Genomic DNA, 72,089 nt, shown 5'->3' on the forward strand with positions numbered 1-72,089 from the left:
TTCCAATTGCACTAAAGTCTATGAATGAAGGTGAATACGATGAGCACTGGGTCATTCGTCTCATACCCAAAGATATTCAGAATGGGGGTAGGAATTCTCTAGTCCTATTCCTTCTCCATTGCTTAATTCTTGTGTCGCACAACTTGAATTAGGATTGATAAATTGTTGATGTAGTCCTTGCTTGTTGCATTGCTTTGTGGAGAGGGAGAGACTTGTCAATCGTATGATTTGAGTTGTGCTAAAGTCTATGAATAGAGGTGAATACGATGAGCGATGGGTCATTCGTCCCATACCCAAAGATATTCAGAATGGGGGTAGGAATTCTCCAGTCTCATTACTTCTCTATTACTTAAGGCTCATGTCACACAATTCTAACTTTGATTTAACACGCTCTTGAAGATGCCACCTTTGATATGCTTGTACTAACCGCTGATTGGTATGATTGAGGATGCCTTGATTGAAAGTCTGACTTGAGGCTTCGAGCTCCACAACTTAGAAGAAAAAGTCTTATCAAGTGACCAATGGTCTTTTGGTCACTAAAATTAGACTGTGGGATTGTACAAGTTCAAAGGATTTAATTAATCAAAATTACTTTTGATCAATTTGAATCAGGTGGTTTGGATTTAATTGGAAAACTAGGCTAAACCTAATATAAAGGTAAGAATGGTTAGAAACTTCCCTAAGGGATCATGCATGGGTTAATCATGGTTTGATTAGCAATCTAAGCCTAAGAGATCATGCCTTGAAAATTCGATTAAAAATTCTAAATCAAAATTCTTAAGGGAACAGGTTAATATGGCTAAAAATGGCGAAGTAAACCCTTAAGGAGTAAAATGGTCTTTTCACATTAATGGCCAATTACAAGCACAAATTCTAATGAGAATCTAACTATAACCTAAAACGATTAAGCCCTAGAATTTACTTCAGCCAAATGTCTACAAATTGCCTAAATTCTAAAATTAGTCAAAATCTAATAACTTCCTAATTAATTCTAATTAAAATTCTATATCAAAATCTAATTAAAACTAAACTAATTCTAAATTCCAATAAATCTTAAATTCTATTTAAAACTCAAAAGCTTAACAGGAATTCTAAGAAATTAATTAACCTAATTAATTCATAAGCTATTATTCCAATTAACCTAATTAAGCTAACTTAAAATCTAATTAAACTAATTAAAGATTCCAAAACCCTAATCAACAAGATTAATGCACTAAATCCTAATATCTAAAACCTAAAGATCAAGAAATTACCTAACTCTGACAAGATTAAGCTAATCTAATCAGCAAGATTAACATAAAATTGGGGATTAAAACAGATTAAGCAATGAATTAAAATTATAATCAAGTAAAAATAAAAACATGGGCCAACATGGAGGCGTATGAACACGGAGGGGGTGAGGTTATGTGATTTCGCTTCAATTTTGCTCTTATCACCAAGAACTGAGCTTTCATCGAATACTCAAGAACATGATTCCTCCCTTCGTACCGGCGTCGAGGTTGAAATATACCATTCACGGCATTGCGTATTGACGTTCGACGACGAAGGATGAAGATGAGGTTCTTTTCGCGCGTGGAAAGGATTCGAAACGAAGCCGGAAAACTCACTAGTATCGGAGTTCCGATGCGCAAAAGGTGATGACTTCTTTCTCCTTTTCAGTTTCTGATTGCTCTGTCTTCTTCTCCCCTAAAATGCTTCTGTTCGACTTTCCTTCACCAATTCTCTTCTTCTGCTATGGTTGTTGCTTTTTGCTATGCTCCTTCTGTTACAAGAGCTTCTTTTTCCTCTATGGCCAATCCGAATGTATATGTTTTTCGTTTGGATCAATTGCTGATTCCGTTTTTTGTTGCAGATCCCCTTCTGACTCTACTGAGTTTTCTGTAAATGAATGGTGAAATGGAAAATGGATCGACAAGAAACACTGGTTGAAATTCCACCTGTGAATTCTGAACCCTCCATTGATGAAGCGGGTATGAGGTTCTGTCGAGAGGTGGTGGTTTTGGATCGTACAGTGAAGGTTAATGGATGTTGAATTGCAGGTTTCAGTGAGGGTTTCCTTTCTATTATGCGGAAGGTGAGAGCTGATATTGAAGGGATGGTTCTGTGAGAATGGATTGAAGGTTGAAGCTCAACCGAATAGAGCTTCTGATGTTGAAGCTCTATCGATTATGACAAATCATAGCGTATGGTGAAGGTTGAGAGAATAGAGAAGAGTACGCAGTTCCAGCCGAAGAATGGAATCCCCTCCGAATGAACTGTGAGGTTATGAATTTATAGGAAAAGATTGTATGTTAGAAAATCCAAATGAAATTCGGTTGAAATGAAACTATTAGTTAGAAAAGCAATAAGTTGTTAGGAGTTTGTTAGTTTGAAATGTTTGTTGAGTTCTAATTCAGTTAGTTGGTTGGTTCAGTTATGTTAGAAGCGTGAAATCTTAGTTTTGCAGGTTGTACTGTTAGGATAAAGTCAGTGTGATATTGGCCTTATCAGGAAAAGTAAAAACAGGAATAAAGCTTGAATAGTCTTCAAAGTCAGTGTTGGATGACTTAAAATCTAAACCATGTTGAATTCAGACATCAAGCATCATTGAGGTTCCAGATACACACAAGACTCCTGAAGTTCGTCACTCTATGCAAATTCTGCAAGAGAAATGTTTCGACACTTGCTAGTTGTGCTTGTGCTTTCTGATTTGTAAGATTCAGGTAAGTCATTCCTTTTTTAGTGAGCCATTGCTGTCATGATTGTTGCAGGACTGTAATTGTTTGCTTGTTTGTAGGTTCTGGTTGTCGTCGATGTCATTCTGTATGCAGTTGTCTTATGACTATTGCAGGTATTATGTTGATTGGAAGTCATGTTGTTGTAACTTCCGTAGTTGCAATTGTAGCTGCCTTGTTGAATTGGTTGCAGGTTGGTTTGCACGGTTAGAAATGGATGCAATACAGCCTGCTTTCCATAAGCAGTTTGTGAGAATGGGTCTTTATATATTGTCCTTGTTCCAACTGCCTTTCTCCACAGACATTGTATTCAGGTGAATTACTAGAAGACTCCTGATTATGTCTTGAGCTTGATTTATTTCCTGCATTACCATTATGTCTTGCATTTTCAGATTTTCGATGCGCATTTCCTGATCTTTTATGGATGCAGGGTTTAACATTCTCTTCTCAGCATGCTGTCACGAATGAATTACCAAAGTAGGCCTTTGTTGCGCAACCTGGAAAGCATATTGAAGGTATGCTTGATGGATAAGGTTTAGCATTTGTTGTTGCTCGCTAGTTTGACCTCTGAGCTGAGCATCTTGATTGGAACCATGTAGCTGAACTAAATCGGTGAATTTCCGAAACTGTTGGGGCAATTGCATAGGATTGTTGTTGGAAATTGTTGCTCCTAAATACACCTCGATGCCCTTCTTGATAAGCTAAAAATGCTTCATTTCCTTCAGGTTTTCTTAGCAGCTATTGTTTGGATGGTAGCTTTACGGTTTCCTTGGTCTCGCTGAAGGACCATTTCCTGGAACTGATTTAGCAATTGTAGCTTATGCCTTTTTCCATTTCATTTCATCAGGATGTGCAATAACTCCTTGGCTTATGTAAATCATTATTTGGGTAATAGTTTAAGGTTTGTATTACTTATGCAATGTTTGGATGCACTAGCATCCGGTTCAATGCACTGTTCGGAGCTCCATATGTGTGGTGATAGGAAGTATCATATTGTCTATCATCGATGTCTCGATCACGTGCATTGCTTGACATTTTATATTTCATTATAGTCATAAGTCCAGGAATTATGGTGATGAAATTGGACATGATAATGGAATTTTGTATGAGAGGAGGTGTATGAATTATGGTAATATCAAAATGAAATATTGTACTCATGAATGTATGGAAGATGTAATCAGAATTTGAAACGAATGAAATGTTATTAAAATAAATATGGAAATTGAATCAATGCATTAATAGTCGAATTGGAATTGGCTCATAAATGATTAAAATGATTTAAAATGGAAAGATGGCTTGAAAATGAAAATTGGATTAAAAATGGCAACATGGTTTGAAAAGTAACTCAGGTTTCAAAATGAACTAATGGTGAATCAAAAATGGATTATGGATAAACGGAAATAGAGATTAGGAAAGAATGGTCGGTTGACTTTGGTCAACTAGTTAATCGAAAAGTCAACAGTTGACCAAAAGTCAACTTAGGTAAAAAATGTATTTTCTTATGGACAATTGGACATGGACCATAATATCTTGAACCAGATGACTCAGGTCCTTCTATGAATCAAACCATATGGACATCAATCAAACAAGAGGTCTTGAACATGCAGAGCCTTGAATGGACTTTTAATCAAGCAACTAGGATCCTGAATTTTGACCAAGTAAACGAATCATCCATAATGGACAAGATGAATAAGATGAATCCTCAAACTTGAACGTACACACAAATGGATGATAGTGCCACAACCATCATCCAGGGTTCCCACTCCCTCAATGAAAACCACATGACTCATGACCTTCCAAGATCAATGACTAGGGTTTGGGTGACTACCCAGTCCAAGGATCAACCAATAGGGTTTCAAACCAGTCATGGAGCTCCACAAGTAATATCTTAAATCATGGGCCCACAATTAGGGTTTATAAGTCTAGTTCATGCACAGAAGCCAAGCAACAAGATCCCTCAAGATCAAGAGTTAGGGTTGCAACCCACATGATGAGCAATACCATAATCTTCAAGCCAAAATCATGGTTTTATCAACCACAACCCTTGAATTTATGATACTTGTCAACACATGTTATCCATGAATGAATGATGGGTATGAATGAGACATGAATGTGTCTCTAGTTAAAGGTTAGATGAAAAACAAAAAGGAAGGGAAAATTTTAGGGTACAACAATAAGACCAAATGTCTTGTCAAACATAAAAATATAATTAATGCATTCTTTTCTCATCCCCTCACTCTATATTTTTATCAAACATCATTTTGACCAAAACACTTGCACACAAAAAGGGCTCCCTAGGAGTACTTAAGACACTTTGGGTGCTGATACATTCCCTCTGTGTAACCAACCCCCTTACCTGTAATCTATGACATTTTATTAGTTTTGATTTGAAAACTTCTTATCTTTGGGTTTTGTTTGTACTTTTGCCATTTTCCTTTGGAAATAATAAAAGCGCGGTTGCGACTCTGGTTTTATTGACGTCAAGTTTATCCATAACTTGATGGTCATGAATTTACTGCTACAAGTGGTAATCAAAGTTAGTAAAGTTAAGTGAAGTTAGTATTATGAACAAGATCAACAATTAAGGATTATTTATCCTTAGGTCAAAAGATTCAAAACATGGCGCAATAGGGGATAACTTATCACTGATGCAAAGTATTGAAGATGATCAATGATCAACTTATAATGGGTTTGTAAAAGTTAAAGTTATGCAAATCCCAAGTCCATCTATCAATATATTGACAAAAGTAAGACTATACAAACTTAAAGGTTAAAAGTTAATGTTTTGATTAAATGATTAAGTTAGACAAGTTATAAGGATCAATATGCAACATAAACAAGTTAACAATAAGGGTTAGTGGGTTAGTATAACAATGGAAACAAAATGGAACAAAAGGAACCACAAGTTAATATGTACATAAACAAGGCTTCATCTACATGTCAAATGACTCAAGTTGGTTGATGTAGAGGCAACATATCCACGTTTCAAAGTACCATGAATGACCTCTTGATCATTCATTAGTAGGTTTGAAATATAGAAGGTTCAAGCAACCCTAATCAATCCAATATCATGACAACTATAGACTTCATTAGCCACTAAGTTCAAGACCTCATAAGTCAATGGAAAATTACTCAAACAGCCTGAAATAAAGCATAATAAAATAATAGAGACAAAAAAAACAAGAGTCTATGTTGGGAATATTTTAAGAATAACAAAAATAAGTGGAGTAAAAAATAAAATTAAATGGGAAATAAATAAGGTGGAAAATAAAATAGAAGTGAAAAGAATAAAAAAGGGACATAATATAGGGGATCAACCCCCTCTCCCATTGGGCCAAGCGCCCTTTGGTGATTTTGAAACACACTCACATAATAAAATAAAATAAATAATAAAGAAAATATGATGCACGCTAGCTGACCAATAGGAACAAGCCAACAAATATATTCAAATTTGAAACATGCGTTCAACTTCGTCTTCTTCCTCGAGACACCTCATAATCAAAACCTCCAAACACAAGTTTTTCATTGGATTTGATCATGGAAACATTTCCTATTCATAAAAACAAATCAACCTCCAGACTCATGAGCCATTGATTAGCTCTGAGTGTGGAGTATTTTACCAAAAACTCATAAGAACAAGTTGACCTAAATTAAAAATTAAATAATGGATAATGGTTAATCATAACTCAAAGCATGGGGTTAATGATCAGTGAGTGGTTTCGAGTTGAATGGTAACTTGTTTGAGTGGAAATACCTTATTGGAATCAGTTTCAGAGTGGTGCTTAGATGACTTGGTGCAACTCATGTGAGGTGTTGGGAATGTGAGTTAGTGTTTATAAAAGTTTCAGTGATGTTCAAGGATGGATTCTAGGGGCTTATTTGGAATTGAAATGCTTTGAATCTAAAAAATGGTAACTCTGTTCATGGGTGAGAAAATTGATTTTGCAACAAAGGTTTTCTGGCTTTCTAAGCTTAGTTTTTGAGTGAGACACTTCGCCTATTCATAGGGAAGGTGATGGAATGGTTTTGGAGGGAGAATGAAGTGATTTGATCAGAAAAGTGTGATGGCCCGAAGCATGCTTAAGTGTGACTTGTGGAGGAATTGTGGTTGAGCTTCTAACCTGGTTTTCCCCTCAACTCAGTTTGTTTTCACTTTAGAACCAAAAAGGAGGGACAAGGATGGTTGGATCAGAGCTGTGGTGGCTTTTGTTCTTAGCCATTTTGGGAATTTTCAACTTTTTGCACATGGCTCGGGTTCCTTGGCTCGTAACCCTCTTGCATCCAAGTTGACTTGCAAACATACCTAAATATGTTATGCAATGTGTTAGAGATCAAAAGGGATCAAATCCATGTGGTTTAGGAGCTTGGTCAACCAAAATGCAAATTATGGCTGGTTCTGGTCTGGTTTGTGCATCATGGTGATTTCCAATCTTTGAACCAAGGCCAAATGAAATTGGCACGTGCATTTTGCATGAAATTTGTGCCAAATGTTCCTTTCCATGTCCTTAACTATATGAAAAAAGTACCAGGTCAAAAGGAGTTGTGGTTTGGAAATGGAAATATGGTAAAGTAGCGGTCTTGGTCATCTTTTAGGGCATGGTAGGCATGTTGGACCAACCTGGCCAATGCAAAAATTGAGGTCCTTTCTCAATGAATTAGGTCTTGGAACTTTAAACAAAGTTGGATAGGGACTAAATTAGGAAATTTTGCTCTAAGTGGAACTTAAAAAGCTTGTAATATGATAAAGTTGCAGACTTTGGAACTTGCCATAGGCCATTCTTGCCAAAAAGTGACCAACCAACATGACCTAAAAATGTGATTTTTTGATTTTTTGATTTTTTGATTTTTATGGTTCAATGATAGATGTTTTAAGCTCTTATGATTATATCATGATGTAAAATGAGGCTTGGGTATTTGTGGAGGGATGTTAGGTCAAGTTCATGGGTGAACCAAATATCTTGAAAAGTCAAAAACCATGACCAAACTAAGTACTTGTAATATGAATTGAATGAGTGTTTGAATGGTGAATTATGGTTGAAAATGACTTAATTTGATGTTTAATGAATGGTGGTATGATAGGATGATCAAAATGAAGCAAGGTAAATGATCAAAGGATGCTGAAACTAGAGTTTCTTGAATCACAAGTTTCATCAAGAACAATGGTCAGAGAATTTAGGGTTTGGTGATGCAAGGGATACATTGAGAAGTTTCAAAGGTTTGGGGCATGAACCAAATTTGGATTTTAGGGGTCCCCAATGACATGGTTAAGATTCATGGTGAACCATGACTTGTACAAACCAAATGAGGGTCAAGGGTTATAACTGAGGTCCTTGGGTGACCAAATGAATCTCTATGAGTCTTCAATGGGGACTCACCATCCAATTATGGTTTTGGAGAGTGAGTGAGATGTCTTGAATGATCCTCCAAGCTTTGTTGTATTCTTGAGGATAAAGATTATAGTTAAGGTGGTTTGGGCACACCTTAACATGGGCAAAGGGTCTTAAGGCTTCATAGATGAATCATATGCCTTGAGTTTGTGGATTATTATGGATCATTAAGTATAAATGCATATGAGATGACATGTATGAGATGTATGCTCATGAATTAGGGTTCAAGAGGGTGATGTGGAGGTAGGGTAAATTTGAGGGCATGACATGGTATAGTCAAAATTTCTCAAGAAGTCTTAGAATGTGAGTCTTTGAGTTTATTGTAATCAAATTGATTATTGGATTAAGTCCTTTTTGAGAAGGCAAAATCACTTAGGCGGGTGGACTGGACGTAGCTTAGTTAACAATGAACCAGGATAAAAATACATGTGTTATTATATTTATCATTATCTTTGTTGTTTGATATATTGGGTGGAAAAAGTTTTTAAATCAACAAACCTAATTCAAACCCCATTTCCTTGTGTTTATAACACCTTTATCTAACAAGAAGGATATGAGGGATACAATTAATTAGTGTAACCAGAAAGAGATTGATGACTTCAATAAGTTCATCGAGGCTATAGAGCTTATTGATATCCTAACTTTAGGAAATTTCTTTACTTGGTCTAATAGTGAGAGAACTGCTAGAAGTATGCTTGATAGGTTCTTGATTTCGAAGAGTTTGTGGCTGGTTGGAAAGTGGTAGGGCAGGAGATTGGCGATAAAGACATATTTGATCGTGCACCGGTGTGGATCAGAACCAATTAATTAAACTAGATCCCAAAGTTGTTTAGAGTTTTAAGCTGATAGTTTGAGCATAAAGACTTCAAGAGTTTTGTGGTGGAGGTGGGGAACTCGTTATAAGTGGAAGGAATGTATGCATATATGCTTAAAGAAAAATTACAACTATTGCGTCAAAAGCTTAAAGTTTGGAATGTTTGGGTGTTTGGTTGGATGGATTTAAGGATCGAGTTAGTAGTTAAAGAGTTCAATGAGATTGATGAACTGTTATACATTGTTGGCCCATCATCTAAGGAGGAGTTGGTGGTTAGAAGGAATAATTTATCTTCTGACCTCTGGAGAGACCTTAAATTGAAGGAAATCGTCATTCATCAAAAGTCAAAGATAACTTAGTTAAATGAGGGGGATTTAAACACCATATTTTCTCATGCGAAGTTGAAGGAGAGAAGAAAGAGTAATTCAATCATTTTGGTTACTAAGGAATAGGTGTAGGATTGAGGATGTAAAAGGCATGAAGGATGAGGTGAAAATAAAATTTGAAGAAAGGTTCTCAGAACATGGTGGGTGCAGACTTGTTATGGATGGTTCCTTATTTAGAAAGTTATCTCTAGAAGAGAACTTAAAGCTCGAAGGTCCATTTTCACTCGAAGAGACCAGGAGAGATGTTTGGAATAATCATGGTTCTAAAAGCCCTGGGTCAAATGGTTTAAATTTTGAATTCATTCAAAAATTATGGAGTTTGTTGTAAGCTGATTTCGTTAAGTTTATGAATGAGTTTCACATGCATGCTAAGTTACCCAAAGGGATAACAACCTCTTTTATTGCGCTCGTCCGAAAGGTCCTACATTCTCAAAAGTTGGGAGACTACATGCTTATATGCTTAGTGGGGTGTCTTCACAAAATCCTGTCAAAAGTGCTTGCAGCCAGATTAAAAAGGGTTCTTTCTAAGGCTGTTTCACGGTCTGAAACAACCTTTGTTCCAGGAAGAAAGTTGATAAATGGTGTTCTTGTTCTTAATGGGATCTTGGATTTAGAAAAAAAGAATATGAATGAGTGTTTGTTGCTAAAAGTCAACTTTGAACAAGCCTAAGATTGTGTGAATTGGAATTATCTCATATTTTTTTAAGGAGCATTGGTTATGGGACAAAGTGGTTGAAGTGAATGGAAGCGAACATATTCAGTAGTAGCATGCCTGTTTTGGTTAGAAGAAGCCCAAAGGACGATTTCAAGGTTGAGCATGGATTGAGGCAAGGGGATCCTATATCCCCGTTTCTATCTGCTTTAGCATATGAAAGATTAGCCTGTCTAATTAACAAGGCTGTAAGTTTATGCAAGTTTGAAGGCTTCCGGATCGATAAAAACACTAAACACATGATCCTTCAGTTTGCAGATGACACAATCATCCTAGGGAGAGGCAGTTGGAAGAATTTGTGGAGTGTAAAGGAGGATTTTAGGGTTTTCAAAATGGTGTCAATGTTAAAAGTAAATTTCTTCAAAAGTAAGTTGTATGGAGTTCACATTAAGGAGGCATTTATGAAGGTTAGATCTCACTTTTTATCTTGTAATATCTATGATGTCTCGTTCAAGTTTTTGGGCATTCTTTTAGGATGTAATCCCAGAAGATGTAAAAGCCTTTAATTAATAAATTAAAGAGGAAGTTGATGGTTTGGAAGTGTAAAAGTCTCACAATTTGGAGGAAGAGCTATTCTTTTGAATTAAGTGCTTTCTAATCTTCCTGTGTTTCTCGCGTCGTTCTACAAAGCTCCAAAAAAGATAATCAAAGAGATAAATCAAATCCAAAGCAGATTCTTGTGGCACAGTTCTGAAGAGAAGAAACGAATTAATTTGATACAATGGAATAATATTTTCAAATCAAAAGAAGAAGGATGATTAAGGGTTAGAAACTTCGAGTCTTCAATGAATCTCTTCTCTATAAATGGAAATGGAGGTTTTTGCAAGAAGATGGTACCATTAAGAGGGATCTTCTCTCAACGAGGTACATTAATTTACAACATCAAGTCATGGAAGGGGAAGCTCCGAGAGGTACTAAAAACTTCTCAAATTGGTGGAAAGATATTCATTTATGGGGAAGTAATTTTCTGTTGAGAAAAAAGTGGTTTGTGGAGAACATTTCGATCAAAGTCGAGGTTGGAAATAGGATTTTGTTTTGGAATGATAGGTGGTTAGGTTGTATTCCTTTGAGGTTTAATTTTTTATTTGTTTCAGGTGTGTACGAACAAAGATGAAGTGTTAGCTGATGTCAGAGCTTGGGTCAATGGAAGTTGGAAGTGGCATTTCAACTTTAAAACAAGTGATGACAATGCATATGTGGCGGAACAAAGTGCAGAATTGACGGAAATTTTGAAAGGTATTTTGTTGTCTCTAGGTTCTGGTGATGTTTACTCGTTGGGGAAATAATATTGATGGTGTTTTCTCCGTTAAGAGTTGTTATTTAAAGTTGAATTTTATGGATGAAGAGGTCAAGTACGAATAAGAGATGATGATAGCTTTGAAACAGGTTTGGATAACAAAAGTTCCATCAAAAATCAAACTTTTTGTCTGAAAAGTTTTATTGGGTAGAATTCCAACAAGAGAGCAACTTGCGAAGAGAGGAATGATTCATAATAGTCATGAAAAGGTTTGTGTGTGTTGTTTTAAGGGAAATGAATCTCTTTCTCACTTGTTTTTTGGTTGTAGAGTTAGTAAGAAAGTTTGGGAGGAAGTTTTCATTTGGTTGGATATGGAGGAGGTGGATTTCGATGAATATATCCAAAATTACTTTGGTTTTCGTGTGGCTGGGAGAAGGAAGATGAAGAGGTCGAAGACGAGTTTGATATGAATGGCCATAGTTTGGAGTTTATGGTTGACGAGGAATGCAATTATGTTCAACTATGTTATTACCTCAATTGATGATGTTATTTTCAATATAAAACTTTTGTCTTGGTTTTGGTTAGCTTTATGGTGAGGTTTGACTATTATGATTGATGTGTAAGTACTTAAGACTTCATAAACTTGTAATTCCTATTTTGTGTTGTTGGGTTTGAGTACCACTTGTGCTCTATCCATTCATATTTGCTTATAAAAAAAGTAACAAAATCCATGACATATCAATTCTTATTTTCTTTCATTTACATATACTCCACAAGAAATTCATGTCCACATGTCTTTTTGATCAACAACAACTTATTAAAAACAATATCTCATGTCATAAGTTATTGCCAATAATAAATAAGAACTTTCTTTTAGTGTCTTTACACTTTTCTTCAAATCTAGTTTTTCTTTGCACATGATTTCACAAAAAATCTTTCAATGTTTTTATCAGATCTATCAAATTATTCAATCCTAGAATCCTATATTAATCTACCATAAATTTGAAAAAAAAATCTATACAATAAATAAGGGTCTTTCGGGGTTGTAATAAATCAAGGTGATATATTTTTAAATAATACAATTCTATTACTTGAGTTTAGGCAAACTATCTTTTAAGTATTCACTTTTCTTTTTATTTACTTTATTTACTTGACGAAATTCTTGAATTAGTCCAAACAATTATAGATTTAAGCATTTTTTATTTTATTTTTTATTTTTATAAGAGTATTCATTTTTCTTTTATATATAATATTTTTTATTTGTATTTTGCATTTTCAATTAAATTTCATATTTAAATTTATGTGAATGATGAGAATTAAAACGAAAAAAAAATTATTTCATGAGCAACTTAAAACTCTTACTAAAACAAAATATATATTTTTTTAATTGAGAAGAAGTTCTAAGTACCAAAGTGCCTCAATATAAGTATAAATCAAATGTTGTTAAGAATTAGTGTAAGCTCTGAAGTTGTGAAAATATTTATGAAATATCACACAACAAAATATTTAAATGTCTAGGCTCAACACACTTGAAAATATTTTAAAATTTTAAAATAAGGTCACAAGTCTAAATAAAATTTCTATGTTAATAACTTTTGGATATTTAATAATTAGAGACAATCAATAAAGTTAGATCAATAATCAAAATTAATTAAGTTTAAAATGTTTTTAAATATTCACAACTCTGTAGATAGAAAAAAAGTGATGAGTGACATTCATTGAAATTCTACTAAAGTTATAAAGGAATTAGACACATTCCTTATAACCGGATCAAAATCATCCAAGTTAAATGGGAAAGAAGTCCATCCCTCCTCCTTCAAATAAGCCATTCTAATAAAGTAAGAAAAGATTTAGGCACATTCTTCATAAATGAATCAAAATCGTTCAAATTAAATGGTCAAAGAAGATCATTACTCCTCCTTCAAATGAGCGGTCAAAAATATCATGCTGAAATTTTTTGTTAGACGAAAGATATAAGAATTGATAAAACTGTTAAAATAAATTCTTTACGATTTATTTGTAAGATTGTGTTAGAAATAATACCTATTTTTTTTTATTGTTTATACCAACAATTTGATTTCATAAAATCTCAAAAATTAATTTAAAAAATTATCGGAAAACTTCAATTGTATCATTAACTTATATTTTTTCCATGACAATATAAAAATATCACCATGACACACTTCTCATTTCTCAAAATCTATCCCATATCTCATCATATTTAACTCATACACCTTTTTTTATATTATTCCACAATAACATTTTTTCCATATATAGGTGCACCTACCTAGCCGCACATATTATTCTCTCCAACTACCTATAGATACAAATTTCCACTCCACGTTTAATAAATGGATATTTTGCTACTTATTTCGACCAACTCAAATTAATCCAAGACATTACATATAAAATTAACTTGAAAAGAAAATTCATTTTTCAACCAAACTTTCATATATCATTAATTTCATATCCTTTGACATAATTAAACTAAAACACTTTTCTTATATAAAACATAAGTTCTGTTCTATATGTACATATACATGCTATAAGACCTTAGTCTTCAACTCTTCATCATAACATAGAGAGTTTCTACTTTTGATTAACTTTTTTGAAAAGATGCTCATAACAAATTTTTAGCAGGCATCAATCAAAATAAGCCAAACACCACCATGACTATCACTACTTCCATGTTTGGATTGCAATGAATTTTAACAAAATCACAGTGACACCGTAGTTTTTGCCGGAATCACCGTGTTCCAGTGTAATTCTGTCATATTCACCGTCAATCTAAACATGAGCTAAATGTTATTTCAAATTTTACTTCTTGTTACCATAATAAGGAGATGCATATCCATTGCAAGGAGAGCCACAACTATTATAAGGAGAGGCATAACCACTATAAGGTGAACCACAATCATAGGGAGAGCTAGAGAAAGTTGGAGGCACAAGAACAGAAGAAGATACCTTAAACCTCTTACTACTTGAACCTTCACAAATATCAGAACTATCATCAATCCACCCCAAGAGTTGATCCAAAAAACCTTGATCACCAACATTAAAACCAACATTATTAATATTATTAATATTATTATTATTATTGTTATTCTCCACTATATCAGATCCATCAGAGTCTAATCCATGATTCTGAAAACCAAACCATTCAGAACTACAATCAGAAACACTTGAAGATTCAACAGGAGGAACAATAATGCTAGGCTGGACCACTTTTTCAATGTTCTTCATATCAACCGCGGAGATTTGGTGGTAATTATTCTTACGGTTGAATATGCTAGCAAAGGTGAAATGATCACTCACTCTACTCTTTGAAAACTTGTTGCTGTTGTTATGATGTTCGCTAGTTCTTGCCATAATACTTTGAAGATTCTTGCTCAGTTTTGCTCTCAGTGAAGCAAAAGTTAAACTGTTGTTTTTTCCTTCATTTGTTTGTGGTGATGGTAATAGTCCCTGATCATCATTAACTGGTGTAGTGGTTTCTGATGCTGCGGCGAAATTTGTTCGAGCATTTTCGCCACGTAAAGCTCGAGCGGCTTCGTCGTAGGCCCGAGCTGCTTCTTCTGGTGTGTCATACGTTCCAAGCCATAATCTTACATGTTGAGATGAGTCTTTGATCTCAGCTACCCATCTACCTGATGGCCTTTGTCTTACACCAATGAATCTTCTCATGTTTGGCTTCTTTGATTTTGTTATGCTGTTTGTAGCAGAAGCATATTTAGTAGCTTCAGCTCCAGCCATGATTTTTGTTTTTGCTTTTTGATTAGGTAAGAAAAGTTTGGGTTTGGATTTGTTTGATTTTTGGTAGTTGAGGTTATATTATTGGATTGATAAACTTTGGAGATATGTTGCAGTATTTATATGTGTAAAGTTTTGGAATTCAGCAAAATATGATTGTAGGAATATATAGTATATACCTTTTTAAATCAATTTTTTATTTGTGCACGTATGTCTTCAAGTGTCTAATTTTTTAATACTTGATATGTACTTGCAAGTTGATCTCCTTGCAACTTGGATAGGTTTATTTGGTTGATGAAAATTCTACCAACTTGTTAATTTTTATACTATAGAGACTCCCAGTTGAACCAGACTTTGACACCCTGACAAGAAGACTTTCGATACAGAGAGCCCCAGTTGAACCAGACTTTGATACCATTGTTGGGCTATGAGAGGGTTCGAGGATCATCATATCGGGCTTAGTAGCAACCACGCAAGTTAGAAAGACACTACGTATTAACCAAAAATCTTAAGACATTGGGTCTATGAGTCTTCTTATTTATAAAGTGTTAAACATCTACTTTTTTATCCGATGTGAGACTCATACTCACACTTGATATACCAACAGAAAGGTTTTTTTTTGTCTGTGTGTGAGAGAGAGACCTGCAAAGTTATCACTTCAACATCCATATTAATGAAGTTAGAGAGAGAGACCTACAAAGTTATCACTCCAACATCCATATTAATGAAGTTAGAGAGAAGGAACTTTTAAGCTTCTAAAAGTAAATCGTATTGGTTAGAACCATCCCCTGTGAATGTAACACGGAGACCGTATGATGGATTCCAACAATTGAGATGAACGTAATGCTTGACTTAGATGTGTGACTCCTTTAAGATACACTTGTTCGTTGATATAAGCGGTCTTGGAAATTTTGTTACAACAATGTATAAAAAAGATTAAGAATAAACAAAAATAAAAAGACAATCAACACAATTGATTTTTGTTAACGTGATTTGGCCAATGATGTTCACCTATGCGACTATAGAACAACTAGATTTTTTTTTCTTTCTTATGAATTGGTTAGGATTTCATGTGTTACAAGCCATCTAAATAATACTCTAAATCGTAATATGTAATTACCTTCAATAAATAATTATCTCTATTCATAAGAGCTATATTTAATAATATATAATTATCTCAATAATATGAATTATACTCAAAAATATATAATTATTTTAATTTTAACAATATGGCTATATTCAACACCTTCGTAGACCACTTTTATTAGATATTTGGTCAATGACAATAATTTCGTAGTAGGTGAATAATGTGGTGAAGTTAAAAAAGTTAAAAAGAATAAGTGAATAATGAACACAAGATTAATTTCCTCTTTGGTATTGGTAGAATAAGGTTAAGATTTAGTAAAATCCAAATTGAAGCGTGTTAATCAGTAGTAGCCACTAAATCATCCAAACTCAAATTATTTACAATGCATGCCTGCAATCTACGCCAAGAAACAGATATATCCGCCAACTTCATGTAATATTGCTATGCCACTGTTTAATTTTTTGTATTTGTAATTTTGCATAAAACTTCATTTTAATTTAGTTGACTATGCTCAGTGCTTACTTTAACATTTTACTTTTCTGTATAGCAATGATTAGGCTTCCTCAGTTGAGGTTTGCTTGAATGCTTCACATGCATAATCATAATAATCAATTCTATTTTACATGACAAATAATGAGTTATGGAATTTTATGCATGCATGAATAAATAATTGTTTTTGAATAAATAATTGAATATACCACAAACACACCAATCGGAATGTGACATCATAAAGAATCCAATAAACATCACCTTGAGTTTAGAACAATTACATAAGTAGAATTAGACACCAAATCTTCATATAAATTAAAAGATATTAACATTGTAAAATTTTAACACATTTCATTTTAAAAGGGACAAATTCTCTAACAATCACAAAAAGTTGGGTAGTGTATTTTTAATCAAGTATACGATATCATTTAATTTTAACACATCTAATTATTTATTGAATAATATAATTCTTTTGTTGTTTTTAAAATATTTTACATTAAGACCAACTTTATCCAACTTTTTGAGTTGGGGAAATAAGAACTCATTAATTTTAAATTATATAATTAGGGGTGTTCATGGATGCGAGTTGATCCACGAACTCACCGATCCAAACCGAATAAACCATAAATTATTTGAACTCATTCATTGTATATTCAACCCAACCCATAACAATTCGTATAGTTTTGCTTCGAACGTCGAGTTTTAGTTGACTCAACTCATTAATGTGCCTTTATTAATTTTTTATTATTTTTATTATAATTTTAAATAACAATATATAATTAATATCTTACTAATAATATTATTCTCCACAAATAATAATATTAGACCAATGATTTTACATAGTTCTAAGATTAAATATTATTTCTTATTTCTTTTTACATCATTTCCAACTTATATATTTTATGGAAATAACATATCTTGTAAAATTTATATTATTATTAAGTGATATGTCGTGTTGATGAAATTTTATAGATATTATAATACGTGTTTTTATCGAATTTGAGTGTTATAAATGAGAATGATTGTACGAGTCGTGTTACATTTTTTTAAACCGACAAATAGAATCATAAAAAAAAATATTTGAAACACAACCACGAATGGGTTGGTTCGAGTCGGTTTTTACAATGAAATTCCAGATTGGACGAAGAACTCAACCCATTGAAGTTTAAACGGATTGGATAGCGGATTATGCCAAATCCGATCCAACCCAACATGTGTACACCTCCTATATATAATGTAGTTCACCTTGCACATCAACCATAAATCTTAAGTATATATATCTGAGTTTAACATAAAAGAAAAAAAAATATGATGTTGAGCAATATATATATATATATATATATATATATATATATATATATATATATATATATATATATATATATATATATATATATATATATATATATATATATATTGCTTAACATCACATTTTTTTCTTTTATGTTAAACTCGGATAGAAAAATTACTAACACAACAACTATCAATAATAATAGCAATAAAAGAAGATGCATAATAGATGAAAAAATGAATCTTAAACATACAAGTGATGAGACCAATGTATACAATATTTTAAGATTTATGGTATAAAATTACACTTGTGTGTTTGCTTTTAGCCTAATATAATGATCCATCGTGCTCATTACCCAACACTTACCACATCCTCATCCACCTTGTGTGTGCTTCCCTTCATTAGGTGTTGTCTAATCCTCAAGTTGTCTTCACAGTCTGTGAGAGTTAGACTTTCTAATTCCTATTCTGATTCATCACTAATCTCTCATTAATTCTTTCTTTCCTTGTTATTTTCTCCCTCCCATGGAGAAGCAAAATATGGAACCAAAAATAGTGTTTGATCAGATGAAAGGTTTTCTCCCCGACCCTTTGAAACATATAGGTATTAGCACTGACCCCAACCGTACCATATCATACACCAATCTCTGCTTCAAAATGAATCAATCCATGCAACCTAAAATAAATGGTCGTTACTTTATGAGTCTATCGAGTTATCTAACTGCAAGTATACAGTCTATCGCGTAGTTTTAAAAGATAATGAACCCATAAGGACTAATAATCAATCTAGTGTTATTAATTGATGCAATGTAAAGCTAAAGCTATTGATTACTTAATTTGGATGTAATTAAAAACTAGAATTGGAATAGGATTTAGGAAAAATATCAAGAAAGGGAGGTCGGAATGTGGATTTCGTGCACCTCATGGACTCTGTAATTCATTGGCGTTTGTTTTATGTTAAAATTCTTTCAGTAGGAAAAATAAGTTTAAAAACTCGAACTCACACTCTCACGCTATTGATTAAAGTTACACCCCATAACCATGAGATTTTGCTCCCGCTCGCCCATTTCAATTAAGAAGCATTGTTTGAAAACTAAATAAGTCATGATTGATGCCTAAAGCGCTCTCGCTGTATTTAGGATTAATGCCTAGTTTCCATTATCCGGTTCAACTCTCACACTCTCGCGCTATCGACTCCAACCTTAATTGTCTTTCACTCTCGTGCAAAAACGTTTAAATTAGACTTGGAAACTAAAGCTAGAAAAATAGTTTAAGAAAAGTCTACGCCGAATTCATTACCGAATCTCGTCGGAACGACGGCCTCACATAACGGACTCAAAGACGTTTAGCTAGACATGGAATTAAACTCAAACAAACTAAACATGTTAATTGAAATTAAAGTCAACATGGTAATCGAATTAAAGTGCGATAAACTGAAATATAAAGCAATAACGTAAAAACCTCAAAACTTGAATTAAATTGCGAGAAACTTCAAATAGCATGAATGGAAATAAGTTACTTTAATTGTGTTGGCGGGCTTGTGATCCAAGAGTACAAAAAATTAAACTAAGTTGCGATAACCTCTCGACATGAACGGTTATCACTTTGAATGTAATATATGCGTAAAACTAAAAACAACAGAGCTTCCACACAATACTTGGATGTCTAAAACTTCTTAAAACAGTGCCTTGTATAGAGTCCCAATGTTTTAAAACCCTTTTCAAACGTGTAGAACTTCGTTCAAAAAGGTAGGAGAGTGGGAAAGAATTAGTCAAGTTGGTTTTCTCCACATTCTATTATTGCGCATGTATGGCGACCGCCATTAGGCTCATGGCGAACGTCATGAGCTTAAGTTGGATGATGACGTATCTAGGTGCATGGCTAATGCCATAAGGTGATGTCGAACACCATGCACCCGAAACTTGATTTTCTTGCATTTTTCTCCCTTTTCTTGCTCCTTTTCCGGTTTTTACGCGTGGACACTCTATAATCGACAAGTACCTGAAATGCAAACCAAGTACAACATAAAGGTACTAAAACATGAAAAAACAACACTAAATAGCATGTGAATCGGGTCAAAATATACGATACATTTTCTCATTTTCAAACTCTCTCACACTTAGACCATTGTTTGTCCTCAAGAAATCAACCAACACAATAAAACAAAATAAGCTTGGCTCGAAACAAAGGTACAATGAAACTTTATTCATACGTGATTGTTAGGCTATGGTGAGATCGATAGGTACTAGATATCAATACTAAGGATATAGTAATGACATATATCTGCATCTCACGGTCTAAAACTACCCCTCATGCGAATGAATTTGAGTCATGCCACTATACCCAACCTAGATCCCTTATTCTTTTTTACTCCATTTCATTCAAGCGCAATCACATTAAGCCCGTTATCCTTGCACGTGCATGGTAAGTAAATATGTTGGTGATCAATGACCTTATTTTTTTTTTCTTTTTCATTGTTTGACAAAGAGTTTGCACCGTTTGGCTAAATGATCGGGTGAGGATCACCTAACTTAGAGGAGACATATCTTATCATCCATTTTTTCTTTTATTTTCTTTTTCTTTATTTTCTTTTCATTCGAGATCAGAGGTCATACACTTATTTGCGTCAATTTCTTACTCAGTGTGTGCTTTAGGATGGTGTTGACTGCTAAAATAAACCACTAGGGAGTTACTTAAAGATTGAGCTTAAGGTCTCAGCATAGTGAGTACTCAAATTGAATTCACAAAATAAGGGAGTTCAGGGTGTCAGGACGGTATCGATGTTATTGAAACCTTCCCAAGTCTCTCTAGCATAGCCTAACGACCTATATAATATCAGAGTGTCATGCCATGAACCGAAAAAAAAATTTTGGGGTCAAAGTTTATGGAAAATGCGATGAACAACCGAAAACCACGCATAAAGACTCGACATCACATGCAATGACTCAACAAAATGCTAAAAATAGGCAAGATTCTAAGAACAAGAAATAAACTAGAAATCGGTAAAGTAGAAAGCGATAAAATTCCTCCCCCACACTTAAACCAAACATTGTTCCCAATGTTTTGATAAAAGGTGGAAAAGGAATGAAAAACCTGTATGATGGCTACTGAAGGCCTAGGCCTCGTGCTCGTCCATGTCCACCTCTACCAAACTATGGAGGCGGCACTCCCACATGGTGCATATACTCAAACCAAACCTCCACACCTACTCACAATTCTCCCATCTCATCAATCAGGCCCAACATGTTGTGCTCGGTCCTTCCTGCATAGTCATGTTAGTGCTCTTACAGCTGTTGAATGTGTGCCATCATGTCAACCTGCTGACTATGCATATCTCTGATAAGCTATTCCTGTTAATAAGGAAAATAACAAGTGTACTATTTTTCCAATGTCGTAATAATAAGGACGTTTCCCAAATGTCGATCTCGAGGATTTTGCAGTAATATTAGGTTAAATTATGATTCAATTAAACAAAATCAGCAGTTTGAAGGTTTGGAATAAATTCACACTATAATTGAATTAGACAGAATGCAAAATATAACTTTTACACAAATAATAAAATTATGCCAAGGACGGTGTGTGATTATCTCATGCAATGACCTTGAATGTATATCTCCTCATTCAATTCAAATATTCATTTACCAGATCTTAAAATTGTTTCCTCCTAAAACCTTAGAGGGAAACCTTTGGTCATTCATTCTAATCTCTAAGTCCTTAGGGAATTATGATGAAACCAAGCTTTTTGAAATAACAAGATATAACCAGTAACCATAGGGTATCCCTAGTCCTGGGTGATATCTACTACAGTTTAATTGTGCAAAAGCCTTAACAATTGCAATCCTGCAACTTGTTACCCATCTAACAATCCTTATTTTTATGATAACGAAAGCGTTAAAAACATTGCACAAATAAATTGAATAACAAACATAAAATTGAGGGAATTATGAATTCAGAGTCATTACACGATCAAATCAGGGATACCCTTTGGAATTGGGGGATTTAGCCGCTCATATTATTCAAAGAAAATACAACACTTAAATTAGACATTACAAGAATAATGGGATTCTATTGATCTTCAATAACATTAGCTGTTGAAGGACCTACGTTCTACGAAACTCTTGATCGTCCCAATTTCAATCGTGCCAATTCTTTGTCATGCAAAAATGTCTTGTTCTCCTTCTCCAAAAGTACCCTAAATAGTCATTGATCAATTAATCGATGTGGAAAATACCCAAAATTCCCTCCGGGGCCAGCAATTCGAAAAATCCGGTAAAATTAGAACATGAGGCGTCCAAGCCAACACTGGCCGTGTCAGGCAACACGACCGGCCGTGTAGGCTTACTACTGCTGATTTCCCAACACGCCCATGCCAGGCTTGCTGACACGGGCACCCGTGCCAGCCTACTTTTTTTCCTCTTTTCATCCTCTTTTCTCCTCCCCCTGACACGGGCCATGTCAGGGCTACTATAACTTCAAAAATTCTTCCCTGTGAGCCCGGAACGCTCGATTCCCTTGGAGAGTCTTTGGGCGTTCTTGCTTGCACCTGAAAACCAACAGAACTACCAAAATAAAGCATAAAATGTAGTATATTAACGAAAACCAAAGATAATAACCAAACGAGAATGGAAATGCGAACATCTAATTTACTTGATAAAATAGTACAAAAAGGTAAAATAAAGTGTTACCGACTTCATGAATTAATGTCGAATGAGTGTCAGAAAACTAGTAGAATTGGTGACCGATTAGGCATCTAAGGTGTTAAGGTGTCGTAGCTTGTCAAGGACATCGTCTAGTGCGGTCATGATAGAGGTGTAGTCATTCCCATCGCGGGATTGGTGTATGGAGGACGTACTTTCAAAAATATTAATGGTATCGTGTGTGGTGTGTGGGAGGCTCAGGGGCATCATGCGGATTGAATAGTGTCTGCGTGAGTGCACAATGCAAAAAGTATAGCTCTTTTGAATTTACCTTTTCGTTGTTCACCCGACCAAAAAGGGTGCAAGCTAGAATACGGTGCACGTAACGAATGGCCAGGTTATGGATGGAGGTGGACTTTAGGCCTTCCCAATCATCGATGGCCTCACTAGTGAGACTTCTCCAAAAGAGGAAAACATATACCGCCTAGTCCCAATCTAAGGGTCCTTCACATGCCAAACCATCCAGATGCGGGAATTGTAGCAAGTCGGTAAGATGGTTCTGGCTAAACTCATAATCTCTATTGAACATCATAAACCTAACAGTGCATGTGGTGCGTTGACAGTCTACCAGCTTTTGGTAACTGAATTAACTCAAAAACTCATAAGTAAGCCTAACGTAGGTATGACTAGTTAAAGTGCAAAAATGTGACATTCCGAGGTTCCCTAGCATCCAGTTAACACTACCTATCAAGCCTAAGTTATGCAGAATGAATTCATTAGCATACCTTGTCGGCGTAACTTCACGGTTGAATAGATTCGCATACTTTGTTCTTTGCACCTCGCCATCAATACCTTCTCCAAAAACGATTCCCATGTCGTCTATTTCTCTTGGTCTCACTGCTCTTGGAGGCATGATGGAAAGAAAATGGAAGGAAATCAGATACATAGACGAGAGGGATGGAAAGGGAGTGAGAGAAAATTTAGTTGAGAATGAGGGATTTTTAAGAGGAATAATGTAGTATATGGATGGATTTGAAAGTTATGGGGTAGTGGAAAATAAAGTTAAGAGAGTCATGGGGAATAATGGATTTTGGAAGGTGAAAGGTTTGAAAAATCGTGCCAAAGGTATTTAAATCATGCTACTGGAAGTTACTGTAAATGGCGAATGCCATTAGGCTAATGGCGAACGCCATTAACTTTATAATGCGCTTTTTTCAATTGATGCTCATGGCGAATGCCATGAGCCTTTTGGCGAACGCCATTGGCCTAGGACATATAAAAATTAATTTTTGAGGCATTTAAAAGTGATGTTGTAAATAAAATGAATAGAGAAATTTGGTCGAGCTATAAATGAAAAGCATAAAATAACAAAAATAGCAATTAGTAGAAAAATGAAAATTTCAATAAATAATGGAGAAAAATGTGGGTTGCCTCCCATACAACACTTCGTTTAATGTCGGTAGCTCGACACTGTGTAGTGAAATTATGCATGTGAAAGAGAGGGAAACTCTTTTAATTTATAATTGGTGTAGGAATCTTTGTTTTCTACACAGTGATAATGCTTAAGTCGGAGCCCGATCACAACGAATGTCTCTTTCAATTTACTCTTTATTTCAACAGCTCTGCTTTGGAATACTTTTGTAACTTCAAAAGGTCCAAACCATCTAGAACGAAGTTTTCTTGAAAAAAGTTTTAGTTGAGAGTTTAAGATAAGTACCACATCACCTTCATTAAACTCTCATATTGTTATGCGTTTATCATGCCACTGTTTAGTCATTTTATTATAAATACGAGCACTTTCATAGGCATTTAACCTAAGTTCTTCTAGTTTATGGATGTCGAGAATTCGTTGTTCTCCTGCGGCTGTATAATTTATATTTAAGGTCTTAATGGCCCAATAAGCTTTATGTTCTAATTCAACAGGCAGGTGACAGGATTTACCATAAACTAGTTTAAATGGAGTGGTCCCTATTGGTGTTTTATAGGCTGTTCTATAAGCCCACAGAGCCTCATGAAGTTTGAAAGGCCAATCCTTCCTATAGATTGCAATAATTTTCTCTAAAATTTTCTTAATTTCCCTATTGGAAATTTTAACATGTCCACTCGTTTGAGAGTGGTAGGGTGTTGCTACTCGGTGTCAGACTCTGTACTTGAGCAATAGTCTTTCAAAGATATTTGAAATAAAGTGGGATCCACCGTCACTAATGACGAGTCTCGGCACATAGAATCTAGGAAAAATAGTATTCTTAAATAGTTTAACTACGACTCGTGCATCATTTGTAGAAGAGGCTACAACTTCGGTCCATTTTGATACATAATAAACTGCAACGAGTATGTATTTGTTACCAAAGGAAGATGGAAAAGGGCCCATAAAGTTAATACCATATATGTCAAAAACTTCTACTTCTAAGATGCCTTTCAGTGGCATCTCATTGCGTCTAGAGATATTTCCAGTGTGTTGGCACCAGTCGTAATTTATAACCGTGGCGTGGACCTATTTCCATAAGTTAGGTCAAAATAGGCCAGGTTGTAAGATCTTTTCCCAAGTTCTTGATGTGTTTGTATGCCCTCCATAGGGTGCAACATGATAGTGAGATATGATATTTATTACCTCCTCTTCGGGGACACATCGACGGAAAATACCATCGGTGCCTCTCTTGAAAAGAAAGGGCTCATCCCAGTGGTAATGTTTCAAATCATGGAAAAACTTATTTTTCTGTTGGTAAGTTAATTATGGTGGAAGCACTCCGGCGGCTAGGTAGTTAACAAAGTCAGTATACCATCACACAATGGGTTTAACAAAGACTTCTTCCATGACTTCTTTATTTTTGATTTTGGGATTATTTTGAGAGCATTTGGTTGTTTCGTTTGGGTTACTTCCTAATTGGGCCACAAGTCGTTCTTACGGGAAATCATCATTGGTGGCCACTTGTTCCTTTTTTATATTCTCAAGTCTAGAGAGATGATTAGCTACGACATTTTCAGTGCCCTTTTTATCTTTGATCTCTAGATCGAATTCTTGCAATAGTAATATACATATAAAGAGTCTTGGCTTGGAGTCCTTTTTACTTAAAGGGTACCTAATAGCAGTGTGGTCAGTGTAGACAATTATCTTAGCTCCTACCAAGTAAGAACGAAATTTATCTAGCGCGAACACGACAACTAGGATTTCCTTTTCTGTCGTGGCGTAGTTCATTTGTGCTTCATCTAAGGTTCTACTTCCGTAGTAAATCACATGAAGCTTCTTATCCTTTCGTTGTTCGAAAACTACTCCTACGGTATAGTCGCTAGCGTCGCACATTATTTCAAAGGGTCTAGTCCAATCGGGCGGTTGCATAATAGGTGCAATAATTAGGGCTTCTTTTAGTAACAGGAACGCCTCTAAGCATTTTTCATCAAAGATAAATTCAGCATTTTTCATCAATAGGCAAGTTAGTGGTTTGGTTATTTTAGAGAAATCTTTAATGAATTGTCGGTAAAAACCGGCGTGTCCTAAAAAACTACGTATTTCTCTAACGGTCTTCAGAGGTTGAAGGTTTTCTATAAATTCTATCTTAGCTTTATTGAATCCAATCCTTTTATCAGATACTATATGTCCAAGCAAGATTCCTTGTCGGACCATGAAATTGCATTTTTCCCAATTTAGTACAAGATTGACCTTCACACATCTCTTAAGTACAATTTCTAGTTTCGATAGACATCCTTCAAAGCTCTTCCCACAGACAGAAAAATTATCCATAAATACTTCCATGATGTTGTCTAGACAGTTTGTAAAGATTGCCATCATGCATCTTTGAAATGTTGCGGGAGCGTTACATAATCCAAACGGCATTCGTCAGTAGGCGTATGCACCATAAGGACATGTGAAGGTAGTGTTTTCTTGGTCATCAGGATGAATTGGAATTTGGAAGAATCTTGAACATCCGTCTAAGTAACATAAATAAGAGTGTTTAGCCAATCTTTCGAGCATCTGATTGATAAGAGGTAGATGGAAATGATCTTTATGAGTGACTTTATTTAATTTTTTGTAGTCAATTCACATTCTCCATCCATTTTCAACACGTTTTGTTACAACTTCTCCTTTCTCATTTTCGAAAACAGTAACTCCTCCTTTCTTGGGTGCGACATGTACATGGCTAACCCATTTACTGTTGGATATCAGGTATATAATTTCTACTTCTAACAACTTTTGTATCTCTCTCTTGAATACATCATTCAAAATTGGGTTAACTCTCCTTTGGTGTTCCCTAGAGGTTCGGCGGTCCTCCTTTAGCATAATGGGATGCATGCATATAGAGGGGATAATTCCTTTTAGGTCTGAGATGTTATAGCTTAAAGCTGCAGGGTACTTCCTTGAGACATGTAATAATTTCTCAGTTTCTATCTGTCCTAAGTCCGTGTGTTGACTATTACCAGGCGTTCGAGCTCTGGGTCTAGGAATTCATACCTCAGATTTTTGGGTAATATCTTAAGTTCTATAGAGGGTTTGTTTGGGTAGGGCATATGATCTGGAGTAAGTGCAAGACATTCACTTAGGCTCCTATCTACATATGGCTTTCGCCATTCATCATCTTCAAATATAGGAGGTGCTGGAATCTTTAGTATTTTAATATACTTAGGTGGTTTCATTTCCATTTCTCTTACACATTCGTCGATGATGTCTAAGGAACAACAAGAGTCATTTATAGTCGGTGCCTTCAATAGTTGTGAAAGAATAAATTCAAATTTCTCTTCACCAACCTTAAAGGTTAGTTTTCCTTTCTTCACGTCTATAATGGCGCCAGCTGTGGCCAAAAAGGGTCTTCCTAAAATGATTGGAATGTTGGAAGCCTCCTTTTTGCCCATAATTATAAAGTCGGTAGGGATGTAGAATTGACCTATTTGAACGGGAACGTTTTCTAACATACTTATGGGGAACTTAACAGAACGGTCAGTCAGTTGGAGAGACATTCTCGTGGGTCTTACTTCTCCTAGTTTCAGTTTTTCACAGATGGAAAGGGGCATTAAACTAACACTGACTCCTAAATTGCAAAGTGCTTCGTCTATGACAAATTTTCCTATCACGCAAAGTATGAAAAAACTACCTGGATCTTTTAGCTTTGGAGGCATGTTATTTTGAATTATAGCGTTACACTCAGCTGTGAGCATCACAGTTTCATTATCCTTGAGCTTTTTCTTGTTGGAAAGAATTTCTTTAAGGAATTTAGCATACGAAGGCATTTGTGTGATGGCTTATGTGAAAGGGATTGTGTTATTCAACTATTTCAGAAGATCTACAAATTTCTTAAATTGCCCTTCGATTTTATACTTAAAAAGTCGTTGAGGATAAGAGATAGGTGGTTTATATGGTGGTGGAGGCACATATAGTCTTTATTCATCTAAGACCTCTTTGTTTTTGTCTCTCTTCCCATTGTCAGTTGATTTATCTTATTGATCATTGTTTGCTACTTTTTTGCTTCTTTTCCAGAATCATGATACATGGGTGGATTTTGAAGTCTCGGATATACTGGCCCATCTAATTTTGTCCCACTTCGTAGTGTGATAGCATTAGCATGACCTTTCGGGTTAGGTTATGGTTGGCCACGAAATACTCCAGTTGGGGCTGCTATTGCTGCTTGTTGTTGGGCCACTTGAGAAATTTGGGTTTCTAACATTTTGTTATGGGTAGCCATAATATCAAGCTTATTCGATATTTGTTTCATTAACTCATTCGTGTGAACATGTTAGTTAGCAAATTCTTTATTTTATTGGGTTTGGGTTGCGATAAAGTTATCCAACAGTAGTTCGACATTTGACTTTCTAGGTGCTTCAGGAGCAGCGGGGGCTCCTTTTAGATAACTCGGAGGAATTGGAGGTGCTGGATTTGGTGAAAACAAAGCATTGTTACTCTTATAGAAAAAATTAGGATGGTTTCTCTAGCTTGGGTTATAGGTGTTTGAGTATGGGTTCCCTTGGGCATAGTTTACATGGTCAGTTGGAATACCAGCCAATAAATGACATTCAACAGTGTTATGCCCAAATGTTCCACATAATTCGTGGTAGGGTGTCACAGCAGCTACGGTAGCTGCTGGAGTTACGATCAAACTTTCAATCTTTTTGGTAAGGGCATCCACTTTAGCATTGACATGGTTTATGCCATTAACTTCATACATTCCGCTCTTTAGTGGTGGTTTCTCTATAGGTGTTATCTCACCTCCCCATTGGAAGTGATTTTGTGCCATTTTTTCAATGATTTGATAGGCTTATTCGTAAGGTTTATCCATTAGAGCACCGCCAACGGAAGCGTCTAAATTCAGTTTAGTGTTGTACAGGAGACCATTGCAGAAAGTATGGATATTCAGCCACTGCTCAAGTCCATGATGGGGACAAAGCCTCAGCATATACGTGTATCTCTCCCACGCTTCGAAAAGAGATTCATTGTCTTTCTTCCTAAATTCATTAATTTGGGCTCTTAGCATATCAAGTTTGTTAGGTGGAAAATATTGTGCTGAGAAGACTTTCTTTAACTCGCCCCACATAGTGATAAAGTTGGATGGTAGAGACTGGAGTCAAGCTCTCGCTCTATCTCTTAAATAAAAAGGAAAAAGATGTAGTCTTATGGCTTCGGGATTAACGCCATTTGCTTTCACTGTGTTTGCATATTGTACAAACACTGGTAAATGAAGGTTTGGATCGTCCTTAGGGCTACCAGAAAATTGGTTTTGTTGCACGGCTTGTAACAGTGAGGGTTTTAAATCAAAATCGTTTCAGTCGATGGCAGAGGAAGCAATGTTGTTATGTGTATCTTCTTGCGATGGAGCAACATAGTCTCGAAGAGGATGATTTGGATTTTCGGCCATAACTGGTTCTGGGATATTCAGGTCAGGAATGTTGTATTTCAAACAAAACTCTTTGATTTAGTGTCTTAGTATTATATAACGCTTTACTTCGTCAATCAATTGTTCCAACTCTTCACCTTGTAAGCGAGTGTTTGGCATACAACTGTCGAATAAATGTTTGCCTTAGTCTATATGGTGCAATGATGGAGTCACACTATTGACTAAATTAGTCCCCGACAACGGCACCAAAAACTTGATCGCGGCTTTATGAGTTTTTCGGATTATCTAACTACAAGTATACAGTCTATCACGTAGTTTTCAAAGATATTGAGCCCACAAAGACTAATAATCAATATAGTGTTATCAATTGATGTAATGTAAAGCTAAGGCTATTGATTACTTAATTTTGACGTAATTATAAACTAGAATTGGAATAGGATTTAGGAAAAATATCAAGAAAGGGAGGCCGGAATGTGGATTTCGTGCACCTCAGAAACTCTGTAATTCATTGGCGTTTGTTTTATTTTAAACTTCTTTCAGTAGGAAAAACCAATTTAAAAACTCTATCTCACACTCTCGTGCTATTGATTAAAGCTACACCCACTAACCATGATATTTTGCTCTCGCTCACCCATTTCAATTAAGAAGCATTTTTTGAAAACAAAATAAGTCTTAATTGATGCCTAAAACGCTCTCGCTTTATTAAGGATTAATGTCCAATTTCAACTATCCGGTTCAACTCTAACACTCTCGTGCTATCGACTCAAACCTTACTTGCTTTTCACTATCAAGCAAAAACGTTTGAATTAGACTTGAAAACTAAAGCCACAAAAATAGTTTAAAAAAAGTTTACGCCAAATTCATTACCGAGTCCTGTCGAAACGACGATCCTCACATACTGGACTCAAAGACGTTTAGCTAGACATGGAATTAAAATCAAACAAACTAAACATGGTAATTGAAATTAAAGACAACATGGTAATCTAATTTAAGTGCGATAAACTGAAATATAAAGTAATAACGTAAAAACCTAAAAACTTGAATTAAATTGTGAGAAACTTCAAATAACACGAATGGAAATAAATGACTTAATTATGTTGGCATGCTTATGATCCAAGAGTGCAGAAAATTAAACTAAAGTTGCGATAACCTCTCGATGTGAGAGGTTATCACTTTGAATGTGATATCTACCTAAAACTAAAAACAACAGAGCTTCCGCATAATAGTTAGATGTCTAAAACTTATGAAAACAATGCCTTATATAGAGTCTCAATGTTGCAAAACCCTTTTCAAACGTGTAGAATTCCATTGAGAAAATGTAAGAGAGTGGGAAAGAATGAGCTAAGTTGGTTTTCTCCATATTCTGTTACTGTGCATGTATGGCGACCACCATTAGGATCATGGTGAACGCCATGAGCTTAAGTTGGATGATGACGTGGTCGGGTGCATGGAGAACGCCATAAGGTGATAGCAACCTCCATGCACCAGAAACTTGTTTTTCCTGCATTTTCTCCATTTTCTTGCTCCTTTTCCGGTCTCTACGTCTGGACATTCTATAATCGACAAGTATCTGAAATGCAAACCAAACATGTCATAAAGGTAATAAAACATGATAAAATGGCACTAAATAGCATGTGAATTGAGTCGAGATATACGATACATTTCCGCGTTATCAATAAACCAAACCCAAAATCAAATATCTAACTCCATTATAGTTCCATAAAAAATGGAGAAAATAATCATGCCTAACATTATATAAGAAGGAAGAGATTCCATTAAACATAAATACATTAAAGCGAAAGATGTCACCCTAAAATCAACAAAGAATCAAAATTCTTAGTGTATGAAGAAGATGAAATTCAAGATTCTCAAGGAAACAACCAAATATGCATTCTAAGAAAAATTGTAACTAAGAAACCTCTAAATCTCATTGTTATAGAACTTGAACATGCAATTTCCAAAATCACAATGGAAAAAATAAAAGACAACTGAATTCTAATGGAAGCCCGTGGATTTTTAGAAATTCATGGTTTATCCTTCATGAATGGAACATAATCACTTCCATGGGGTCTTTGGAATTCTTTAAAGCTCATATTTGGGTCCATATTTAGGGGTTACTAATCAACGGTAAAACCCTACAAATGTGTCGGAAACTTGGAGAAAAACTTGGTGGGGTATGCAAAGCAGTAGTGTCTAAAATGCTTGATTGATCCATCATCATCATAGTCAACGTAAAAAATAAGGTGGATACTTCTATCAAACAATGCATGTACATTGAGGGTAAAGCTAATGAGGTAAAATTGATTGACTTTAGGTATGAAAAACTTCATATGTTTCATTTTCAATGTGGTTTAATGGGTAACAAAGAAGATCATTGCAAAACCCTAGTCAATCTGGGTCATGGCATCACATAAGTTAATCCTCTTGGTCCATGGTTAAAAACAAACCAATATGGCCGAAGACAATTTCAACAAAAGGGGAAACCCAATTGATCTTAATATAACTAATGTTATTAACCAAACTTTTTTGGATTGTCTCTTAAATGATTTAGATTACACATAAAACATGAAAACTTGGTGCAACAATCAACAAGGAACTCATTTTGTTTCCTCTAAATTAGACACTTTCATGGCTACTGATAGTTGGAAATGTCTACACCCTCACTATACCAACACCCACCTAACCAGAAACAGATCGACTCATAATCCTATTGATTTGACATTTAACCCCTTCTTCACCCAATCTGCCACTAGAACCAAAAACTGAAAACCCAATTTTTTTTAGAGAATCTGGATGGAGAATATAGAAATAGAAGGCATTGTTCTCAAGAGTTGAACTCAGGTCAATAACAATGATAAAGATAAACTCAAACACACTCTAAATTCTTTGTGGAATTAGGGCAAGTCCAAATTTGGTGAAATTGATAAAAAGAAAAACTTAAAGAACTTCATCTTGGACTTAAAAGAGCCCAAAATGGCAACTACCAAAACAAAAATAAAGACCTTATTATTAGCCATCAAGAAGAGATTGATACCCTCATCCATGTTCGGAATTTGAGCCATCTAATTCTACAACAATTTTATGCCCCTTTAAACCTTGTTTCTTGCAAAACTTATAAATTTGTTGTCAAACAAACTCCTGGCCAATGTCAGATCTTCTTTCTCTATCATGTCCTGATCTCTAGTTACATATTTTTTTATCATGAAAGTATTTACCGACTAATGATGCATTAATAGCAACAGTGAAACCATCTAAAACATATAACCCACATGTTTTAGACCCTTTAGACACAATCAATGTACCATGTTAAATGTTTAGTACTCCATGTTCAACTCTAGTGCAATAGTCTAAATCATCAAGTATGGTTATGAGCACCAAGTTTCATTTAAGATTAGGAATATACTCACATTTCATAGAAGGAACTCAAGGTTATAAAATATTTTAATTCTAATCATACGAATATCATGAAATTTTCAAGCCTTATTGTCATCGAGTCGAACAACTTCACCTTCTTTTAGGTGCAAAGTCTTAAAGTGTTCTTTTTTTTGGCACATGTGATAAGAGCATCCTAAGTTCATGACCTAAATATTATCTCTAAACTCATCACCACTAACGCACCAACGCTTTCATAAAGATCTTTATTTAAGCAAATTATAATGTGAACATAATCATCATTGCCCCCTCTCAGGATAATCCTTTTTTAAGTGAATGGTTTTATGAAAAACACCGCATTTTAACATTGACTTATCAAAACCCATGGATTTGTACTTCTCACTACCCTAACCCCTTCCTCTTGAAACACTCAAGCCTTTACTACTATTGTTAATCTTCAAACATTTCATTTTTGATAGCCCCTTAGACCTTACAGCTATCTGGACTTCATCCAAAGTGGTAGTGCATTTCATACCATAAATAAAGGTATCCTTGAAATGCTTAAATGATTTGGGTAATGAGCTTAAAAAGAGTAGATCCTTGTTCTAATTATCTATCTTCACCCTAATATTTTCAAGTCACAAACGATCTTGTGAAATTATGTCAATTGCTTTACAATGGATTTTTATCTACCATTGTGAATGAGTAAAGTTGTTGTTTTAGACACAAACTATGGGCCGAGGACTTTGTCATATACAATGACTCAATTTTGACCCACATATTTGCCATAATACTCTCACTAGCGACTTCCTTTAAAAATTTATCTCAAAGACATAAGATAATGTTACTCATGGCCTTATCAACCACCTGGTCTTCTCTTCTTGTGTTATGCATGCACGCATCAAAGCTCCACCCTTCAATTCTTCTACATACTTTTGTTGAATGTATATTACTTGCATTTTTACTTGCCATAATCTAAAATCATTGTCTTTGAAAAACCTCTTGATATCCCAGTTGGAACCCATTGTGCTCACTTGTAATCTTAATCTTTTTTCCTCACAATTGGCATTACTTTTTTTTAAAATGTGGTCATATGAGTCAAACCAAGAATGTTGATGTGTGGGGAAAAAACAATGACAACCAGAATAAATGACCTCAAACAAAATTAATCTACCAAACAGTGTAAGCAACACCACACGAGAAATAGTAAAATAAAAAATGAGAATACATATATTTTTATACCTTTTTTGATAAAACCGATCTTCTCTGGGGAGAGAACAACTCTTCAATTCACTATATTGTAAGATTTGTTACAAGAATTCACAATATGAGTTATAAGAAAATAGTCATCCAGATTTCCAAAAACATATCTTATTTTTACCCAAATATTTATTAATCTCTCTTCCTCCTAATATATGAATCACACACAACCCTCAAAGTGTTCATAAATATTTCCTAATCACCTTAGATACACTAAAGATCTTCTAATTCTTAGAATAATGAATCCTAAGAATTTCTACGATTGTCTCTATATGTTTTTCTCATAAGGATTTCATCACCTCTTTCTCATACTTCAAAAGTGATAGACTAACATATTTATAAAATTTTAAAATCCGGATGGAACAAATTTTCGAGCCCAAGCCGCGACCCAATGCACCCAATCTAAGAATGCTGAAAAATAGAAAAGTAAATAAATTTCTTGAGAATTGAAGACATACTTCCACAATCACCATTGATTTATGGTTATGTGATTTCTTTGCTAGGAGATGCTAGTTTGGAACTTGATTTGGTGTTATCAAAGAAAATTAACTCAAAGTTAGTGTTAACAAAGACTAACAATTAACCAAGTCAACTCGAAGATAATTCAAAATTTGACTCAACAATTAACTAATAAATCAAACTAGTTGAACTTGAGCTGATATCATTGAAAGAACTTGAGATTTTAATAATTTGACTTGTTCGATTTACGAAGCTGACTTAATTATATATATAAATATATAATATATAATATATAATATATAATATATAATATTTTTGTTTATCTTTTAAACATCTCATACACATCTTTTAAAAAACTAATTAAAAGGGTAATGATCTAAATTTGAAGCTTTATTTGTCAAAAAGATTGGTTTTTAAATCATGTGATTCAAACAAACGACCATAATCAATCAAGTTGTTTTGAATTCAAAAGTAATCAAGTTCGAATTAAAATCAAGAATTACAATAAACTCGAATTAAATTTTAATATAAACTAATTCTTATCCGATTAAATTGTGCTGAAACGAGTTTGATTCGAATAAATTTCTGAGTAAACTTAACTTATCTCTTTCCCTTGTCTAAATTACTAATCAAGTTAATGTACTAATCGAATGCACTACAAAATTTATCTATAGTAGAGAGCTTGGAAGTAACTTAGAAGCTGTTGGTTTAAATTACAAAGCAAATAATACATTAAGAAAGATACAAAATAAGAGCAAAAACAAAGAACGGGTTCGCAACGTTAAATCATGGCCAAAATATAAATTAAAATATCAATTGATAAAGTTTATTTATAGCTTTTAGTGACGTATTGGAATTTAGCAGTTGTTAATAGAATGATTTAAGGGCTCCACTATTTTGTACTCTTGTTTTTTCTTCTGTTTCCATTTACCCTTAAATGCTATGATTTAGGATTATTTAATCTCTTGTTAATTGAGTTTAGCGGGTGAAATTAAGATGGCTATTTTGTCCCATTTGTTCAAGACGTGGTCCATTTGAATTATGACTAATCACCTAAATGTGGCCTTAAGATGCCACTAATTTCGTTTTTGTCAACTTGGGAGTAAGAGATTTGTCCTTTAATATTCTCAACTTTTGGATAAAGATTTAATTTGTGTAATTGTTGCCACTCCAAAGTAGGTGGAAAAAGTTTCTTTTAAGACTGTGTTTGGATGATAGAATTTAAAATTTTATAAACGATTTAATTGAAATTGATTTATTTTTAAATTTAATTATTTGAAAAGAGTATTAAGATAACTTATTAAATCTTTTGAATCATTTTTATAAATTTTAGAGTAAATTTTAAAATTTTAAAATAGAGACTTATTTCCAAATTTTAGAATTTAAAAAGATTAATTTATAAAATTTCAAAATTATAAAAGACTAATTTGTAATTTTTAATTTTTTTTTATATCAATTGTTGAAAGTTTGAAAAATGTGAGAACTAACGTGTAAAATTGTATTGTAAATATAATAGTAATCAATTTGACGTTCAAATTCTATATAATAAGAGAGGAATTTGAAATTATTTGATTTTAGATAATTTTAATTTTTTTAAAATTATAAAATTTAATTTGAACAAAATGTTTTATAATTTTTTATCATTTTGATAATTTTTTGTATTTTTTTAATCATAAATTTTGTCCAAAATATTTTAAATTATCTTAAAACATTAAATTTTTTATTAAAATAATTCATCCAACATATTAATTAAAGTTTGTGATGGGGTTATTTGTTTTATGGCTAGTGTCATATGCTCCCCAAAAGGACTCATTCAAAAATTCGAACGTTTTGTCCAATTTCAAGTGTAAGGTAGCAAAATTAGTGTTCTTCATAGTCGATGATATCAACAAATGTGTGTGCTCATTATTCTACTAGAATTGTAATGAAGTTGAGTTCAGGTACTTTTTTTTTTTTGTGTATATTTTTTTTCTTAAAAGAGTGATTATAAAGTATTTTTTGGTAAGAGAGAAAAAACAAGAAAAATAAAATAAAACAAAAGACTACAATTTGATAAATGGTACTTGTTCTAAATCAGAATCAAAATTATACTTGAATTATGGTGTTGGATTCCTCATGCGATCTTGAAAATCTTTGTAGCTTTCCACACAGTCATTAATAAGGCAATTTTGGAGAGAATAATCTACTACTTTCAATGGAATTTGTCACCACCATCGACAATCACCTCAATCTTTCCAACAACCTGAAAAACTCAACATGATATCCAAGAACGGTTAGTTTCAAGGATGCACCTCCTTCAATCTCTCATTATCAAGATCTGAACCAAAATAAAGTTGAAGATGCAAGAATTTTGTTGCAGGGCTTTGAACACTCAAAATAGAGGAAATTGATTTTCACTAAATCACATTGAAAATTATGATCAGAATGATAAGATGAAATATGAGAAATGATGTCAAAAAGGTTTTATATGTGCTTAGGATTAAGTACATGAAACGGTTGAAAAAGTCAGTTAGGTTCGAATCAAGAGCAATCTATGATTTGAATCAAATGACAAAGTGAAATGGAATAAAAGAAAAAACAGAATTTGAAAAAGTTTCAGTTGACTCGAGTCATGAGGAAAATGTGGTTCAATCATGAGCCACATGATTCAAATCATGTACAAAAAATGTTTCGGATCAAATGCAACAACCCTGATTGGAAAATGTTGAAAAAGTGTGATTCGAATCATGTTCAAAATTTGATTTGAATCAAATCAAACTGAAGTGGACATCAAGAAATTGATTCGAATCATGTGTAAAAACTGATTTGAATCAAATGGACTAAAATTTCCAGTTTTGTCTCTGTCTAATTTGATTTGAATCATAAAATGTGTTGGAAATCCATGATTCGAATCAAACACATAAAATCTCAAAGTTCATGGTTTTAAAAGAACTTTGAAATTTTTACTTTGAATTAAACTCAAATAAAAAACATAAAAGCTTTTCATTCCACTTACTCATGCAATTAATCAAAAAACACCATGATCAAGATCAAACTTAACAAATGGTTTATGCATGTTAAAAACGAATATTTTCAAATTTGATTATGAGAAGTGCAACCGTGAAGGAGACTCGATAAATTAAAATTAAATCAAAGATGAAAGCGATAAGACAATAAAAAAATCAAATATAGGTGCTCCCCCTAAATCAATTAGGGACATACAACTACATAACGGGTCTTTAGCTTGGGTATCCCCACTTATCTGGGAGGCAATCAACTAGGAGTTTATTCGTAGCTTGATGTACTCGACCCCCATTTCATTGGCTAACATTTTCCCTGCAATTACTTCTTCATATTTAGTTTGATTGTTAGTGGTGGAGAACTCGAACCTCAAAGCAACTTCCTCTACTAGTCTGTTAGACAAGTAACTTCAAGCATAAGGGGGGGTGCATTGTGGTATTTAAAATTCATGATTATTTAAATAGTTTTCTCAATTACACTTGGAATCGTGTTCGTAACTTCTTACTAATACAGTAAATAGCAACGTAAACAAGAACGGTGAAAATAAATAGCAAAAATTAAAAAGGATAAGGGTTACAGAAGTTGCACTAGAGATTTATCCAGATTTATCCTAATGTTGACCTAGTCATGTCCCCAAGAGATTTTCTAGAGATTTTGACTATAAACTTTGAGTTTTTACAGGTTATGCCCATGATCCTTAATATAATATGATCTTGGGATTTTACAAGTTTATCCCCAACCAAACACAACTTTTACCCCAGGCTAAGCTAACTGACCGTTTAGAGATTTCCGGGCTTATCTCAATAACCAAAACAAAAAAGTTTATGGCAAAGTTTTAGAAACCAAAACATATATTTTATGACTGATTTATCTCACGAACCAAACTTAGTTTCCCAAGAGTATCACACTCTTAAGAATTAAAACAATAGTACGATCAATACAAAATTTTCCTCACAAGTAACGTTTCCCTCAAAAGCACCAAGGCAACTTAAGTGAAAAAATATTTCTAGAGAGAAAGAGAGAAAATAGAGAGATAAATTCCAAAGAAAATGTAAAACTTTGAAAAAATATTGTGAAATGAAGATAAGGAGGCCCTCATTTATATAGGAGAAGGAAAATACATAAAAGAAAAAGATCCATGGGCGAAATTAAATTTCCAATTGATTAACATCTTACTCTAATCAATTGGAAGCCCTAACAATAATCGATTATGATTAATTAAAAGGAAATAAAGGGTACATATCAGTTATAAGTCATTATAAAGTTTTCTAATCGTTTGGTTAATTTTTTAGGCCTTCTTCAATCAATTTTCTTAATGCTCCAATCAATTGGTTGGTTCAAAAAAGTTTTTCCAATTGATTGGATTAAGTCCCCAATTGATTGGGTAGTTCAAAACACCTTTTAAAAGATAGTGGATAATTTATTAATCACTTAGATCAGTATTGAAAATATTTTTAAGATATAAAAAGGTTAGAAAAATACTTTTAAGTGTGTGTGAGTTGCCTTGAACTTAGGAGCTACTTCCTTACTTTTACAAAACTCTGATCACTCAGACAGACACAACCTGACAAGTTTTCATGCTTCCTCTCTTTCATTACTCAGAGGCTTCAAGATTCTTTTCCAGATACATCGATCATATAAGAACATCAATATTAAGTCTCTTTCCTTGATGAGGCTTGAGATGTTTTTGTATATAAGTTGCCATCGACTTTAACATCAACAATTATTGTCATCATCAAAACTTCAGAGATAATCTTTTGCGGGATTATAAACTTTATACTTGCAAGAATATATTTCCATATTCTCCTCCTTTTTTATGATGATAATGCATATCTCAAGAAGGGTGTAAAAGAGAACTAGATAGATATATAACTAGAGTAGTTAAATTCCCCCTCAATTAGGCAGAGAGGGTATACTCTACTCCCTCTGAGAGTAATCTTATCCTCCTTTGGCATAGTAAAAAAGGCGGAAAGTAAAGCATATAGATTACATGGCATCAGGTTGAAAAGAAAACATATAGGCATATTAATCAATGCATGATTTGTTTAAAATTCCAAGTTCAGTTCTTATGAAAAATAGGTTTTCTTTAGGAATGGGATTAGCAAAACTATCTGGAAGTTGATTAGATGAGATTACAAATTCAAGTACGCATCCCTCTTTTTCAACACGATTCCTAATAAAGTGGTGCATAAATTTAATGTGTTGCACTGAGAGTGAAGAATACATTTTTTTTGCAAGGTTTATAGCGCTGGTGTTGTCAAATCTTATCGAGACAACTCCAAGATTAAAAACGTAACCATTGAGTTGATGTTTCAGCCAAATAGTTTGAGCACAACAACTACCCACAACAATGTATTCTGCCTCAGCTATAGATAGTGCGACATTTGCTTGTTTCTTGCTATGACATGTGCCACTAGTACTTTTCCTATCCAATCTGCACCCAAAAAATCAGAATTGGTGTACCCAATTAAGTCACAATCCACTCCCTTAGGGTACCATAAACATATTTGTTGTGTGCCAAAGAGATATCTTATGATGCATTTGACCGCACTGATATTTGATTCCTTCGAGGATGCTTGAAAGCATGCACACATACATACATCTAACATTATATTAGGTAGGTATGCATTTAGATAGAGAAGAGAGCCTATCATACCTCGGTACTTGATTTCTTTAACTGGTTTTCCATTTTTGTTCTTGTCAAGGTTGCACGAGGTCTAAATTAGGGTTGTTATTACCTTTAACTTCTCTCTATTAAACCTTTTTAATAACTCTTAACAATATTTTTCTTGATTTAGGAAAGTTCCTTCCTTAGTTCAATGGATTTGAAGTCCTATAAAATATTTAAGCTCTCCCATCATTGAAATTTCAAACTCATTGGAACGTGTAGTGTTATATTTTTAAGAGTCCCAAATAAGGGAGACTTCTGGGTCCCCACCCATAGTGATGTTGATCAAGAGACACCCTCATAGAGAATAGGGGCTCTCCCTTAGGACATAGTATGTGTATATTCCCATTATCTCCCAATAGTCACATGAGAATAAGTCATATCGTGACTCCTTGAAAAATAGGTAGTCAACAGTCTCCCTTAGTCATGGGGGAGTGATTACTATCTCCAAGGGTTTTTTAAACCCTAGGCCCAAAGGCCTCTATAAATACTTATTCCCCAATAGGAGATATGAAATATCATAACTTAATCATAATATCCAAAGTCAATATGATAACATATAAAGCCTCATATCTCACGTGAGCAAGACCCCTACAACGACCTTAACCTCACCATATAGGGATTCTTGTTACCGCAACCATAAATTATTATCAACCTACTAAGCCCTCTGAGAACCCCTTCCCTTGTAGGGGTAACATGCACACTTGTACATTTTTACCAGTACATAACATGTTTTCAAGCAAGAATTTTCTCAGATGATCATACCAAACCCCATGAGCTTGTTTTAGTCTATATAACACTTTCTTAAGCTTAAAATAATGATCTTGAAAGGTTGGGTTAACACAACCTATAGGTTGATCAACATATACCTCCTCTTGGATGTAGCCATTTAGAAAAGAACTTTTTAAATCCATTTGAAATAATTTTAAATTCATGATGCAAGAGAAATCCAATCACATCCTTATGGATTCTAATACAACCACAAAAGCACCAATCTCATAGAAATATATTCATTCATGTTGATTGTATCCCTTCGCAATGAGTCTGACATTATTTCTTAAAAGATTTCCATTTTTGTCTAGCTTGTTGCGAAAGACCCATCAGGTACCAATCACTAAATTAGTTGAAGCTTTGGGAATGAGTTTCCAAATGTCGTTTCGTTCAAAATGATTGACTATTATTGCATGGAAAGTGACCAATTTTCATCAAAGATAGCTTCATGAATTCCTATTGGCTCAATTTGCAAAATAAAAGCCATAAAATTACATACCTTATTAAAGGATCGTCGAGTAGTGACTCCCTTAGAGATGTTTCCAATAGCGTTTTGGATAGGATGTCTCTTGTTGGCCTCCATTCCTTTGGAAGATATTGATATTCTAATGGAGTATCTGGGGTTTGATACCGAGCTGACTCTTCTTCTTGATTTTCACTTTGGCCTTGGACCGATTCTTGATCATTTCCCCTCAGATTTGTCTTTTAAAGGATACCTGCATAATCGGCAACTTCTACTTCTACTGGTTTAGGGTTAGATTCATCAAAGGTAACGTGAATTAATTATTTGGTTGTCAGAGTTATTTTGTTGAAGAACCTAAAAGCTTTGTTATAAGTTAAATATCCTATGAATATGCCTTTCTCAACTTTAGCGTTAAATTTTCCAAGGTTATCTTTGTTGTTGTTAAGTATAAAGCATTTGTAACAAAAAACATCTAAGTGAGAGATATTCAAATTTCTTCCTTTGTATAGTTCATAAAGCATACGCTTTAGAATTAGTCTTATTAAGACACAGTTCATAACATAGCAATTGGGGACTATTGTATCGGCCTAGAAATATTTAGGACGATTGGTCTCATTGAGCACTGTCCTTGCAAGCTCTGCTAACTACTTATTTTTCCTCTCTACTACCCGATTTAGTTATGGATTTTATGGAGTGGAAAAGGTATGCAGAATTTGATTATCATTACAAAAAAAATAATTAATTCCTTATTTTAGAATTCTCCACCATGGTCACTTCCTATGGATGCAATGCTTACACCATTTTTGTTCTAGATAGCCTTGTCTAATTTCTGAAAGGAAGTAAACCTGTCTATTTTATAAGGCTAGAACAATATCTAGGCATGTCGAGAGTAGTCATCCATAATTACAAGATCATAGACTTTTCCACTTAGACTTACGGTTCTGGATGGGCCAAAATGGTCCATGTGAAGCAGTTGTAAGGGTCGATTAGAAGCAACAATATTTTTAGCTTTAAACTACACCCTTACTTACCCTTTTGGCACACATCACATAATTTGTTCTTTTCAAAATGTAAGTTTGGAAGATCGTCTACGTGCTCCTTTTGAACCAACTTATTTAAGTGATCCATGTGGATGTGAGTTATTCTCTTATCCATGGACAAGATTCATCCTTGTTACTCAAGAGACATACATCATTTGAAGGGATTTTATTTAAATTCATTGTGTAGGTATTTCCACTTATTGAGCTTATAAATAGAGTTTTATTTGATTTAGATTTTATGACCCTGCTGTAGCACCTCAAATTTGCACCCTACCTTGTGTACATACATTTTCATGATTAGGTCATTAACATAACATAGTTCATTGCATAACATTGCATTGCCCTTTGCCCAAGTGCAAGCCCACTGACAAATTAGGTCAAACTGGTCAGGAGAATCAGTCAAACAAGCAAGCATGTGCCATTTTCATTGGGACAAAGCCCTAGGGTTGGTTTATCAAGTTCATATGGTCTAAGGATCATTTTGAAGTGGTTTGGCCAAAGATTGGATGATCAAAGCTCAACAGTCAAGCTGAATTTCTTCAGAAACCCTAGAAAGTCAACTGTGGTCAACTGTGCCTGATTTTATGGATTGGAAGGTGTGAGATGGTTTGAAAGGCCTCATTCATGTCCATATAAGTCTCATTTGACATATCAAAGACCAAGGTTGAAGATTTGGAGGTCAGACAGAAAGTTTCCAAAAATAGCAGGTGACCTGTAATTTCAACTGCCCAAAATGGAAAGTTTTTCACCCCAAAATTACTTCATCATACAAGCTTCAAATGGATTTTTGTCCAACATGAAAGTTGAAGATCTTGATCTCACCATTCCAAAAAGTCCAAGAACTTGAAATTCCCATGTGTGGTTGGCAAGATATGGTCCAGTCATTTTCCAAAAATGCCCAAAATCAAAGTGGCATAACTTTCACATGGAATGGCAAAATTGGATGGTTTTTCTTTGAGCAAACCACATTTGATGTGTACTTTCATAATCCATCATCACATTTTGCCAAAAGCCTTCACATAAAAAGGTCAATTTTCAAGTGCACCAATTAAAAACCAAGGGCAAAATGGTCCAATTTGAGGAATACATGGAATTTTGAAATGGGACTTTTTGCAACACCTTCCAAATGTCATTTAGGACCTGTTTGAACCAAGTTTGGACAGAAAAATTGGCTGCATCATGAAAGGGCATTTTGGCCAAAGCTTGAAAATTGCTCTTAACACTAATCGCCTCCATTTTGCTAATTGGGATTAATTTTTGATTAAGGCATGGTATTGTCATACGGTGAACTAACTTGGGGTATTTTGCTTTTTATCGCAATGTCGCGGATAGTAAGAGTCGCCACCGACTTTTCTTTTATCCAATAAGGAAAGGTGGAAAAGAACAGGAAAGACCTCAATAGATTTTGGGTTCGGGAGGTACATTATACAAAGGGAAGGTGTTAGCACCCTTTGTATCCATGGTTATCCATGGGCTCTTAATTACTGGATCACTTATATTTTTGTCTGAAAAGTGTCGGTGAATTGCTTAAAAAATGTTTGAAAGAGAGTTTAACTTTGTAATGATTCTCGTATGAATGTATACAAAGTATTTATCTCATTTGATTTTGAAAATGGTTTAGAAAAATATAACTCGGTAATGATTCTAGTATGAATGTATACCAAGTGGTGATTTTCTAGGATTTGTGAAGTGTGAGGGGTGGAAAATGTTTTAGGTTATGATCCAGTAATTGAGAGTTATACCTTCCTAAGGTCGTTATGGGCATTTCCTATCCTTATGAGGGTAAAACTGTCTTTACTATTGAGAAGTAAGTAATTTTATCCTTTGGATGTTTAAGGGTCATCGTAGGGTCATCGATAGGTCATTGAAGGCAACAGTTGTAAGGATACCTTAGCATTCGAAGGGACGATCATCATTTAACCGTAGGCTACACCGAAGGGTCATCGAGGGACAAAATCGTATTTTCGAAGGCAACATCCGAGGGACCATGATTGATTTTATGATGATTTAATCGAAGGGTCTTTGCTAAGTGTATCCCTACATTCGCGGGACATGACCGTTATACCGTAATATCGTAAGGCAAAAGAGAGGTCCAAGATCACATATTTAAAAGCCACATTTTAAAGTTAATTAAGTAATTAGGATGAGCTTCCACATTACAATCAATACATTAAAATTAATACATTAAAATTAATACATTAAAATACGTTAAAATTAATTAAGCAATTTAGGGTGGATCTTCATAAGGGTATCCCACAAATAAAGTGGAAGGCCTAAACGGCGATCTTTTTCTGGGACCTATTGTCGCATCGCGCGAAAAACCGGCGGGAAAAGAAAGAAACAACAGAGCCGCCACCGTGCGTTATTTATCCCAAAAGAGGGAAAGGAAACGCTCGAAGTAAAAGATTTGGCAATGTATAGCACAAAAAGTCAACAAATGACTAAGCATGGAAGAAAATTCTCAAATAAATTGGAAACAGAACAATTAATTCCAGGAAAATTCATACACAAACTAGACATGTGATAGATGATTCATGCAAAATTTGGGGTCATTTGGATGTAGGGAAGTATGTGAATAAAATTAGGGAAAATGCATGATCATGGTATGACACCAAATGTAACCTCCAACTTCAAAAATTCATAACCAGCAATCCACAAATGGGAAATCCACAAACTTTATATGGAAATGAAGGTGAACATGTCTAGTTTCTCCACAAAAAATTTCAAGCTCATTGGATGCAACATGAGTATTTCACAAAAGAAATGGTAAGATGTATCATTTATGCATACATGTTGGGAAAACAATTATCAATAAAAATCCAGCCAATGAAAAATTTATTAAAAATCAAAATCAAATACTAGACACTCTTGTGAAAATGATGGAAAAAGTTTCATGATTTTTGGATTTGATTTGAGTGAAATATGAATTATGGAAGATTGGTAAATATTTGGATGAAACATGAACAAAAGCAAGGCATGGCAAGTCAACATAAGTTGACCGATGGCATTTTTGCAATTCTAACTATCACTTATCAAAACGGCTGTGTTTTGGAGGGCCAAACGAAATAACCTGATTGGTTGGCCCTCAATGAAACAGTGACATCAACAACATTAGCCAATCACCATCGAATTTTCTGGGCAAGGTTTCACGCAGCTAGGGTTTTAAATGGCAACAACATTCATCATCATTCTTCATCATTTAAATCAACAATCATAAACAAACAGCCTCAACCAATACTCGTGGCCATGAAATATCACTATTAAGCAGTTTTAATCAACAGTCAAACACACATAAACATAGGAAATTCTGGGCAGGGTATAGTTTCAAACAACAGCAGCATACATCCATGTTTCACCATGCACTCGATCAAAAAATGTGAACAAAACACATCTAGCATCACCAACCAAGCAGGGCATATGAAACCATCATCATATAACATCAACCAATCAACACAACAAAGATTAATCAAACAAATTTCTGGACAGGGTAATGTTTAATCATGAACAGCATATCATCATCATCCACATTCAATCACGAAAAAGCAAAATGTCCAGAAACGAGAAATGAGCATGGCAACGTGATCCTCATGTATCACACATACATAATCCCTTATTCATTTTCATCAAAGTACATAAACAAACAGGATTCGAGCAAGAAACAACATGAACACTAAATTTCAGATCAGCATATCTCTAAAAATACACAACCATTTCAAACAAACTTTGGCTTATTAGAATCAGCATGAAGTAAACTATCATAAGCATGGCTTTATTTTAAGAAACAAAAGATTCGTAAAACTGACCAAATCTGCAGGGCAAGGTTGATTCAAGTGTTTTTGCTCTTGGATGCTTGAAACAGACGCACAGCATGCCTCTAAATGATGATTGGTGGAGACTTTGAGCTCAGCAACCCTTGAGAATTTCCAAAACTCAACTTGCCATGAAAGGTCCTTGAAGGAAAAGAAGCACGATCCTCACTTCCAGTTGGAGAAGAATGGTGGAAATCAACCTCAAATGATGCCTAGATGGTCAAGCAATGAAGAAAAGCTCGGGTCCTTTCAAGGGTTTGGCAGAACATTCACTTATGGCAAAATGCAAAATGGTGAGAGAAGGGAGAATTCTGGTGCAAAGGCTGCTCTAGGGTTGTGGAATGAGCAGAAAAAAGGTTTAAATATGTCTGTTTTAGGTTCATTAATCCAATGCTAAACTGGTTTAGTGTAATGAAGACCAAATGCCATTTTGCTAATTTGGAGAGTATGGAAATGGAGGTGTGAGTTAGTGGTCGAATGGGCCTTGAAATGCTGCAGAAGGACCATTGTAAATGCTGTTTTATGATTTGCTTATGAGTGGTTAACTTGTTTGGTTTAAAATGCACCAATTGCATATTTGCCAATTGTGTGCACAAGTGAAAAGGAGGGGTGTTGCTGCCACGAGCTGGGCCTTGGTTATGCTGCAATTGCTCACTACAGATGCTGTCTTATGTTGCTTCAAGAATTGCCAAGCTTGCTTCACTTGTTTCCACACATTTTGCATATTTGTGAATTTTGACATAATGACCAAATTGGCAAGGAGATGCATGGTCTGGCCAAGTTAGGGCTCTAGACAAGTTGCAAAAAGCATGTGAAACCATTTCCCAATAGCCAAATGTGTTGAAAAGTTTTAAATCAAAAAGTCAAAGTTTGGTCAAACTTTGATTTTTAAAGAAATAGGTCCAAAAATGCCATTTTGATTGGTAGGGTTTTAGGACATGAAGTTTATATTTTTGGAAAGAGGATGAAAAATGTGGTTTGTAGGAAAAAACCCCACCAAATTTGGCCTTATGGTTTGAGAGATATGCCCCTTTGAAGTTCAAAATTTTGTGAAAATGATTTGATCATATCTTGACAACCACACATGGGATTTTGATGTTCTTGGACTTTTTGAAAATGGGAGAACAAGATCTTCAACTTTCATGTTGGGCAAAAATTCATTTGGAGCTTGTATCATGATGCAAGTTGAGGATCAAGAAGTTTCTATTTTTGGCAGTTAAAATTACAGGTCCAGTTTCTATTTTGGGAAATCTTCTGATTTGCTTCAAATTCTTCCATGATGTTGATTGCCATGACACATGAGGCCTATTAGGACAAGAATAAACTCCTTCAAACCATTTCCATCCATTAAAACCATAGAATCAACCACAGTTGACCAACTTTGACTTTCTAGGGTTTTGGACTATCTATGCATTGACTGATGAATTCCAAACCCTAATTCCTTGAGACTTTGACTTCAAATGATGTCTCAAGACATATGAACTCTTGATTGTTGACCATGGTGCCCAAATTCCACAAGAATGGCCACCATCCACTGCTTTGATTGATTGTTGACTTTTTAGGGTTTTCTGCCTGGCTGTGCATTGACTGCTGACCTCTGAGCCTTCAACCCTTGACTTGAACACTTCAAATAGACCTCCAAGTCATGTGAACTTGTTGGACAAACTCCAGGGCCTATGCTCCTTGAGAAATTCCTTTGCTTGACTGGTTGACTGATCTCCTGATCAGTTTGACCTAATTCTTGCTTGCTTGCTCTTGAGGCAACTGAGGAACAATGCAAATGCTATGCAATGGATTATGATATGCTATGACCTAATATGAGATGGTATGCACAATGATAGGTGCAAATTTGAGGTGCTACACCTATGAACCTTTGCAAAATTCAGCAAACGGGTTAGCATACCAAATCAGGGTGCAATCGAGGATTATACCGCAAACGAAATACAACAGCACAAATATCATGCAAAATAATGTATGATGATAAGGGAATAGATCAGAGAAGCATAGCACAGAACAAACGAAACATAAGCTACTGTCCCAGTCGCCTCTGCCTCGCCTAGCGAAGGCCTAGCGAATATTCGCTACATGCTCGCTTAGCGATGTGCTAGCGAGCGGCTGCGGGTTTTGAATTTCAAAACAGTATGACTTCGACCTGCGGCATGGCTTATGGCATCCAACACATAATTACATGGTTCAGCATTCACAATATTCAGGCACACTTAAATTCACATGCAAAACCTCAAATATGTTTATGAATTCAATTATAATATCACATGCAAGTTAAGAACATAAAGCGGTATCACATGCAAATTAAGAAAACAAAGCGATAATAGTAATGCAAACTTGTTTGCAATCGAATTGCAACCTTGAATTGGCGAGCCGGATTGAGTTGGGCGGCGGTAGCTTCGAGGCGGGTGAGCGGCTTTCAGGGTTTCCGTCTTCCGAATTCTCTGGATCAGCAGGGTTTCTGTGCCAGGGTTTCCGTTCTTTTCCGTCCGTCTCGGTCTGTGTCTTTTTCGTGGCAGAGGAGCTGGTATTTATAGTAGTAGTGGTGGTGACCTAATGGGCTTAAAATGAGGTCCAAAACTTCAAATTTTCGCAAGCTTCGCTAGGCGAAGGAATTGCTCGCCTAGCGAGCAAGCTATTCTGGGCTTTTTTCTTGGATCTGATGCTTCGCTGGGCGAGTGTCATGATGAAATGTTCGCTAGGCGAAGGGACTGCTCGCCTAGCGAGCAAGCTATTTTGGGCCGCCTTTGGATTGGGCCTGTTGTGAGCTGGGCTTTTGTCCATTTGATATCAGTGCCTTGCAGAACAAGTCAGAGGGTCTTGAGGAATGCTTTGTAATATTGACGGGCAAATTTTGGGGTATGACAGCTGCCCCTGTTCAATATTCTTGAACCGAGAGAGTAGAATGGTATGTGCCGTTCGTGGTCTGGAGGTGAAAGATTATTGAACACTAGAATGCCCCAAAAATTTGCGCTTGTCCATTAGTCTTGATGGGGATGGGCTTAAAGATGCCATCCAGGAAGTTTGATGAGGAGATTTCCAGATCGTGTCGTACATTAGACGGTATCTGGAGACATGGGTGCCACACCGGGTCGTACGTCAAACCGTATAGTGAGTCGTCCATTATGCCGTTGACTTCGCTGGGGAGTCAGAGCATGCTATATACTGCTGGGGATAAGGGATCAGAATGGATCATACGCTAGATCATATCTGGGTACCAGAGTGAGCTGTTCGTTAGGCGGATGACTTCGCCGAGGATGAAAACAAATCAGAATGGATCGTACACTAGATCGTCTCTGAGTTGAAGATCCAAATGGGTCTTATGATAGACTGTATTGGAGTTGCAGGATGAGCCGTCCATTAGGCTGAATCTGATGATAAAAGGGAGTAGTCGTACACTAGACTACACTTCAGAAATGTACCGTACACTAGGTAGCATCTGAGGAGACGAAGGTCTAATTGGGTCGTACATTAGACCGTATCTGAGCAGGATGAGCCGTCCATTAGGCTGAATCTGATGATAAAAGGGGGTAGTCGTACACTAGACTACACTTCAGAAATGTACCGTACACTAGGTAGCATCTGAGGAGACGAAGGTCAAGTTGGGTCGTACATTAGACCGTATCTGAGCAGAATGAGCCATCCATTAGGCTGAATCTGATGATAAAAGGGGGTAGTCGTACACTAGACTACACTTCAGAAATGTACCGTACACTAGGTAGCATCTGAGGAGACGAAGGTCAAATTGGGTCGTACATTAGACCGTATCTGAGCAGAATGAGCCGTCCATTAGGCTGAATCTGATGATAAAAGGGGGTAGTCGTACACTAGACTACACTTCAGAAATGTACCGTACACTAGGTAGCATCTGAGGAGACGAAGGTCAAATTGGGTCGTACATTAGACCGTATCTGAGCAGAATGAGCCGTCCATTAGGCTGAATCTGATGATAAAAGGGGGTAGTCGTACACTAGACTACACTTCAGAAATGTACCGTACACTAGGTAGCATCTGATGATATCTGTATATGTTGTACTTGCAATAAATGTCTGGGATGAGCTTAAAGATGCCATCGTTAGGAGGATATCGGAGTGTTGTCCGAATGAATGTTCCCATGAATGGTATCTGAAATACGTATCCGAACTTTGTACATAATTGATAAAGGTGTATGTCTGAATGAACCTTTTACTTCGACTATATCAGGAGGATAATTAACCTGCACAGAAACGTTAGCTTCATGCTATGTCATGATGCATGAGATGTTTCGTGTTATGCCAAGAAATAAATGCGAATGTTGTATGCATGCGTATGCTGTGAAATGATGTAATGAATGAGTTATGCGTATGAGAAGTTCTGCTTGGATACTCTACTGGGGAAAATAAATCCCCGTCCACTGATTGGAGATACTCGTAATGATGACCCTTTCTCGGCAGGGGGTTGTTGATTTCTGTCTGATGGTGGAAATATTCAACAGAGCCTGGCTGGGGATGGAAGAGATGATCAATCTGTCTGATGATATCGACTTCTTCTGGGAAATAACTGGCTTTGCCCGGGGAATAATGCCAATTTCTCCTGAGGAAAAACAAGCTTGCTGGGGAGACTAAAATTGGTAGCGAATTCATTGGAAGCATGGTTAGACCTTCTCCTTGATCCTGAATTCGGGTAGTAATTGCTATTGCTATTCTATGCATGTATTTTGATAAACATTGATCATATTCAAATGCATATATTAATTCAAATTAAATCAATGGACATTTACGCAAACAAAACAGAAAAGTAAAAGTGAAATAACATGGCATTGATTTTTGAAAGAGGGCCTATGAACAGGCAATCTGTGTACAAGGAGACAGAAATCCTAGTAAGAGGAAATTGTCAAGAAACAAAGAGAAAGCTATGCAGAAAAAGTCCTATTTATTTTAATTCCACTACTGCCATCATGTTTTCAAGCATCTCATCTCCTGCTGTCGGATAGAAGTGATTGGCTTGTTCAGTCCCTTGAACTTGGTTGAAGCTGACAGAGAACGGGACATAGTCGTACGCTTTAATCCCTAATTTTTGCCTGGACCGCCTTTTCAGGTTTTCAGTCCACTGGGATACCCCTTTTTGCCCAAGCCACCTTTTCAGGTTTTCGACTTGCCGGGTTAATGTCTTTATATATTTATCCCTAATTTTTGCCCGAACCCTTTTGATTCGCCGGGATGCCTTTACTTTTGCCTAGGTACGTCGACCTAGCGGGGCTTCTTTATGCGTAGTATTTTTTAACTATGTCCGCGTTCACAGGATGCGGGAAGTCTTCGCCATCCATTGTAGCAAGTATCATGGCTCCACCGGAGAATACCTTCTTAACCACAAATGGCCCTTCATATGTGGGAGTCCACTTGCCTCTGGGATCCCCTTGTGGTAGAACGATACGCTTGATCACCAAGTCGCCGATTTGATACACCTGTCTCTTGACTCTTTTGTTAAACGCCTGGGTCATGCGTTTCTGATATATCTGCCCATGACAAACAGCCGCAAGTCTCTTCTCATCAATCAAGTTTATCTGATCGAGCCGAGTCTGAATCCATTCATCCTCGCCTAATCCCCCCTCTTTCATGATCCTTAGAGAGGGAATCTGAACTTCCATTGGTAAAACGGCTTCCGTCCCATAGACTAAAGAGAAAGGAGTTGCCCCTGTCGAAGTGCGTACTGAAGTGCGATAACCATGAAGAGCAAATGGTAACATCTCATGCCAGTCTTTGTATGTTACTGTCATCTTTTGTATGATCTTCTTGATGTTCTTATTAGCAGCCTCCACGGCGCCATTCATCTTTGGCCGGTACGGAGAAGAGTTATGGTGTTTAATTTTGAACTGCGTGCAGAGTTCAGTAATCATCTTGTTGTTCAAATTAGTACCATTATCAGTGATAATTCTTTCAGGGATGCCATACCGACAAATAAGACTACTCTTGATGAACCGTGCCACCACATTCTTGGTGACAGAAGCAAATGAGGCTGCCTCTACCCACTTCGTGAAGTAATCAATAGCGACGAGAATGAAGCGATGTCCATTAGAAGCCGTAGGTTTAATCTCTCCGATCATATCGATGCCCCACATTGTAAAGGGCCAAGGAGCTGTTAACACGTTCAATGGAGCAGGAGGCACATGTACTTTATCCGCATAGATCTGACACTTGTGACAGGTTCTGGAGTGATGGTGACAATCAGCTTCCATGGTAGACCAATAATACCCTGATCTCAGAATCTTCTTGGCCATTGTATGTCCATTAGAATGAGTCCCAAAAATACCGTCATGCATGTCTTCCATAATCTTTTCTGCTTCCTTTTTATCCACACAGCGAAGCAGAGTCGAGTCATGATTACGTTTGTATAACACTCCATTACTCAGAAAGAATTTAGCGGAGAACTTCCTCAGGAATTTTCTGTCATTGATGGATGCCCCTTCAGGGTATTCCTGAGCTTCTAAATATCTTTTCACGTCGTGGAACCAAGGTTTCCCTTGTACCTTTTCAGTGTGAAGTTCATAACAGTGTGCTGGTTCATCTAATCGTTCAATAGTAATCATGGGAGCTTCGCTGCCCCATCTGACTCTGAACATAGATGACATGGTAGCTAAGGCGTCTGCCAACTGATTCTCCTCTCGTGGAATATGTTCAAATGTAATCTCTTCAAAGTATGGGATTAATGTCATCACCCGCTCTCGATAAGGGATGAGATTTGGATGTTTAGTCTCCCATTCTCCGTTGATTTGACTGATTACCAAGGCCGAATCTCCGTACACACTCAAAAACTTGATTCGCCAATCTATAGCAGCTTTGAGTCCAAAAATACATGCTTCATACTCAGCCATATTATTGGTACAATGAAAACATAGTCTAGCTGTGAAAGGCGTGTGGTAACCCTCGGGAGAAATGAGTACAACCCCAACACCATGGCCCAATGCATTAGAAGATCCATCAAAGACCATAGTCCATCGGGATCCCCATTCGGGTCCTTCATCTGGTTCAGGTTTTTCATCATCAGTAACAAGCATGACATCCTCATCGGGGAACTCGAAATTCATAGATTGGTAATCGTCCACCGCTTGATGAGCCAAATGATCAGCTAGCACGCTTCCTTTGATTGCTTTCTGGGTAGTGTACTGGATATCGTACTCTGTTAAGATCATCTGCCATCTCGCTATTCTTCCGGAGAGGGCAGGCTTCTCGAACATGTATTTGATGGGATCCATCCTAGAAATCAACAAAGTGGTATGATTCAACATATACTGTCTTAGTCGGCGAGCAGCCCAGGCCAAAGCACAGCAAGTTCTCTCGAGCAGTGAGTATCTTGTTTCACAGTCGGTAAACTTTTTGCTCAGGTAGTATATGGCATGCTCTTTTCGACCATACTCGTCATGTTGCCCCAATACGCACCCCATTGAATTTTCTAACACGGTCAAATACATGATTAGAGGTCTTCCTTCAACTGGTGGTATCAGAATCGGAGGTTCCTGGAGATAGTTCTTGATTTTGTCAAAAGCTTCTTGGCATTCGTCATTCCATATCATCTCTTGATTCTTCCTCAGTAATTTGAAGATGGGTTTACAGGTAGCGGTCAAATGGGAAATAAATCGGGCAATGTAGTTCAAGCGTCCCAAGAAACCTCTGACCTCTTTCTCCGTACAGGGAACTGGCATTTCTCGAATAGCTCTCACTTTAGCTGGGTCAACCTCAATTCCTTTACCACTGACAATAAAGCCCAAGAGCTTACCGGATCTTACTCCAAAAGTGCATTTGTTCGGGTTCAACCTCAACTTGTATTTCTTCAACCTCTCGAACAGTTTGTATAAATGATCGAGATGTTCCTCCTCAGTATGAGATCTGGCTATCATGTCATCCACATATACTTCTATTTCATGATGGATCATATCATGGAACAAAACCACCATAGCACGCTGGTACGTTGCCCCGGCATTCTTTAGACCGAATGGCATTACTTTGTAACAGAAAGTGCCCCACTGCGTCACAAACGTAGTTTTCTCCATGTCCTCAGGTGCCATCTTAATCTGATTATAACCCGAGAATCCACCCATGAATGAGAATATTTTGTGTTGAGCGGTGTTATCTACCAGAACATCAATGTGCGGGAGTGGAAAGTCATCTTTGGGACTCGCTTTATTCAAATCCCTGTAATCTACGCACATTCGCACCTTACCATCTTTCTTCGGTACCGGTACCACGTTAGCAACCCATTGAGGATAAGAAGTAACGGCTAGAAAACCGGCATTGAATTGTTTCATAACCTCAGCTTTGATTTTCTCAGACATTTCAGGACGTATGCGGCGAACCTTCTGCTTAACAGGACGACAATCCTCCTTCATCGGCAGACGATGTACTACTATGTCAGTATCCAATCCTGGCATGTCTTCATAAGACCAAGCAAAGATCTCCACATAGTCACGCAACATCTGAATCAACCTTTCTTTGACGCTATTTTCCAAGCCTGCTCCTATTTTGACTTCTTTTCTGTCTACTTCAGTACCCAAATTTACAATTTCGAGAGACTCTTCATGCGGCTGTATAGTCCTTTCCTCTTGCAGTAATAGTCTGGCAAGCTCTCCAGGGACTTCACAATCTTCCTCACTTCTATCTTCGGCTCGGTAAATTGGATTTTCAAAGTCATAATGAACAGTAGCGGAATTATTATCAATAGGATCCAGAGTGGATATGGATCTGCAATTTGTTACGTGAGTGTGTGTAAGAAAGCATAGCTTGTTTGAAAGACGACAGGAAAGATAAAGAGCGCAATATTTGCATGCGAAAAAGTCCATTGATTTATTGAATATGGATATGCTTATGAAATGACAAAACCCTTAACAAATTAGCTATTGTGCCCCGGGCATAGACACAATGCTTGGAGAAGTTCAATTGTAAAAAACAAAAAATTTGCAACACTAAAATAGACAATAACAATTACTCCTGACTAAAGGAAATCGGGATAGTATCTTCAGCCTTCCAATTATTGAGTCCGTCACCAATCGTTGGGTAGATCCAGCTATCCAGGTCGCAATCACTGTCAGCATCTTCTACAGCATTAATTTGACTCTTGTCAGGGCCGAACCCCAGGCCAAATTTGTCAGACTTGTATGGTACGTCGATCAATTGACCCCAGCCAGTACGACCACCATCTTCAACCACAGCTTGAGCGTCCTTCAGGGAAACCATGGCAGGAGGAGCTCGAATAACCTCGGGCACAAGGGGAGTTGGCTTAAGAACAGGACTAGGCGGAGGAACCACTTCAAATGACTGACAAGGAGTCTCAATGAATTCACCATCCATCTCGACGTATCTGAAGGTATGCACACTACTGACAATGTACTCTTCTTCTCCACACACGGTGACCATCTTACCCTCTATCGGGTATCTCAGCTTTTGATGGAGAGACGAAGCTACAGCACCTGCCCCATGAATCCAAGGGCGTCCCAGTAAGCAGGAGTAGGCAGGACGAATGTTCATTACATGAAAGGTAGTGTTGAAGACTTGAGGTCCTATCTTGATAGGGAGGACTACTTCGCCATGGACAACACTCTTCGCACCATCGTAAGCACGTACCACAATGTCACTAGGTTTCAGTTTAATGCTTTTACAATCCAGCTTATCCAGCACAGCTGTCGGCAGCACATTCAAGGAAGAGCCATTATCGATCAACACATGAGACAAAGTGATTCCCCTACACTCAATGGAGATATGCAGGGCTTTATTGTGGTTCTTTCCCGCTGGTGTCAGGTCAGCGTCGGAAAAGCCTAGGCCATTGTCAACAGCCAAGTGGGCAACATAATTTTCGAACTGATCGACAGATGTTTCCTGAGGCACATGAGCAGTCTTCAAGAATTTTATCAAGGCATTGGCATGAGATTCAGAAGATAGCAACAAGGATAACATCGAGATTTTGGAAGGGGTATGCCCCAACTGTTCTACAACATCAAAATCACTCTTGCGAATTATTTTCAGCACTTCTTCCATTTCTCGTTTGGCAACGTCTTCAGTAGTAGCTTCGATCGGTATCTCTGACTGAGAAGGGTTGACTGGTTCCTTTCCTCGGTTTTCGGGGACAGGAGGTGAGATTTCTGGAGAGAAGATCCTTCCGCTTCGAGTCATTTTACTAGTCCCAACAATGCCACTAGTATTAGCAGCATTATCCACTTGCTTCACGCCATGGACGTAAACATCACCGCCATAATTCCACGGAATAGCTTTGCTTGAGGAATACGGGATTGGGCCAGGTGCAGTGATGATTAGGGGAGCAACCCTGGGCTCAGCAGTAATCCTCACAGGCGCCCTGGTAGCGGTAATCTTCACTGGAACTTTGGACCTAGAAATCACAGATATTTCTTCAATAGAGTTTTCCGCCTTAGGAATCCTTTCGAAGAGAACTATACGATCGTCCATCAGCCGTTGAATACCATTCTTCAATTTCAAACAGTCCTCGGGCCGGAGTATGCAGAGATTGCAATCTTCAGCACAACCTGGAAATAAACCAGCTTGCACTAAACTCCTCTTTATGATCGGGAGGGGAGATGTTAAGTCCGCCACATTGGAAATATGAGAATCGTCATCCACAGCATTAACAGTCTTGTCATGATTAGGCATAGGAGCAGTGATGACATTAGGAGTCTCCGGAGGCTCAAACTCAATCTCTCCAGCTTCGATCATATCCTGAATCTTATTCTTCAATGGCCAGCAATCGTTTGTATCGTGCCCGGGGCTATCGGAGTGATATGCACACCTGGCATTGGGACTATAACGAGAAGAGGAAGTGTTGGGATTTGTAGGAGGATCCCTAAGGGTGATCAACTTTGCCTTTAGCATTCCTTGCAGTGCCTGTGCCAAGGTCATATTGATCCTGGTGAACTGCCTTCTTGGCCTGTCTTGTTTGGGCTGGAAGTTTTGAGATGGTGGCGCTGCAATCGTAACTGCTCCAATGGCATGGTCACCATTTTTCTTATTATGATTCTTTTGACCATACACAACATTCGATTCATTCTTCCCATGGTAGGACTTTTTACTGCTTGTAGAAGCAGCCGCCTGTAACTTCCCACTTCGAATGCCGCTCTCCACTCGTTCACCTGTCAGTATAAGTTCAGTGAAACCAGATGAAGAACTCCCCAGTAGATGGCTGTAGAATGGGCCAGTCAGGGTACCCATGAACAGATCTACTAATTCTCGGTCAGTCATAGGGGGTTTGACTCTGCCAGCCAAATCTCTCCATTTCTGAGCATACTCTTTGAAGCTTTCTTTAGATCCCATAACCATATTCTGCAACTGTAGCCGAGTAGGCGCTAATTCAGAATTGTACTGGTACTGCTTATAGAAAGCTGTTGCTAAATCAGTCCAGGTGCGGATGTCAGAGCTCTCGAACTGATAATACCACTCCAACTGAGTGCCAGACAGACTTTCTTGGAAGAAATGGATCCACAGTTTCTTATCAGTGGTATGCGGCTGGATCTTTCTCACATAAGCCCTCAGATGCATCTGAGGACAAGACGCACCATCGTACTTAGTGAAAGTGGGGATTTTGAATTTGCGAGGAATGGTCACATCGGAGACCAGACCCAAACTTTCGAAATCCAGACCAGGCGCCTTCTGACCCTCCATGGCTAGCATGCGTTCCTCCAGCAATTTGTACTTATCATCTCTCGGAGAGTACTGTTCATTTTCATAGTTCTCATCGTCATCCTCAGGGTTGGAGAAATCAGCATTCTCTTCCTCTGAGTCATTTTCCGCCCCCTCTTCCGGACCATTCGGGATTCCAAATTTGATTCCCGTAGCCTGTCCTTTACGCCTTCTTCCCGGGTTAATGAAACTCACAGCTTTCTTGTCTTTCTTCTTTTCGACCAAAAGAGCCTTCAGTTCCTCCTGCCCCTTGGATAAGCTTAGCATCATCTCCTTGAATTGAGCATTCTGAGTCTGGAGATCTTTGACAGTTTGTTCGAGATCCATTTTTCTGTTTGCAATGAAGACCGTGAGAACATTGAACTTGTAGAATACCTGTTATGCAGTGTTATGTTATGTTATGCAATGCATGAAATGTTTCCAAGGACTTTTGGAATTTAACTCCGCGTAAACTACCAAGAAAGAAAGGACTTTTATTAATAATTTTTAATCAATGTTTATTACAATAAGTGGTAAAATACAATAAAAGCTAGGTCTCCCAGGGACGGCTTCTTTTCGGGCGAAGATATGCATTGAGTCTCTGTTCCTCATTTAGCTGGCTGGTGAGCTCTAACACTTTCTTCCTTGCAGCACATAACTGGGCTTCAAAAGTATCCCTTTCCTCTCTCAACTGGATCCAGGATTTCTTTAACTCTTCGACATCGGTAGGCATATCTGGATATGGAATGATCTGAGGAGTGCCTCCTTCGACTTCTGGTTCAACCGCCAATGGTCCGACTGCAAGATATGGCATGACAAGTTCACGAGCTCTTGCGCGTACCCATCTGAGATAAGGCTCCATAGGAATATAGTTTTTCGGTCCTAGAATGCTTCTTTTCACCATGCCCCAAGCCCGTACAAATTTTTGACGGAGACCTTGGGAATCGTTGTCATAGTCAAACACAGTGCCTTGGATAATTATCTCATGTGGACCATCTCTTCGAGCACAACCAAACTGACGTAGGGCTAGAGCAGGATTATAAGTAATACCTCCTCTTATCCCCATGAGTGGTACATTAGAGAATTCTCCACATCGGTCAATGACGATAGCATTTTCTTTGAGATGAGGACACCAACGGATGTCTGAATGGGAGAGCGACATTATCCTTTGAGACCATTTCAAACTCTGCTCATTCTTCAAGACTGATGGAGGAAGGTGCGAAATAAATCACCTAGACAGTAAAGGCATGCAGCACATGAGAGTCCCTTGCCTTTTCATGGTACGAGTGTGAAGGGAATGCAGGATGTCTCCAAGCAAGGTAGGCACAGGATTATGAGTGAGAAATATCTTAATAGCATTCACGTCTATAAACTGGTCTGGATTAGGGAATAACACCAAACCATAGATCAGTAATGCCAGGACATCTTCAAAAGCATGGACATTCATAGCTTTTAGGAATTCTCGGGCCTTACCTACCAGAAATTTGGCAAGTAAGCCCTTAACTCCACTTCTTGTTACCCAATTGGTCTCAATGTCAGACTTTGTCATGTGTAAAGCTGCAGCAACTTTTTCGGACTTCGGGACCTTTTCCAAACCACTGAAAGGTATTTGATCAAGAATAGGTATCCCAAGCAACTTGGAGAACTCTTCCAATGTGGGTACCAACTGATAATCTGGGAATGTGAAGCAATGATGTTTAGGATCGAAGAACTGGAACAGGACTCTCATCATATCTTCTTTGAAACCAGTGGTAACCAAGTTGAGGAGAGAACCATGCTTCTGGATGAACTGAGCCTGATCAGGGAGTTCTGACACTAAATCCTTGAGTTGAGGAGAGATGACTGCAAAATTGATCCGGATGGTCTTCCTGGGAGCCATAGCCTTACAAAATAGAGCCAAGTTAAATCCCTAAGTCCTTGAAATGATTAGTGCAATGTCATGATGTTATGATGTTATGATGCTATGATGTTATGATGTTATGTAAATAACAAGCACGCACAAGTCATACGACGGTCATCCCTAGGTTTTAAGGCTTGCATGAGTTCCATAGGTGAGTACCCTCCCCACTGAAGTTTGGTTGGTTCAACCTGTCCTAGAATAGTAACCGGGTTCTAGAAGGATCTCAAATCATCGACCTTTCCTTAAGTCCACTTCAGTGCAACACCAAGTGGTTGACCGAAGCTTCCCTAAAGTCCAATCTCAAAGAGTGTAGCATCGAGTATCAACCAACCACAGTCGGAACCGAAGTCAGTTATCTCACTACTTTCTAATGGCCAGGATGAGTCAATTAGGGTTCTAAAGGTCTGGTTAATGCTTTGATGACACCACGCGAATGCCAAATTTTTCCTCAACTAACATGAGGAACATCAGGACATCCAAAGTGCCACATTAACCGTAGCCATCACTTTGACCATTCCAGTATACGCCGGATAGTCGCGATGATCTATTGCTACTTACCTAAGGTACACTAGGTCCGGGTGTAGGATCTTTCACTCAAAAATACCCAAGCAATCCCTTAAAAGTAAATCAGACAATTTGAATATGTGATCTTGTTATTAAGGTAACCTCTCTTTAAGTGGTCCCCAGCAGAGTCGCCAGTTCTGTCATACGGTGAACTGACTTGGGGTATTTTGCTTTTTATCGCAATGTCGCGGATAGCAAGAGTCGCCACCGACTTTTCTTTTATCCAATAAGGAAAGGTGGAAAAGAACAGGAAAGACCTCAATAGATTTTGGGTTCGGGAGGTACATTATACAAAGGGAAGGTGTTAGCACCCTTTGTATCCATGGTTATCCATGGGCTCTTAATTACTGGATCACTTATATTTTTGTCTGAAAAGTGTCGGTGAATTGCTTAAAAAATGTTTGAAAGAGAGTTTAACTTTGTAATGATTCTCGTATGAATGTATACAAAGTATTTATCTCATTTGATTTTGAAAATGGTTTAGAAAAATATAACTCGGTAATGATTCTAGTATGAATGTATACCAAGTGGTGATTTTCTAGGATTTGTGAAGTGTGAGGGGTGGAAAATGTTTTAGGTTATGATCCAGTAATTGAGAGTTATACCTTCCTAAGGTCGTTATGGGCATTTCCTATCCTTATGAGGGTAAAACTGTCTTTACTATTGAGAAGTAAGTAATTTTATCCTTTGGATGTTTAAGGGTCATCGTAGGGTCATTGAAGGCAACAGTTGTAAGGATACCTTAGCATTCGAAGGGACGATCATCATTTAACCGTAGGCTACACCGAAGGGTCATCGAGGGACAAAATCGTATTTTCGAAGGCAACATCCGAGGGACCATGATTGATTTTATGATGATTTAATCGAAGGGTCTTTGCTAAGTGTATCCCTACATTCGCGGGACATGACCGTTATACCGTAATATCGTAAGGCAAAAGAGAGGTCCAAGATCACATATTTAAAAGCCACATTTTAAAGTTAATTAAGTAATTAGGATGAGCTTCCACATTACAATCAATACATTAAAATTAATACATTAAAATTAATACATTAAAATACGTTAAAATTAATTAAGCAATTTAGGGTGGATCTTCATAAGGGTATCCCACAAATAAAGTGGAAGGCCTAAACGGCGATCTTTTTCTGGGACCTATTGTCGCATCGCGCGAAAAACCGGCGGGAAAAGAAAGAAACAACAGAGCCGCCACCGTGCGTTATTTATCCCAAAAGAGGGAAAGGAAACGCTCGAAGTAAACCTGGGAAAGAATCTGGTCTCGCGACCAAAGAGGATGGATTCGGGAGTCGGTTATGCGAAGGGAAGGTGTTAGGCACCCTACGCATCCGTAGTACTCTACGGGATCCACGCACAAAAGGAAGGAATATTGGTTGCTAAACACTGCTCAAAACTCACACACACGACTGGCTGAAAGAAAAGCGGGAGACTGACTGAAACTGAACTCGGCAGGATGTCGCATCCTGGGCCTACTTAGTCTATCAGGCATAGACATCAGAGTCGAAGTAGTTCGGACTGGGGGAAACGACACATGCTCGCTAGGATATTGCATCCTGTGCATACGTATCTTCTCGGACGAGAGAAGAATCAGAGCATTCGTAGCTCGGCTGACACGCACACAAACAAACAAAAGCAAAGGCAAACGTGGAGCTCGACTGCCAATCGCTGGACTTATGTCGACATCCGAACCAAAACAACACAAAGAGGCAAACATGGAGCCTGAATGCCAATCACTGGACTTACATCAGCATCCGAACCTAAACAACACGACAGATAGATAGGGAGTCGGGGACTCAGCCTACAACTGTCAAGCACACACAAAAGAAAAGAAAAGGCGCCCGGAGAGATCAGCTCAATCTCCTGCCTACATACTCCATCTGGTGTGAAGATCAGGGCGATGTAGTTCCCCTACACAGGGACAAAGGATCTAGCCTAACCAGATAACAGAGGGAGACACAACACTAGGGAGACTACGACTCGAGCCTAGATGTTGTCATGCAAAGTCAACCCTAAGTTAAGGTTTCTAGCTAAATGGCACAAGGGCCAACCTATCCTAGACAAGGCTTGCACGGGAAGCAAGGGTCTCGATTGCAACTAGGGCAAGAGAAAGGGGAGGTCTCAATCGCAACGAGGGCGAGAGAAAGGAGTTAGTGTTAGTCAAACTCGGCAAGACATCGCGTCTCGTGCCTACGTATCTCATCTGAACATGAGAATCAGAGTTGCCGTAGTTCGGCCGAACAACTCTAAGTATGGCTCACACAAGGGTTAAGCCACACAGACTTGACTTGCACAGGAAGCAAGTCAAACACAAACCTATTGCACAAAGGCAAGCACAAACTAAAGCCTAAAGAGGCAAACAAAGCAATCACAAACACATACAGCATAAGATAAACACACCAACAAGGGGGCTCAAACATCAAAGGTTAGGCACTAGGGCCAACTGGAATGGGGTAAGTGTTGCTCTTAACCTTGCCATTGAGAGGCTAAGGTGAAGCAGATGAAAGGAGATGAGGGGTGTGCCTCATTGCTTCTATCCCTGGCCTGGGAGAGCATCTGACAAGAATGTGTGGGTTCAGAAGGTGGGAACCCTTCTACACATTGGATACTGACTCAACTGTGCAATTGCACAAGATCTTGGGTTTTTATCTGAGATGCATCAACACAATGGTGTGAGCAAAACAGAAGACACACTGAATAGCAGGGGATAGGCTACTTATCCCTTGGGTTCTGCCAATTGCCTCTTCGCTTAGGAGGTCTTTGACTCTGTACAGGGACAAAGTAAACAAACACAGGCATTGCCTCTTAAGGAGGACTTCAGACAGTTTGCCCGGCCAAATTAACAAGCCGGGACTCCAGACTACATGAAGTAAAAGAAATTATACCTCAAGCAAATTGCTAAATAGCAAAGCAAAGCAAGTTCAGAGAACTTAAGCAACTAAAGTACCTGAAAAATTCAAACCAATCAGTAAACAGTTCAACAGTTAAAACCAAAGGAAATGGATAAACAGTCAACCACAGAAGGTCAACTGTGCAAAGCAAGACTCAAGTTACATGAGTCACCTACAAAACAAAAGGTTAGCACAATATAGACAAACAAACATCAATCAAATTGGTATGATCTTGGAAGCACTATGCTCAACCTGAAACAGATGAACTCAACATAAGTCCAAAGGACCACTAGGGCTAGCCTAGGGTCAAAGATGAAAGAAAAAGTCAAGGCAGCAAGGAAAAGTCAACTAAAAGTCAAAGTCAACCAATTAGAAAGCAATCACAATTGGGCCCACATTCAAATCATGCATTATGATCATTTCATGAACATTTGAAGTCAAAGTAAGGCAAAGGAAAGCATACAAAAGTCAACAGAATGACTTGCATCAAAAGTCAACCTAAACAATTTCAAAAATCATCAAATAAATCACACTCAATCCTAACATCTAACATGGTAGACATGTAAAATTTCATGGCATTTGGATGAGAGGAAGGCAGTCAACTAAAATCATGAAGTCAAACCAATTTTAAGTAAGCACAATGAAAGTCAACAAGCATGGGTCAACTTCAAAAAATCATATCAAATTGAAAACAGATGAGAAATGAATGAGGTTAACACCAATGCAAAGCTTGAGATGTCTAGTTATCACATATGAAATTTCATGATCACACAATATGGTATGAGAATTTCACAAAAGATTTGGCAATGTATAGCACAAAAAGTCAACAAATGACTAAGCATGGAAGAAAATTCTCAAATAAATTGGAAACAGAACAATTAATTCCAGGAAAATTCATACACAAACTAGACATGTGATAGATGATTCATGCAAAATTTGGGGTCATTTGGATGTAGGGAAGTATGTGAATAAAATTAGGGAAAATGCATGATCATGGTATGACACCAAATGTAACCTCCAACTTCAAAAATTCATAACCAGCAATCCACAAATGGGAAATCCACAAACTTTATATGGAAATGAAGGTGAACATGTCTAGTTTCTCCACACAAAATTTCAAGCTCATTGGATGCAACATGAGTATTTCACAAAAGAAATGGTAAGATGTATCATTTATGCATACATGTTGGGAAAACAATTATCAATAAAAATCCAGCCAATGAAAAATTTATTAAAAATCAAAATCAAATACTAGACACTCTTGTGAAAATGATGGAAAAAGTTTCATGATTTTTGGATTTGATTTGAGTGAAATATGAATTATGGAAGATTGGTAAATATTTGGATGAAACATGAACAAAAGCAAGGCATGGCAAGTCAACATAAGTTGACCGATGGCATTTTTGCAATTCTAACTATCACTTATCAAAACGGCTGTGTTTTGGAGGGCCAAACGAAATAACCTGATTGGTTGGCCCTCAATGAAACAGTGACATCAACAACATTAGCCAATCACCATCGAATTTTCTGGGCAAGGTTTCACGCAGCTAGGGTTTTAAATGGCAACAGCATTCATCATCATTCTTCATCATTTAAATCAACAATCATAAACAAACAGCCTCAACCAATACTCGTGGCCATGAAATATCACTATTAAGCAGTTTTAATCAACAGTCAAACACACATAAACATAGGAAATTCTGGGCAGGGTATAGTTTCAAACAACAGCAGCATACATCCATGTTTCACCATGCACTCGATCAAAAAATGTGAACAAAACACATCTAGCATCACCAACCAAGCAGGGCATATGAAACCATCATCATATAACATCAACCAATCAACACAACAAAGATTAATCAAACAAATTTCTGGACAGGGTAATGTTTAATCATGAACAGCATATCATCATCATCCACATTCAATCACGAAAAAGCAAAATGTCCAGAAACGAGAAATGAGCATGGCAACGTGATCCTCATGTATCACACATACATAATCCCTTATTCATTTTCATCAAAGTACATAAACAAACAGGATTCGAGCAAGAAACAACATGAACACTAAATTTCAGATCAGCATATCTCTAAAAATACACAACCATTTCAAACAAACTTTGGCTTATTAGAATCAGCATGAAGTAAACTATCATAAGCATGGCTTTATTTTAAGAAACAAAAGATTCGTAAAACTGACCAAATCTGCAGGGCAAGGTTGATTCAAGTGTTTTTGCTCTTGGATGCTTGAAACAGACGCACAGCATGCCTCTAAATGATGATTGGTGGAGACTTTGAGCTCAGCAACCCTTGAGAATTTCCAAAACTCAACTTGCCATGAAAGGTCCTTGAAGGAAAAGAAGCACGATCCTCACTTCCAGTTGGAGAAGAATGGTGGAAATCAACCTCAAATGATGCCTAGATGGTCAAGCAATGAAGAAAAGCTCGGGTCCTTTCAAGGGTTTGGCAGAACATTCACTTATGGCAAAATGCAAAATGGTGAGAGAAGGGAGAATTCTGGTGCAAAGGCTGCTCTAGGGTTGTGGAATGAGCAGAAAAAAGGTTTAAATATGTCTGTTTTAGGTTCATTAATCCAATGCTAAACTGGTTTAGTGTAATGAAGACCAAATGCCATTTTGCTAATTTGGAGAGTATGGAAATGGAGGTGTGAGTTAGTGGTCGAATGGGCCTTGAAATGCTGCAGAAGGACCATTGTAAATGCTGTTTTATGATTTACTTATGAGTGGTTAACTTGTTTGGTTTAAAATGCACCAATTGCATATTTGCCAATTGTGTGCACAAGTGAAAAGGAGGGGTGTTGCTGCCACGAGCTGGGCCTTGGTTATGCTGCAATTGCTCACTACAGATGCTGTCTTATGTTGCTTCAAGAATTGCCAAGCTTGCTTCACTTGTTTCCACACATTTTGCATATTTGTGAATTTTGACATAATGACCAAATTGGCAAGGAGATGCATGGTCTGGCCAAGTTAGGGCTCTAGACAAGTTGCAAAAAGCATGTGAAACCATTTCCCAATAGCCAAATGTGTTGAAAAGTTTTAAATCAAAAAGTCAAAGTTTGGTCAAACTTTGATTTTTAAAGAAATAGGTCCAAAAATGCCATTTTGATTGGTAGGGTTTTAGGACATGAAGTTTATATTTTTGGAAAGAGGATGAAAAATGTGGTTTGTAGGAAAAAACCCCACCAAATTTGGCCTTATGGTTTGAGAGATATGCCCCTTTGAAGTTCAAAATTTTGTGAAAATGATTTGATCATATCTTGACAACCACACATGGGATTTTGATGTTCTTGGACTTTTTGAAAATGGGAGAACAAGATCTTCAACTTTCATGTTGGGCAAAAATTCATTTGGAGCTTGTATCATGATGCAAGTTGAGGATCAAGAAGTTTCTATTTTTGGCAGTTAAAATTACAGGTCCAGTTTCTATTTTGGGAAATCTTCTGATTTGCTTCAAATTCTTCCATGATGTTGATTGCCATGACACATGAGGCCTATTAGGACAAGAATAAACTCCTTCAAACCATTTCCATCCATTAAAACCATAGAATCAACCACAGTTGACCAACTTTGACTTTCTAGGGTTTTGGACTATCTATGCATTGACTGATGAATTCCAAACCCTAATTCCTTGAGACTTTGACTTCAAATGATGTCTCAAGACATATGAACTCTTGATTGTTGACCATGGTGCCCAAATTCCACAAGAATGGCCACCATCCACTGCTTTGATTGATTGTTGACTTTTTAGGGTTTTCTGCCTGGCTGTGCATTGACTGCTGACCTCTGAGCCTTCAACCCTTGACTTGAACACTTCAAATAGACCTCCAAGTCATGTGAACTTGTTGGACAAACTCCAGGGCCTATGCTCCTTGAGAAATTCCTTTGCTTGACTGGTTGACTGATCTCCTGATCAGTTTGACCTAATTCTTGCTTGCTTGCTCTTGAGGCAACTGAGGAACAATGCAAATGCTATGCAATGGATTATGATATGCTATGACCTAATATGAGATGGTATGCACAATGATAGGTGCAAATTTGAGGTGCTACAGCTGCCCCTATTCAATCAGCTGGGAACCCGAACGGATGATAGCAATGGCTGTCAGACTTTCAGGGTAAACAGGGATTGAATACAAAAGAACCGTAGAAATTTGCACCGACTGGATACAATACAAGAAAACCACGTCATTTACCGATGATAAACTGCATGACAGCTTCAGAAAAGCAAAACCATTTACCGATGGCTAAAGAACTGGGAACTTGATATTTACCGATATCAACTTCAGCCAGACCATTTACCGATGGCTGCTGGGAAACAAATGACGTTGAAAAGAAGCAAGACCATTTACCGATGGCTTCAAAGGAACTGGACATTTACCGATGTCAACTTAGCAAGACCATTTACCGATGGCTGCTGCAACTGAGAATTCGATATTTACCGATATCGAAAGGAAACTGGGCCATTTACCGATGGCATCTCCGCTTGGGGAGGAACAAAATCTTTGTGGTGATACCAGACAAGACGTTTACCGATGACTTCTGGGGGTTCTGATTTTATTAACGAGAGAATAAAGAATGACCAGACATTTACCGATGACTGGGATGAGACTCGATGTTTACCGACATCGAAAGATGATGTTTACCGACATCAAAAAGAATGACCAGACATTTACCGATGACTGGGATGAGAAATTTATTGGGGAAAAACAAACAAATATTTGCAACTGAAAACCGGGTAGGACATTTACAGATGACTCTACTGGGGATTCCTAGCTGGGGATTTATCAGACATTTACCGATGACTGAAAGGAAGACTCGATGTTTACCGACACCGAAACAATGGCGTTTACCGACACCAAAAAATGACCAGACATTTACCGATGACTGGGTGAGACTCGATGTTTACCGACACCGAAAGATGATGTTTACCGACATCAAAAAAGAATGACCAGACATTTACCGATGACTGGGGTGAGACTCGATGTTTACCGACACCGAAAGATGATGTTTACCGACATCAAAAAGAACGACCAGACATTTACCGATGACTGGGTGAGACACGATGTTTACCGACACCGAAGCAATGGCGTTTACCGACACCAAAAAATGACCAGACATTTACCGATGACTGGGGTGGGATTCGATGTTTACCGACACCGAAACAATGGCGTTTACCGACACCAAAAAACGACCAGACATTTACCGATGACTGGGTGAGACTCGATGTTTACCGACACCGAAATAATGGTGTTTACCGACACCAAACAAAGAACACACGCGGGTGTCGACATGACACTTACTGGTATCACAAGAACGACATCTTAGATATGCCAAGGCAAGGCTGATCACTTGCTGGGGGTCTCACTGGGGGAGAAACAAACTTCTGTCACCATCGGGTGAGGAAATAAACCTCTGTGGGGATAATCAAATTCTGAATGCTGTCGAAGCAACTGTAGCAGACTTGGTGCTGATGTTGAATAAAAATGACCTGCCTCTGCCGGGGATACGGTCTGATGTGGTTTCGAACACATGAATGCATATGTTTGAATTTTTCTATGGCGTAATGCTCTATATTGGATGGAAATGCTACGCAGTTTGAAGATGCAATGATTACTATATGCAATGCAATATGATGAGAACTCTGCGGGGAAAAGTACACAGGACGACTGTGCTGAGGGAATCTTCACGATAAATCCACTGGGGGAAACAACACGACTGCTGGGGAGCCGTCAATATAAATTCACTAGGGGAAGACAAGGCAACTCGCTGGGGAGTAACAAAGTAACTCTGCTAGGGGAAAACAAAGGTAAACTGCTGAGGATAGCCCACATCAATCCACAAAAATTCCGCTTGGGGAAATGAAAGCTCCGCTGGGGAAGTTAAACCAAGAAAACTCTCTGGGGATAAGGCTCAGACAATCCTCAGATATGATGAACTCTGCTTCGGGGAATGTCTGTTACTCTGCCGGGGACGACCCACATAATTCACGAGTAGAAACAACTCAGCTGGGGATGCAGGTATCGACCTGCTACTGAAACCTGTCCAATCCACTGGTGGGATGAACTTTGCTGGAGAAATGTCTCGTGAAACCCGCTCCACTCGGGGATCAAGGTCACGACAGCGAGCAGACAGGAAGGAACACCATGGATACCGGGTTGTAGGTAGGAAACGGGTGACCGACCAAAGCGTGAATTGGTTTGTGTTCCAAAACACTCATCATCCTGAAGAGGGCTAGGAAAGCAATCTTGTTAAAGGATGGACATTCGATTTCATCAGAAATACAAATCTTACTCGGCTGGGGAGGACGACTTCGACCCAAGAGCGCATGAGACATATTATCTATAGCCGTCAGAACGTAGATAATAACCTCGCATGGAAGATTATCCATAACCGGGTTGTAGGTTGTTAGACGAATAATCGACCGAAAACATCCTGAAGAGAGCAAAGGCAAACTTGTTAAAGGATGAATCTTACTCTGCTGGTGATAACAATCGAAGGATTGACCAAAGAGCGCATGAGATATATTATCTATAGCCGTCAGAACGTAGATAATAACCTCGCATGGAAGATTATCCATAACCGGGTTGTAGGTTGTTAGATGGATAATCGACCGAAAACATCCTGAAGAGAGCAAAGGCAAACTTGTTAAAGGATGAATCTTACTCTGCTGGTGATAACAATCGAAGGATTGACCAAAGAGCGCATGAGATATATTATCTATAGCCGTCAGAACGTAGATAATAACCTCGCATGGAAGATTATCCATAACCGGGTTGTAGGTTGTTAGATGGATAAACGACCGAAAAGAAAGGCATCTGGGTACCAGACTAGGTATGCAAAAGATGACCAATCGAAAGAGGATAAAGTTGCTAACTCGGAGCAAATATCCAAAAAGGAAGGTGAAGACCCAATGGGGACAATACTGCTTGATCAAGGCAAGTATCCAGAGGGGAAAGAATATCAATACTGCAAACTTGGTATTGATAACTGCAAAGAGGGGATTGCATCTACCGGTTTGTAGGCAGGAAACCACGGAAAAGTAACCAGTCATCATCGGGATGAGCACAAAGGGTTAACTCCAACAAGGGGAAGAATGTGGGATTTTACAACTACCAGCTAGTGGGTAGAAAACCACAAAGATAGGACTTACAGCTACCGGTTTGTAGGTAGAGGCCACGGAAAAGCAACCAGTCATCATCGGGATGAGCACAAAGGGTTAACTCTGCCAATGGGATGAAAGTGGGATTTTACAACTACCAGCTTGTGGGTAGAAAACCACAAAGATAGGACTTACAACTACCGGTTTGTAGGTAGAGGCCAATGATCTGCTGAGAGACAGAGTGAGAAAAAAGGATTTACAACTACCAGCTAGTGGGTAGAAGACCGTAAAGAAAGGACTTACAGCTACCGGTTTGTAGGTAGAGGCCAATGGAAAAGTAACCAGTCATCATCGGGATGAGCACAAAGGGTTAACTCCACCAAGGGGATGAAAGTGGGATTTTACAACTACCAGCTAGTGGGTAGAAAACCACAAAGATAGGACTTACAGCTACCGGTTTGTAGGTAGAGGCCAACAAACAATATCCGCCAGGGGATGAAAATGGGATTTTACAACTACCGGCTAGTGGGTAGAAAACCACAAAGATAGGACTTACAGCTACCGGTTTGTAGGTAGAGGCCATAAATTCCGCTGAGGGTGAAATGAATGAGTGCCGGTTAGTAAGCGACTATTCATTTATGCCCCAGGGACGCACAAGAGACAGTCAACGGGTAGCCATTTAGGATCGATCCAAAAAGGCAGACTGAAACAAGACTCATCCTAATGAGGAAAGAACTCAATAGGGAAAACCCATCCCGTGTAGGGAGGGAACGGAAGCAACCGTCATCCACGAGGACGTATCTCAGTAGGGAAATGGAAGGAAAGGATAGACACTTTCTGCTTAAGGGGTAGACTCTACATGGAGAGATCAGACACACCCATATCTGCTTAAGGAAAATCTACTGGAGAGATTCGTATTACCAAATAGCAGGAGGTAACAATCAACAGATACATGGCAACAGCTGCAACATGAGTATCCGAATGCTATGATTATGCATGTATGCATTATGCATGATGAATGTATGATGAATGTTGTCAAACAGACATGCTCAACACGCAGGTCCAGGGATCAACTACCCGGTACCACTCATCCGGAGGGAAAACCAAAGTCATCATCCTGCAGGGGAGGAAGAGCCACAAGAGGCTTCCGGAGGGATCGTCGGTCACAACCGGAGAACAGAGTTCAACATACAGGCGGATGCGCCACAACAACTTGTGATGAAAATCAGAGATACCGAAAAGCCACCAGATCTCTGTTGAGAAATACAAAAGCATTGATAAAGCTCATCATGCCAACAACTCCGCTGAGGGATCTATCTGAGAGAATGTCGGATTACTGGGATGTCAATCCACCGAATACTGAATCTTCAAAGAAAAACATCCATGCTGGTGGAGAGGAAGACTGGCCTGCTGGAGAGGCAAAAGTTGAAGTCTTCAGTAAACGCTCTGCTTGGGGAACTGCCCCACAATAATGTCCGAAACAGCAAACTTGCTGGGGATGCCCCACGATAGGGCTCAAACAGCACTCTACTGGGGATGCCCCACAATAGAGCTAACAGGGATTTGGAGGGAGAGTGTTGTACTGCCGGGACCATGAAGATAAACAACTTCAAACGACACTGCATCGGGCAACTTCACTGAGGAGGGACCATACGAGGTTCTGCAGGACAAAGATACAGTCATGCTCGAGATACGAACAATTGTCTTACCTGTTGATAATCATACCACCCTCGGGAGAGCACTGTGGGTCTCCTAAGTATCCTTCCATCATTGTGACGGTTCACTTTGTTTAAGAACAATTTTGTGAAAA

General features: G+C 37.3%; 2 protein-coding genes, 1 long non-coding RNA gene and 1 other non-coding gene across 6 annotated transcripts; 2 read left to right on the forward strand and 2 right to left on the reverse strand.

Annotated features, from left to right (window-relative positions):
* The first annotated feature begins 1,332 nt into the window (after positions 1-1,332).
* On the forward strand, positions 1,333-3,678 carry LOC127075876 (uncharacterized). Of its 3 annotated transcripts, none has more exons than XR_007786696.1 (5): positions 1,333-1,634; positions 1,853-2,262; positions 2,447-2,702; positions 2,777-3,028; positions 3,145-3,678. It is a non-coding gene; the product is annotated as an uncharacterized LOC127075876 (long non-coding RNA). The 3 variants fall into 3 exon arrangements; XR_007786697.1 differs by having other exon boundaries at positions 1,853-2,257; XR_007786695.1 differs by having other exon boundaries at positions 1,853-2,702.
* Positions 3,679-14,067: 10,389 nt separating this feature from the next.
* LOC127135625 (ethylene-responsive transcription factor ABR1-like) lies at positions 14,068-15,060 on the reverse strand. The gene has a single exon (XM_051062288.1). The coding sequence runs from the start codon at positions 15,001-15,003 to the stop codon at positions 14,068-14,070; it is 936 nt and encodes a 311-aa protein (XP_050918245.1). The 5' UTR covers positions 15,004-15,060.
* A 9,181-nt stretch (positions 15,061-24,241) lies between these two features.
* On the reverse strand, positions 24,242-27,723 carry LOC127137824 (uncharacterized). Its single transcript, XM_051064249.1, has 3 exons — positions 26,951-27,723; positions 25,410-25,583; positions 24,242-24,539 (listed from the first exon to the last, which is right to left on the reverse strand). The coding sequence occupies exons 1-3, from the start codon at positions 27,721-27,723 to the stop codon at positions 24,242-24,244; spliced, it is 1,245 nt and encodes a 414-aa protein (XP_050920206.1).
* Positions 27,724-28,854: 1,131 nt separating this feature from the next.
* LOC127077552 (small nucleolar RNA R71) lies at positions 28,855-28,961 on the forward strand. Its single transcript, XR_007787348.1, has one exon. It is a non-coding gene; the product is annotated as a small nucleolar RNA R71 (small nucleolar RNA).
* The last annotated feature ends 43,128 nt before the right edge of the window (positions 28,962-72,089 follow it).

Source organism: Lathyrus oleraceus, chromosome 4 (genome assembly GCF_024323335.1).
Source record: "Lathyrus oleraceus cultivar Zhongwan6 chromosome 4, CAAS_Psat_ZW6_1.0, whole genome shotgun sequence".
In the NCBI taxonomy this organism is placed as follows: domain Eukaryota; kingdom Viridiplantae; phylum Streptophyta; class Magnoliopsida; order Fabales; family Fabaceae; genus Lathyrus; species Lathyrus oleraceus.

Bases quoted from the DNA above. Each gene is read 5' to 3' on its own strand.
- LOC127135625 (XM_051062288.1), bottom strand. From the start codon at position 15,003: ATGGCTGGAGCTGAAGCTACTAAATATGCTTCTGCTACAAACAGCATA.
- LOC127137824 (XM_051064249.1), bottom strand. From the start codon at position 27,723: ATGCCTTCGTATGCTAAATTCCTTAAAGAAATTCTTTCCAACAAGAAA. The intron at 25,584-26,950 runs GTATGAATTCCT...CACTGCTATTAG, and splicing joins ATATTACCCAAAAATCTGAG to GTACCCTTTAAGTAAAAAGG. The intron at 24,540-25,409 runs GTAAGAACGACT...TGCAATCTATAG, and splicing joins GCCACCAATGATGATTTCCC to GAAGGATTGGCCTTTCAAAC.